Raw genomic sequence first — 72,089 nt, forward strand, 5'->3', positions numbered from 1 at the left:
GGCGAGAGCAGCCGCTTGATATACAGGCTTGACTTGCCCGAAATGATCCTACATATAGTACTGGGAAGTCATTTTAAACGTATCAATCCCATATGGAGGAACAATGGGGTTTATATCCTCTTCATAATCCCCACACGCACTATGTGACTCACAACCCATCTGGTTTATAGGGGTAACCCTTGGCGGATGCGAAGGTTGTGGTCCTAGCAGCACTGGTGGTGGTAACGGCACAAACTGGACTAAATTTGGGTTCCTTGGAACTATGTGTTGTGTGACGGTTGCTCGACAGGTGGTGCAGGCATTAGTGCAGGTACTTAAGGTGTGTTTGACCAGGCTAGTGGTGCCTGATTTGCTAACATACGCTTAAGTACTAGGCAATCCTTAGATTGATGACTATACTTACCACATGTATTACAAGTCCCATTGAATTTAACTCTGAATGTGGGACATTCACTCGTGCTATGTGGTCCTAAGCAAACCAAACACCATTGTTGCTCTCTTCTTGGGTACATATGGCTATTTTGAGGAGCTCGATTACCCCTAAAGTATTCTTGGAGAGCCTTAGTAAGGTCAGCTATAGACATTTCATATATCTTGGGCTCCTTGGCAATAGGTTTTACAGTCATTGGCTCGTTCCCAGATACTTGCGAACTAACAGCCTTTGTCTCCGAAGACCTCTTTTTACCTGCAAATCATCAAGTTGTCTTCTAACTGGATTGCATGGCAGTGACTACTTCCCACACCGTAAGACCTCTAATGACTAGGCCATTGTATATGTCCTCGTGGCGTAATCCTCGGATGAATCTATCAAGAAGTTGGTTGTTATTGAAGCGCTCATTCGGGAGTACAACGAGAATTTAGATGCTTTAGTCGACTAATAAAGTCTCACACTGACTCTCCTTCCTCGCGTTCAGCTTTTTGGAGTTGAGATGCTACACCCCAAAGCACACCCTCATGTATGTATTCTTTCAAGAACAATCTCTTCAGAGTGGCATAGTGAGTACGCTCTTCAACCCTTAAAGTTCGATACCAATCTCCGGCTTTTCCATTCAAGGTTATGCCTAAGGCTTTACACTTATGTAGCTCATTGTGCTCTTCCAAGGAATCACACACGTGTTCAAAAACTTCAATGTGCTTCCTAACTTCTTCGTTTACCAATGAAGTTCTGAGTGAGCTTGGCAACTTGTACCGCCTTGCTTCTAGGCTCTCTCTTAAGAATGCCATGCAATAGATGGTCCGATCGTTTGAGCAAACACTGCTAGATCACCTAAGTGAGCAGGCATAGCTGGTGGAGGCACTTCTGGGATGGCCTGGTTGACAGGAGTTGGCATTGGTCTTGGTATGTATGCAACTGACACAGAATATGATATGTGACTAGGCATAGCTCCTCTTGGATAAGGGTTCTGATAAGGCATTCGTGGAGCATACGCCATCGGCATAACAGGAGGCGTAGGAGCTACATGAGCATGAGTAGCGATAAGTACATATGGTCGATATGCACTGGTACGCACTGTTGTAGGTACTGTACCACTAGGTAGCGATGTTATACTAACTACAGTGGTAACAGGTTAATGGAAAGTTGAGCCAAAGTTGGACAACTAAAGTTACTGCTCGTGGGCTCAACCTGCATTGAGACTCCAGAGGCGAAACAACATACGAAGGATCTACGGGACTCACCGAGGGAGTCTCCAATTGCGACAGGGTTGGTTGTTTAGCCTTGCCCGTATCCAAAAATCTCATAGGGCCAGTTGAAACTAGGTTCACTCCCCTATTTTGCCTCTCGAATTGGATAATTCTATGGATAACTTCACATATCATTTGTTGTTGTTCATCTAGGTTGGTGGCATTAGATGTAGATCGTATGACTTCTAACCTACATGGTATGTGTAACCCGTGTATAGGTCAGTCAGAGTCTCCGTGTGTAGGTCATATTCCCAATTTTCATTGAGAAATATCCCATCTAAACTTGGCGTGCCAAAAGGTTCTCTCGAAGTGGACACAATGTCACTTCTTGTGGTTTGACTTCTAGGGTCCCCTACTTTAGGAAGAGCGTCAGAAGGTGGTAGCTCAGTAGGGCCTTCATTACATGAAGTGGGTAGAATATCCACATGGACACTCTTTGGGAGGGCAGGGTCTACATGAGATGTGAATGGCAAATCTACTTCCCCACCTCCTTCGTTTACTTCACTTGTCTCGCAAGTTCAGAGCGCGTAGCTCTACTAAAAGTCTCTATTAGATGACTAAACATGCTAGATCTGGGTTGTGGGGCCCAAACTGGCACGTTTTGGCTTGCTTCCTCAGAGTTCTACATAGGATGCCCTTCCATGGATTCAGAGTCAGAGGACGAGTCACTAGCCGCTATTCGTTGATCTTGGGTTGCACTTTCTTGGGTTCCAACACTGATGAAGGTAACGTGGAGGGATGGTGTGAGCCTGCGTAAATTGAAACGCTTTCTAGTTGCTCAGACTCTAGCACCCGACTAGAGCGTAGATGCATGTGCCGTGGGTATCCTACGAGCGTTAGTAACTACCCTTGAAGCCCACACAAGTGGTTTCTCAAGTGTTTCGCACCCCGTTTTTACTTGTTTTTGTCTTGTTTTCAACCCGTTTGTATCCCCTTATGGTCAAAATTGGACTAAGACGTGTGATAGCTCAAGACGAACGTATCGTTCAAGGAATCCTAGCGTGCTTTACAGCACAGTGTTCGCCTATCCGGAGCTCTCGTGGCCCTCAGAACACTCTATTTGTGCCTAGGTGTGTGTGAGGCTTGAATTAGAAAGTCCAAGGGTGCCTGTGGGGGGGAAAGGTGAAGGCTTTGTCCCACATGCCCACTCCACTCCTTGGGGGGGTAGACTATATATAGAGCTTCACTCCCCTTAAGCTTTTACTTGTTGAGAGAAAGCTATGGAGGCTCACTCTCCTATATATACATATATATATATATATATATATATATATATATATATATATATATATATATCAAAAGACCGAGGCTGGGGTCGGGGTCGATTGGGGGTTTTTCAATAAAAAATTTCTTTCCACGTGGGTTGGGTTGATTTAGTTTTTTTATTTTATATATATATATATATATATATATATATATATATATATATGTATTACTTAAAAAATATTTTTAGAAAAAAAAATATCTTAAGGATAATGTTTTAGCTCATGTGCACCTAGGGCTGGCCGCTTGCCCTGCCCCACGGCGCCCTCTGCCAACACAGCAGCACAGCGCGCACAGCAACAGCTCTTCTACCCTCTGTCTACACGCGCGCACACACACACTAATAGCTAACACAGAACTGAAATGTGCAAAAAATGAAGAAAATAGAACTGAAAAATGATTGAAGAATAACAGCAAACACACACACAGCTCCACAAACCTGCACACAGCAGCATACACACAAACACGCCTCTCTTTGCCTTTCTTGCAAGATAAAATAGACTTCAAACAGCAGCTCGAGCTACATCTGGAGCTTGGTGCAGGGCAATTTCCCGGCAGAGCGGCGCCAAAAATGTGCGTCTTGCCGCACGTGTCAGAGCTAGGGACTTGCCAAGCATCGTGTGCAAGCCACGAATGGCTGCAAGCACACAACCAGGAAACCAGCAAGCTCAAAACAGGGAGCAATGGTGTGTCACTCGCCGCTCAGACTGCTGTCGTCATCGTGAAGGATTCTCGCACTGCGATGAAGAAGGAGCCGCCATCACCGCTCTACCGCCTCGCCGTGCTGCCACGTAATGCTCGATCGCTACACTCTCTCTCTCTCTCTCTCTCTCTCTCACACACACACACACACACACACACACACACGCTGGAGAAGGAGATGGAGAAGATGACGCAAGAGCACTCCTTGTATTCAACACTCAGAGAATGAGAGGTTTTAGGTTACATTTGACTTTTATATGTGACCTGGCCGTTCACACATGGGCGCCCACACATGGCCGGCCGATCCTAACCCTTATCCTGTGTGATGAAATTCGAGGTGCGCCTCTCATCGGCGATCACCCAATCCCCTTACCCTTTACATGTGGTACCGACAAGCCCGGCCCATGACTCAGAATACGTAAAATAATTATATGACATAAAAAGTAATACGTCTCAATGTCCGCCAATAAGTTAACAATTTTGTATTAGGAGTTCACCTTACATAAAACACTTTTGAATCATTTTGAAGGTGAGTGTACAATATTAAGTAAAGACTTGAGGCAAAATGAATGTCTTTTAGTTGAATGTGATCTCAAATTTAATATAGGTTTTGCTTATATAGTCATGAGATTGATTACACAAGCTTGGAAAAATCATGGGATTTGAGCTTAAGGAGAGCTTAAGATCTTTTAAAACCAACTCATTAAAGTGTAAGAATTGCATCACTATTAACCTATTAACCTAATGCAAGTCGTTCTAAGCAAGACTTCTTATTTATTCCATGTCATAACAAAAGGTTTGCCTTTCTTTTCGCTCAAACATTCTAAAGAATCAATGCCCTTGTGTGTCCAAACATTTCTCTACTTGTTGCTAGCACTATGCACACATGGACTCAAACCATGAAAAATGCTAATCTTTTTAATACCATGTCATAACAAAAGTTTGTCTTTATTTCCTCCCAAACATGATAGGGAATCAAGGTAGGAAAGTAGTTAAAAGGCAAACATTGTAAAGAATCAATGCCTTTATGTTTTCAAACATTTCTCTTCTTGCTACCACTGTGCACACACCATGAAAATGCTATTTTTTTGATAGCACTAGCACTATGCACACATGGACTTAAACCACAAAAAAAATGCTAATCTTTTGAAAGCACTAACAATATGCACACATGGACATAAACCATGAAATTGCTAATCTTTTGATAGAATTGTCATCATAAAACACACATTCATCTTATGTAGGGTATCATGTGAGAGATGCTTACCTTATAAAAAAATAACGCATCAAACTATTATCCCTTTTTTTATTTGAAGAAAAGACTAACTTAGAAGGAAGTGTTTGCAATCAAGACTTGTTTAGAAGGAAGTGTTTGTAATCAATACTTGTTTAAGGGTAAATATTGGCAATGGTATGGTATGGAGCCTTTAGTATTGCCTCCAAAACCTCTCTATCTTAATATTATACACATTTGGTATGGAGCCTTTAGTATTGCCCCCACAAACCTCTCTATCTTAATATTATATACAATTATTATACCTTGCTAAACTATTGAATGGTATGAACCCTTTAGTATTGCTTCCACATATCTCTTTATCTAAAATTATACACAATCCTTCTTGTGCTAAGTGTTTTTTTCTTTGATGTTCATGCATCCGTCTTTCTTTTAAGTTTCTTCCCAATCAACTCCACAAATTTCATTGTCTTAGATGAAAACAAAAACCTTTCTTGTTTCTTTAATGTTTTTTTCTTTGATGTTCATGCATCCGTCTTTCTTTTAAGTTTCTTCCCAATCAACTCCACAAACTTCATTGTCTTAGATGAAAACAAAAACCTTTCTTGTTTCTTTAATAAAATATTTTTCTTTGAGGTTTTCTAAAAATGAGATCCATGAAGGAGTTCATAAAATCTTTCTCTTCATACTTGTCCCAAGCTTCGTTGATGGTGGCTAGAGCCTCTTCAACTTCAATGCATGACTATTGGGCCTGGTAGACAATATTGCCAGCGTTTAATATCATCCTCATCTACACATAAAGAGCACTCCTTGGGCTAGGGCATTTGAGAGAGACTGCATTATGAAACACTGAATAATTGCGCATAATCCAAACACACCACACATATTATGCCCTAATTGTATTCCATAATTGTGGTGAGCATCTAGAGAAGTCTCCAAGTAGGATTTGTTTCCATGTTAACTGAGATTCCTTGACCAGGGAAAGACATTGTTGAACCAGTTCCAAGAATCTTTTATTATATTTGCATGTAATAAACAGATGGGGTATGGTCTCTTCTTCCTGTCTGCAGCATAATTACTTCAATGACACACTGCAAAAGTAGTTGCATTGCCTTTCGGAGTTTATCCCAATGGCAGCACCCTTGCCTTCTAAAATGGAGGTGTAGGGTTCGAATCTACCCAACTCCCAAAGTATACCTATACCTTCCAAAAGGGAGGTATAGGGTGCGAATCTACCCACTCCCAAAGTAGAAAGTTATGGCATAAAATTTGAATACACTTCCTCACATTTTTTTTTAAAAAAAAAAGCTGTTACACATATAACCATGTGCAATGGAGTAATGCATTGAATTTAATACACAATAGTTGTACATATAAAAAAAAATAGAGTAGTTACACATATAACCATGTACAATGCATTGAATTCAACACACAATAAGAAGGTTAAAACCAAGACATGTGGATATAAATAGTAATGATGCATGTTAATGGAATGAGATATGTGTTTTGTGCAAAGAGAGAGAGAGAGAGCCTATGTCAATGGAATGAGATATGTGTTTTGTGTGTAGAGAGAGAGCCTATGTCAATGGAATGAGATATGTGTTTTGTGTGTAGAGAGAGAGAGAGAGAGAGAGAGAGAGAGAGAGAGAGAGAGAGAGAGAGAGAGAGAGAGAGAGAGAGGCCCTATGATTTTATTTTATTTTTTTGCAAAAATCTTTAAGCATTAGTGCATCAACCTTCTTGTAGAGCATCCTCGACTATTCACAACCCCAGCATAGCATAGCAGTCTTGCCCTTTTTGCAAGCACACGCTTAGTCGACAATTTGCAAATCCTTTAAGGCTACATGCACTTAGACGTACCACAAGGTGGTCTCCACCTTTCAAGTGTAGAGCATCATCCACAAATCCATGTGACCACCATTGACCTCTCTCTTTCTCCTTAATGCCAACATCTTATGTAGCTGTTTTAGGGCGCCTTCAAATAACCAAGCCTTATAGACATCTCTAGGATTGGTGATGTAGGTAAAGTCATGGACTCAAATTTCTTCAATATTCTATCAATTAACCATGTGGCTTCCCACCACCACCACTATGCCACCCTTATTAATTGACAAATACTATGCAAGGGACTTGGGAATAATGTGATAAGCCACATATGCAATGCCTCTAAGGGCAGGAACATCATAAGCTCTATATTTGCTACATCTTTGGATTATAAATGTTTTTCATATTATGGTATGATGCATAAAGGTTAGAAATTGGTACATGTTATTTGATTGTATCGATATTCAATGTGTAATAAATGTTGTTATGGTTTTATCATGCTTCTAGAGTATGACTTTCAAGTGTTTGTATGTTGACAAATGGTATACAAGAGATTTAGGTATAGTGTGAAGGCCACCTAAATGTTGCTTCTAGGGGGATATTATAAGCTCTTGATTTGTTGAAATGTTTGGATTATAAATGTTCACTTAATGGTGTGATCAGAATTTGGCACATATTGTTTGATTGTATCAAGATTCAATGTGCTTGTTGTATTAGAAGAGCAATAAAGTATTGTGCTTCTAGAGTAGTATGACTTTCAAAAGTTTGTGTGTGTGTGTGAGAGAGAGAGTGTGTGTATGGTGTTTTTTTTTTCGCGGGGGGGGGGGGGAGGGGGGGAGTGATGTAAGAAGCTTGTTACTCGGTAGAAATGAGAGAGCCACGTGAATGATGTGCATTTACTTTATCATGAGATGACAAAAGCCTATGTGCTTTCATCTTTCTTATTGTGATTTATATCCTTAAGCTTTGCTCTTATATGCTCCATTTCATAAGCATCTATTAAAATTTAAGAAAGAAAACTACCTCAAGTTTTGAGCTAAAGAACAAAGACTTTAGTAATTTATAAATGTTTTGCTTTGTCTCCAAGGGGGTAAGATATCAGTGCGAGCCTATGAGTTTCCCTCTCTTCACACCGATCTTCCTTCCTTAGTTTGGTTGCTGGGCCAAGGTCATTTGTATGAGCTTCCTTCTAAACTCTCTTTGGGAACATGATTGAGGGCACTCCAGTATGAACATGTGCACATCAACTACTTCATCAATGTGAGATTATGAGTGTCCCTCTCTTCACACCGATTTCTTAGTTTGGTCGTTGGGCTAAGGTCACTTGTATGGGCTAACTCTCTTTGGGAACGTGATTCAGGGCACTCCAGTATGAACATGTGCACATTAACTACTTCCTCACGGTTAGACTAAAGTACTTTGAGGCTATGTAAGGCTCCAATCCATGATGCTCTTAATGTGCACTTGAGGGGGGGGGACTTTCCGTACAACATCTCCATGAATCACCACTCTTCCTATGAAGACGATGGGGGAGGGGGGACTTATTGTCGTTTTTGTTCGTTTCTAAGGGGAGATTGATATGGGCATATGAGGTTTCACTTGCATTTTGTACCTGCCTCCTCATAAACTTTCTTCAAAAACATGGCCAAGGTGGCTCTCACTAAACAGCTACGTCTCATCATGGCTAGACTGAAGTACGTGGAGGTTGCCCATCCTTGATGGACTTTACATATTTACATACACCACGAGCATGGCCTCCCCTTTTATGGGGTCGAACATTAAATGTCTACCCCAAACATCACATGGACGAGGGGATGGAGGGACAAGCAGCTGAGATCTCCCCTTTTATTGAGTGAATGTTAGGATATACAAAGCCCTACGTATGAAAGAGAATTAAATATGTTACCCCTTTTCTCACAAGTCTCAAGTTGTGCATTTGTCCAGTGCTCGAAAAAAATCACATTCTAGCGTATTTGTACCAGCCAGAATCAAGAAAAACCAGCTAAGATTTTTAGTGGCCCTTATTTTAAGGAATGATTTTTCATATATTTTAGTTATAAAAATGGCATATTGTAGAGATATTAGATAGATTTAAGAGTTATCCTTATTTTGATAGGTTAAAAATATGTTTTTTTTTTCGAGCAGTGCAAGTCTAAGATTTTTTTTCTCTTGAGTCTTGACTTCCCTGATTGATGCGGGGGCCATGTGAGCTGAATGGCAAGAAAAAAAAACACAACTCACTTCTTTGTTGAAGATGTTCATGAATCCAACTTTTTCACCTAAAGTCCATGTTGGGAAGGAGTGCTGCTTTTCTCCATCTTTTTGCGTGAGAGAGGGGGGTGAGGAGGAGGGGTGGGTCCTTGTGTTGGCATGCATCAACTGCTCTCATTCATCTTCTTTGGTTTTTGAGTCCCATTCTCACCCAAATTTCTCTCTCCGCGCCCCCCCCCCCCCCCCGCCAAAAACACACATCCATCCCCACCCAACACACCCACCCACTCCTCTCTCCTCTTTCCTTCTTTACTGTGCTTTGGTATATGCACGTATATACTACCGCATCAGATACGATGGGCTTCAAAGCGAAAGGGGAGCTGAGAAGAGGATAATAGAGAAACGACAATAAAACAGTAAAAGGCACTTAGGAACCCTAAAGCCCATCTCTCTCTCTCTCTCTCTCTCTCTCTCACACACACACACACACACACACACACAGGTGAAACCAGAACCCACATACACAACTGACACAGTACCGCTTATCCGTTGTTGCAGTTTTTGTATCACCGCAAGGCCAACTGCGTCAAACCTTTCAGGTTACCCTAAACCCGCGCTCTGACTTTGAATTCGCACCCATCAGGTGGGTTTTGACTGTTGGGCACAAGCTTTCAAGTTTGCACTATGTGTGCGCGATTTGATGTGGGCGACTTGAGAGAAGCTTGTGGTCGTTCAAGCAGTGTTTCTGGGCAATTTTGCAGTATCTGGTGGGCGATTTAGCACAGTTTCTGGGCAGTATGTGGGCGCTTTAACACCACTGTTTGGGTGATTTCTGTGAGGGCGGAGCAAAAGGTTTGGCGATGGCGATGCAATGATTTTTTCGAGCAAGAAAGAGAGCAGTGCGATCAATCACGGCGTAAAGATCGATTTTTTCTCACAGCTAGAGAGAGGGTTTATTTAGCTCGGTGCCGTATTTTGCACGGCTCTATCATCGCCGCTCCGGTTACATAAGAATCTGTGCTAGTCCATGCGATTTTTGCAGACAATCTAGCTGGTGTTTTCTGCAAAGTTGGCGATCACTTCCAGCCTAGCCACAGCAAAGTTCAGGTGACCTGTGGACAATTTACCAGCAGTTCAGGTAAATCCTTGCAGACAACTTGGCAGTGTTTTTGTTGCTAGTTTAGGGGCAAATTTGACAGAATGGAAACCACTGCAAGTAGCACAGAGGAATTAGAGGAAGGTAGGGTGGTGGCAGTTCCATCGAAGCTTGCTTCGGCCCGCCCAACTCTAACCCTACCTCCAAGAAACCCTGCTGAAGCTTTCCTTAAAGGCTCTGATGCAGCCACCCCCAGCCCCATGACCTTTGTTTCTAGCCTTTTTGCAGACCAGGACCCTTATGCAGGAGACTACAAGTCCTTCTCTCAGCTCCTGGCTGGAGCCATGGCCTCCCCCACAGCCACCCACCTCATGGGAGATGGGTTGATAACCCCATCCAGCATTTCATCTGCAACAGGAAACAATGGTGCTGATGGAGGACTGCCACATCGATCAAATTCAGCTAGATTTAAGTCCATGATGCCCCCCAGGCTCCCCATATCTCGTTCACCATATTTCACCATCCCGCCGGGGTTTAGCCCCACTACACTTCTAGACTCGCCCATTCTTCTCTCCACAGGCCAGGTGAGCTGTTTTTTAGTACATGCACTTGCTTTAGCATCATTTCAGCTGCATTTATGGTATTGTGTCTTACCATCATTCAGCTCCTTTTTGGTCATCTCAAAGTGTGATGGTTTGTTGTTGGCTTGCAGGCAGAACCGTCCCCAACCACAGGCACATTCTTTTTTCCCCCTTTTCTTCAGGAGGCTGGGTTACTAGGCGGTCCTACATCTAACAGCTACAAGGAGAAGAGCTTTGGACAAGATGGCAGTTCTACTTTTGTTTTCAAACCCCACCCACAGTTGCCAAGTTCTCCTCTTGCTAGCATGGTATGACTATATTTTTGGCACTTTTCATTAGTGTAGAAGTTTGTCTCAAGATGAATGATCTTTCTTTATTTAAATTTTAACACGGCCAGTGATAGTTTTTTTCTCAGGGTCCTTTTGGGCTTTCTCATCAGCAGGCCTTGGCACAGGTACAGGCACAAGCACAGTCACAACTATCATCTGGATCATCAGGGGCCGGCACATCTCCTGTTTTTGAATCCACATCGGCGGCATCGATCCCCACGTCGAATGGTCCCAAGCTTGCATCACAATCAGTAGGCCTCCTTGAACCAGCAGCAGAGCCATCAATGGAGTCTTCAGAGAAGGCCCTATCATCTCAAGGATTGGCTCCAGCACATCCTTTACCACACTTGGTTGAAAGGCCTTCTGAAGACGGCTACAACTGGAGGAAGTATGGGCAGAAGCAGGTTAAAGGTAGTGAATACCCTCGCAGCTACTACAAGTGTACACACCCTAATTGTTCAGTAAAGAAAAAAGTTGAGCGTTCATACGATGGACAAATTACTGAAATTGTGTATAAAGGAGAGCATAATCATCCAAAGCCTCAAGCTACTCGCAGGATGTCAATGAGCAATACACATGGTTCAGATGGATTGGGAAGAGAGGCTTCACACGCATTGGCGTTGGAGAGATCTAGTGCTCCTTTTGGGATAGTTAAGGCTGATAGCGATAGGGGTTCAGCAGAGCCTACGGCAAGGGGTCAGTTGGTCCCCTTTTGTGGTGGTTTATCGGGAACCCCTGAACCATCTTTGGGCTCAATTAGTGATGATGAAGCCGAGGATGGTGGTGATGATGAGTCAGACTCAAAGCGCAGGTAGTGATGTTTTTGCTCAAGAGTCCTCAACCTTCTTTTCTTCATGTTGTTTCTTTTCAAGTGTTGACCTTCTTATTATCAACTTGGGTTCAGGAAAATGGAGAAGGCTAAGGAAGCAATTGCAAACCCCCCACTCAGAACCATTCGAGAGCCTCGAGTCGTCGTACAGACAACAAGTGAGGTGGACATTCTTGATGATGGTTATAGATGGAGGAAGTATGGCCAGAAAGTGGTCAAGGGGAATCCCCATCCTCGGTTTGAACTTTTCCCTTCATTTTTTTAATGAGTACCTTTACTTTTCTCTTCCATTGCCTGTGATTGGGTTATGAAATAGGAATATCAATGAAATGAAGATATGCAAGTAAAGTGACTTCACCCTACTATATGGTTGCCAAGGGATAGAGCCCTAAAAATGAATCTTAGGGTCTTTTTATAGGTAAAAAATTGGAAAATTAATGGCTGGCTGAATGCTATCAGTTTGTCCTTAAGAATTATTCAGCATTTATAAAATGCGCATTTTGCCCTCGTTCATCAAACCAGCAGTGGAGAAAAGCATGTAGGTGTCCAGAACCAATGTGAAACCTGCATCAAATAGGAGCATCTTTAGAGCCTATCAGATCAGCAGCAGTCGGAGGAGAACATCAGTGGAATTTCTCAGTTTCTGGGTTGGTATTTGTGAGGCAATCGATTTACAAAGTTTTCAGCTTTTCCAACCCTTGTACTTTCACGCTCACATATCAGTAAAGAAAATACTTGGCAAAGCATCCCTGGGCGCTAGGACGTAATGCTGGTATTGTGTTGTGATTGTGCAAGTATGTTCTTTCATCTTCTTGCTGTCTACATTCACTTTCTCAATTAGAAGTTCAATAACTTCCAGAGTATTTAACGTTGGATTCAGATTGCCCCCTCCTTAGTGGAGATGGTGCCATTTGGAGAGATATCGTTCACCTACTTAGAGGCAGTTTGGAATGCCTTCAAGAACAGAGTAGCATTTTTGTACACTTGGAGCCTGAAACTCTTCCTTTCAAAACAGCCAGCCATGGGATGACACCCCCCCACCCCCCCAACCCACAAACCTCTTCCTGCCAAAACAGCCAGCCATGGGAGGAACAGAGCCCTCCCTCCCCTCTTTTCAAACTCACCTTCCAGCCATGTCTCTACCTGCCAGTGTTGCCAGGTGTTTCAGAAACACCTCATATGAAACAGGTTTCAAAAACGTTTCATATGTTTTTTACTTTTCGGAAACATTTCATACAATGAAGGGGTTAAAAATGCCTATTTTTTGCCTGGTAAATACAAAAAATGCAATTATTGTGCATACCAACTTGTAAATAGGTTCGAAAGTGCTACAAAAACACTGAATTTAAAGTAAAACACCATTGAAACATGAAGTATGGTCCATCGACCAAGATCCATGGCAAATGCTAAGGCATGCTGCATAATAGAAGCATCGCAAACGTAACAATGTCTGGACTTCGTATCTGGACTCTAGTCTTTGAATGTGTGAGATCACATAGCTCTACAAAAATAAAAATAAAAATAAAACAATAAATAAATAAATGCATATATCAAAGCAGTGCAATTGGCCAACCAGCTATCGTGTGTGTGTGTGTGTGTGTGTGTGTGTGTGTGTGTGGGTGTGTTTTTTGTAGTGCTAGCCTATATCATGGTTGAGTCTTCCCTTCATCTCCACAGAAGTGACAGAAACTTAGTTTGATGGTTTATCTATGAAGATTTGTCTACTATGGTGACAATGATAGAAATTGAGTTTGATGGTTTATCTATAAAGATTTGTTTGCTACGGTGACATCTCTTCATGCATGAAGCTGCACCTACTTTGGGCTGCTGATGATGGTTTTACTCAGAGTTTAACCCCCTTGATGCTTGTGTTTATGGCTTGAGATGCTGCCCGACTGTGTATCCGCAGACCACCTTGCTGCTGGTCGCCTGTAGACACCTGTAGCCTTGTATTTTCCTCTCTCACTGCAGAGAGAAGGCTGGCGACTGATCTTGACCTGGTCGCTTGCCTTGTGCTTGCATTTTGCTCCTCTAGATAGCACACGGGGCTGAGAGATGTTATCGTGCAAGGCTTGGCAATCCTTGTCCAATCTGAGATTCTTGCTAATGTGCCAAGGGACCCCTATATAGGGTATGGACCAATCTGACCTGCCCTGTAGGGCTGGACGACCAGGAAAAGAGGACACAAATAATCATTAAAATGCCAAACTAACCCTTTTTCCATGGTGCCTAGCCCATATGGGCTGGCCAGCCATGCCCCCTTTTTTTGGGTACCTAACCTGGCTGCCAATTGCCCCTCTTGGCCTTCCAAATCTCACTCTCACCTGACTTCTAAGAAGACACTGACTCTAACCGGGTGGTCTAGGCACCCGACAAAATGTCTACTAAACGCCCAACATTTACAGCTTGCAAGTTAGTTACGTCTGACTTGTGCGGGACTTGCGCACAAACTCTCCGTGGACGATTGCTCACAACATGCACAATGCCCATCAAAACAGTGTCCTAACTGTCCTGACTAAGCCATTCCCCATGTTAGGGAACCCCCCCATCTAGTCGTGGCTTAGCGGACAGAGACACTCTTGGGGGTATTTTGATGTGCTAATGTCACAAAATTCCTTACAGCTTCTATTTTTCTACTGTTCCTGTGTGGCATGTGGAGCCTGACATGACATGCATGTATGGCTAGTGTAGCCTGACATGGTGTGCCTATGTGGCATATGGAGCCTGACATGACAGTACATGTATTGCTGATGTAGCTTGACATGATAGTACATGTGTGGCTTGACATGGTGTACATGTATGGCTCATGGAGTCTGACATGATGTAATTTCCTCGGACTAGCTATCCTGGAGATCTATTATATTTATGTTCTAGGAAGATTCCGGAAGAATCATGAGCGGTGGACATTTTATCGGATACAATTGAGCAGATGGATGTTTCTTCCCGTCTAGCTGCACTCATGTGTATGCATGACTTTGATTTTACCTTTGGATGACTTGTCTTGTTTGCCTGGACAATGCTTGAGATTTCTGTTAGCGTTGTCCATGGGGCCGGGGCATAGTTACCGGAAACGCCCAAAACGACCATTTTTGAGGGCCGAAACGCGTTTCGGGGTAGGTAGGGGATTGAAATGCGTTTCGGTAACCCCAAAACGGCTGTTCGAAACATTTCTGCTTGCTGTTTCTTACAACACCACACGTTTCGGAGATCTTTCCACCCAAAACAACATGAACTAGTAAGAAAATGTCACACTACAACAATTGATATCCCTTTTATTCCCCTTTTATTCTTATAAACCATAAAATTCATGTCATAATGGGATCACATGTGCATACAAACAATCATGAACTTTCAACCCCTCCCCTCCTTTAGCCCTCCTTGCTGACATGGCATTTCCATTTCCGTTTCGGCTCTCCTCAAAATTTTTGTTTCCGTATCCGTATCCGTTTCCCTCAACTATTGGCCGGGGACCCCTGGCACCTTGTGGACGTGTATGTGCACACCTGTTTGGGATTGACAAGTGGTCTACATGTGTTTTGCAAGTGGTAAGTGTTCCCAAAAACTCAATTATGGTTTTCTATACTAATAATTATGGGTGCAGGTTCACACACTTATAAGTGGCCGGACAACTTATAAGTTGTACACACTGAGCTGGACTTATTTAATCCACGTGGCGGCCAAAGGATGCGCTATGGACAATTTTTGGGCCGTCTTAAAGTAGGCGCCCCCTTCTAGACCTAAAAAGCACACGTGGGAGCTAATATTGGCGGAGGAGCTCTGATCTTGAGAAAAACTCCAGTTTTATGGGAGGCGCCTGCTTTTTCTGGTGCATGGGAGCTGGTCGACTGCTTTTATAGGCTGTTTACAACCTTTTACTGCAACAAAAACATAACAGGTGCATGGGAGGTGTTGGTTGACCCCTTTTGCATGTTCTCCACTTGTGGCCGGCTGATTTACAGCTTGAACAGATGTTGGACAGATCACAAAAACAGGGAGGAAGAGCTGGTCATGTGCATCTGGACAGTTTTCCTTCTGACCGGGGACTTGCAGGCTTATGTATTGCTGCTGGTCGCATCCTCTGTGGCTACTGAGGGCTGGTCGACTGTTGTAAATAGCCCCTCATGGCTGGTTGACTTGTCCTGTGAGCCATACAGGAGGAAGGTGAAGATACAGGGTTGTTCCGGGCTTATGCGGGAGTGCTATGGGCAGTCCATAGTTGTCCTGCATGTGCTTGATGTTGGAAGTGCCTTTTTGTGTTGAGAATTGTCAACAAAATTTTGCATATGTTTTTGTTTTGCTTTCATATTGTACTGGAAGAGACAGGTGTGGAGAATCCCTGGGCACCCATGAAGTTGTATTTGGAAGCAGACTTCGTTTTGGTAATCTAACCATAAAGAGGGGGGGGGGGTTCAGCCCATCTTCTGGCCCCTAGTGTGGTGTATTGTGCAGATTTGTCATCTCCTTTTGTCGGGCATGCTTATATGTATTTTCAGTTTTTATGATTGATAAGATTTCCTATGTGCAGTTGCCTTTCTGTTTACATTGGTATCAGAGCTTGGCTTTCTACACAGTCGTGCCTAATATGATGTTGGATATGGCTGTAAGGAGTCATTATCCGTGAGAGAAGGTTAGGATTCTGAAGTAGCCCTCGTCTTATTGTCGCACCTCGAAAGAGGTTACTTCTGGTTTAAGTGGCAGTGAGCGTGTGGAAAGACTTTGTGGCCCTCCTGTTTGTGTAGGGGCACTGTTACCATAGTTGCCAAGCGTTTCATGAAACGTGTTTCATAAACGTTTCATTCATTTTCCAGAAGTTTCAAAAACGTTTCATACAAAAAGAGGGGGTACAGGCCTCAAAATTTATATACAGGTTTATAATATGTTAAAAATATGTTGCCTTCCCTGCAAAACAATATTAAACATGCATCATTTACACATTAAAACATGTTTACAAGCTAAAACTAAAGAATCTGGGTGACCCTGTTACAGTGGGCACCCAACTGAGTCACCGAAACGCGTTTCATTACAACTATGACTGTTACACCCTTGCAGTCTATTCGGTATTATACTGGGGAAACTGGTAGAGAGCGATTATGGGGCGCATAAATTCTTTTCTTTCTGAAAATCTGGTAGATACATTATGGCCAGCCAGTCAGATCATTCTGTGGAGGACTCTATCACATGAACTCGCTGAATGCGGGAAGAGGATAGAGACAAGGATCATGTTGGGGCTTTGGTAGATAACGATCCATCGTTGTTTGCTAGGACTAAGATCTGCAGGATATTGATGTCTTGATGAATGAGCTTGAAGAGCTCTGTGCTTTGCAAAGAGATCCTAATGTTCAGAGTGTCATTGAATCAAAGTCTCTTGTCAAGGCTGATGTGGTCACTTTTGATGCAATTGTCCAACAGATGGGAATTGACAAACCTCGGGGCGAGCCTGTGGTCGACACATTTAATTCTATGGCTGGAACTAGGGCGGAGATGAAGGATTTATCTTTTGAAGAGGATGACTACTTTGAAGAAGATGAGGAAAGCGAGCAAGAATTACCTCTTGATATACCAGAATTTAAAGATGATGATGCCACCTATGAAGCAAAGATGCAGAGCTTGATGGAAGGATTAATGGAACTTGCGAAGGATTCACGTTTTCCACAAAACTTCAAAGTTGATTCTAAACCACAGAAGGAAGGGTCTGAGAAGAAACCTAAGCCTCAACATTCGGCTCCCATCTACCCAAATTTTCAGCCATACCCGGATTCTTCTTCTTCTTTTCCCCCACCTACCCATGGAAACCCTTTTAATTCTTCTCATCGTGGTTACTTTGGCGGAGGCTCTGTCTTTCATTCCATGACGGGTGTACCCAACATGGGCATGACTAGGAGCTATGGTATGCAACCAGGTATGCATGGAGGTATGCCAGGAGGTATGTATGGAACTTATGGTGGTGGTGGCGGAAGTGCTTTTGGCATGCCTGGAATGGGAGGTGGTATGATGGGCATGGGATCTAATGCTGTGGGCAATTCTTTTCTCAAACCATATCCATATGATAATCTTGTTCAGGGCGAGAAGCCAAAAGTTTATAAAGAGGGTGGTGTTGCAGTAAAGTTTGATACTTTTAGTGGTGCAAAGGATCATTTGAAGGCTCTCGCCTTCATTCAACAATTTGATGCGGCATTTTTTGGCGGTAACTTCACAAAGGCATCTAAGGTACGGAAGGCAGCTTCTTTTCTAAATGGAAATGCTCTTCAATGGTGGTCGACACTTCTTCATCAGGGAATAGTACCTAGCACTTGGGTGAAGTTCAAGCAAATCTTCTCTTCTTTATGGTTGACACCGACTTTTGAGGTGGATGTTATGACAGCTTGGCATCGATTAGATTCCAGAGATTGTAGCAATCTGGAAGAATAACAAGAAATTTTGGGATGCTTTGCTACCGGTCACATCCTTTAGGCCCGTGTCACTGGTTGAGCAAGTAGAGACATATTGTTGTGGGTTACCCAAGGAGCTTCGTGATACTGCATTAAAACAAAGGTCATGAATATGACTCAGATGATAGAAAATGCTCAAATTGGATATGCCATGCTTACTGGTCAGATGTCAGGATTTAAGGATCAACGTCTCTTCTCAAAGAAGGCATTTAAAGAGGCAAAGGAGTCAAAGGACAACAAAGACATTGAACCACGAGAAAAAGGGCAATCCAGAAGAGGAAATTTCAGCCCTTACCGCAGAGAACAAATGAAGAAAAGAAAGAACTTATAGCTGCCAACAAATGTTTCTCTTGTGGAGAAGAGGGACGTCTGTACTATAGGTGTCCGAAGGAGCACTAAAAAACGCAAATGACTCATAGGAAGAGCCTAAAGCAAAGAAACAGAAACCGTTTGCTGGACTAGTACCTGACTTGATAGGGTTGAAGCAAGGGGATGCATCTTCAGAGTTGTGCAGAGCATGGGGAAGACTTCGAGATCAAGAAGTTTTGATCTTTTTCGATCTTGGGGCTCGTGCAAACTTCAACACCCCTGAGCTTGCGGCAAAGTTGGGCATCAAACCAGAGGAGATGGGTGTGTTGCATGAGGCTACTTTGGCTTGTCCTGGACATTTGGTTGAGGTTACACCGATCATTGGGAAACTGCGTCGTCTCAGTGTGCAGACCTACACGGACAGAGAGGATGATTTCTACATTATGCCTTTGGAGGGTTGTGATGTTTTGTTGGGTATGCCTTGGTGCCATAAAGTTAAAGCGGTAGTAGATACTTTCAATAGGAAAATTTCTCTCACTCACAAGAATAAGGAACACACTCTTGATGTAAAGCTTAAAGGGGAATCTATTCCTGTTGTATTGGCCTCAGCCATTTCTCGTTTAATAAAGAAACACCTTTCTGTTTACTTAGTGTTTGTTAAAGAGAATCAGGATGCCACAGATTCCAACTTGTCTGAGTTGGACAAGGAAAGAATGGATTTTCTAAAAAGTTTTCAAGATTGTTTTTCAGAGGCTTTGCCAGGGGAGTTGCCTCCTGCTAGGCCTGAGGATCATGGGATTGATTTGATTCTTGGAAGTTCACCACCGAATAAGTCACCCTATAGGGTGAGTGCAGCCCAACAAGAAGAGATTATGAGTCAAGTGCGTGATCTGTTGGACAAAGGGTTGATTTAGCCGAGCTCTTCGTCTTATTGTTCATCAGTGCTTTTGGTACGAAAGAAAGATGGTTCTTGGCGGATGTGCATTGATTACAGGGCACTGAATAAGATTACCATCAAGAACAGATTCCCTATACCACGAATTGATGATATTTTGGATCGGTTACAGGGAGCAGCTTACTTCAGTCGCATTGATCTTAAGAGTGGATATCATCAAATTCGCATCAGGCTAGAAGATGTGCACAAGACAGCTTTCAGGGCAATTTTTGGACTTTATGAGTTTTTGATCATGCCTTTTGGTCTTACAAATGCTCCAGCGACTTTTAACAGGATGATGTATCGGATTTTTCGACCCCATCGTGCTTTTGTGGGCACTTTCTTTGATGATATGATTGTGTTTTCTCATTCAGAAAAGGAGCATCGGGAGCATTTGACCAAAGTGTTTTGAGGAGCTCAGAAAGCATAGGTTGGTTGTCAATGGAAAGAAGAGTGAATTTTTCATGTAGGAGATTCATTGTCTTGGGCACATAGTGTCTAAAGATGGCGTCAGGATGGATCGAGCGAAAATTGAAGCAATAAAGAATTGGCCGGATTTGTAGACTATACATGCTGCGAGAAGTTTCTTAGGACTTTGTTCATATTACAGGAGGTTTATCCGATTCTTTGCAAAAATTGCTTCACCTTTACATCACTTCACCAAAAAGGATATAAAATTTCGATGGACAGAGAAGGAAGTGGAAGCTTTCAACAAGCATAAGGAAAAGCTAATTATTGGTCTAGTTTTGGTTTTACCAGATCTACATAAACCTTTTGTGGTACAGTGTGATGCATGCGGGAATAGCATTGGAGCTATTCTTATGCAGGATGGACATGTTATTGCTTATGAGAGTAGAACTTTGTCACCAGCAGAAAGGAATCTACAAGTGTATGAGAAGGAGCTTCTTGCAATTATTCATGCTCTTTCTACTTGGAAGCATTACCTTCTTGGGACTGATTTCATTGTTCAGAGTAATCATCAGACTCTTCGATACTTTCTTACTCAAACGAAGCTCTCAGAGAAGCATATGAGATGGGCAAACTTTTTGTCCATGTTTCACTTTCAAATTGTTCATGTGGATGGCAAAAAGAATGTGGTTGCGGATGCCTTGTCTAGGAAACCACATGTGGCCGCCGTCTCTATTATCTTTCATCATGAACTTGATGATGTGCGAGAACAGTATGCTCATGACGCATATTTTGAGCGGATTTTTGATCGTTTGTGTCACATCTCAAACAGAAGGTTTTGACAGAATGCCATGCTCCGCCTTATGCAGGCTATCGTGGTATTGAGGCTATGGTAAAAGCTTTGGAGGCATTCTTTTATTGGCCTACTATGCGCAGGGATGTTGATGTTTTTGTTCGTGATTGTATCATTTGTCAGAAGGTGAAGTATGACCGTCAAAAGACACCTGGGTTACTTCATCCTTTGCCTATCCGAGATAGACTGTGGGAGAGTATTGCTATGGATTTTATCTTTGATCTTATTAGGACAATAAATGGGAATGATGGCATCTGGTCTATCGTGGATCGTTTCAGCAAGCACGCTCATTTCATTCCAGTCAGGAAGAAGATTAATGCAGAGCAAATGGTGAGGATATTTTTGACAAATATCTTCAAGTACCATGGGATGCCCACATCTATTGTCAGTGACCGAGATCCTCAAATGACGAGTTTATTTGGAGAGCATTGTTCGATAACATGAAGACTTCGTTGAAGTTCTCATCGTCTTTTCATCCACAAACAGATGGGCAATCGGAAATTGCCAACTCAGTTGTATTGGATCTTCTAGAGTGTTATGTTTCCGATCATAAAGAGCAGTGGGAAAGGTATCTTCCTTTGGTTGAGTTTGCTTGCAACAACACCATTCACACTTCGACAGGTAAGGCACCTTTCAAGATTGTGGAAGGCGGGAAGAAAGTACCTCCGATCCTACATACAAATGATAAGATCTTCGAGGCAAATCGTTTTGTGGAGAATATGGATAAGGCTTACAAGAAGGTCAAGGTGGCTCTTCAAAGAACTCAAGAGAAACAGAGGAAAGCAGCAAACCTTCACCATCGATCATTGGTTTTTTATTTGGGTGATTGGGTGCTTTTGAGATTTGAGAAGGCTAGACTCAGGGAAATGAAGGGTAAACAGCACTTATATCCTAAATTGAGTATGCGGTACTATGGGCCTTTTCAGGTGATTGAGAAGATGAGTGATGTTTCTTATCGTCTTCAGCTACCGGATCATTGGAGGATTCATAATGCATTCCATGTGAGTCTTCTTAAACCTTTCAGAGGTGAGGTGCCTACAGATCAGGTTGATGAGACACAACCAGAAGTCGAAGAACTAGATGAGATTCACCGGAACAGATTTTGGCACATAAAGAAAGAAAAGTCAGAGGAAAAGTTTCACGTCGATATTTGGTGAAGTTTGTGAACTATTCACCTATGGATTCGAAGTGGATGGAGGAGGGTGACTTAGCAGATTCACCGAGGATACTACAACTTTACCTCGAGGCTTTTGGTTTGGAGCCTACCTTAGAAAGTGCTTCAACAGGTTCAGTTGTGGATTCCACAGTACTACTTGTTACTCAAGAGGGGGGGGTGACTCCGCTCCCTTGTCACAGAGTTCACTTGGATGAGATCTGGAAGTCGCTTGGTGTTCTTATCAGCACACGCGAGATACTGAACTGACAGTATATCTGCCTATGGGATTTCTATGATATATGTGTACTAGTCACTTGGTTGGATTCATGGATATACAAATCTTTTGAGAGAATGGGAATGCCTATTCTAGACTTCCATTTGATAAGCATCAGTGTTTACTCATGTTCATGATGTACTGCTGATCGTGGGTCCTGTGGGATAGCCATGAGCGGAGCAGGTAAAGCATCCACGGGGACATGACTATTCACGAGGTGGATGCTCTTGATTTATGTTATTTTGATGTTCTGTTTCAGTTGGCAGGACATAGCTTTCTTGTTGCTCTCTTAGGTTCTGTTTCAGTTGGCAGATCCTTTGAATGAACAATCGAGGACGATTGCTTTGTTTTAAGAGGGGGGTATGTTACAGGACTGAGTATTTTACCTCTTTCTCTTAAGCATTGTGATTATGTTTAAACCTGTATAGCATTCACTAATCATGTTCAATCCTGTATATGCATGTGTAAGTTTGTACACGTGTATGGATGCAGATACATGTTTAGTGTGCATGTGTGCATGTTCATGTGCATGTGTTTTTTCTCTTACCTTGCTGTAGGTGTAGCAGTCCTTCTCTCAAGGCTACTTGTGGGTTAGCCCTGCAAGTACAACAAGTACAGGCAGTTGACACGTGGCACAGCCACGTGGCAGTTGATGTGTAGTAGGACTGGCTTCACAGGTGAACTGCAAATGACGTGTGGCTGGCCACGTGGCACATTGTAGCATAGGTGGCAGACAGCTAATGGCGATGACAGGCACTTCACGGTGGCTGACTACATACACAGGCTGCAGGCGCTGCCACGTAGGCAGCTGACATGGCAGGCACAAGCGCACTCAAGAGAGAAAGAGAGATGCGAAGGCGACAGGCAACAAACGCAAGAGAGAAGCGAAGTGATGGGCGTCGGGCAGCAAAACACAAACGCGCCGAGTAGAAAAAAAAAGTGGAAGAGAAACGCACTAAAAGCAACGTGGGTTTTTGAAAACGCTAGTGCCACGTGTATTTTTTTTAAATTTAAAAAAAAAGAGAGGAAAAGCTATTCGAAAGAGTTCTTTCTTTTTGGGAAAAGCACTTGTAATAGATTTTTCTCTAAGGGGGCTTTTCACCCCTAAACTTGTATAAATAGGGGGCCAAGGCTCTTGTATCCCACAACACAAACTGGGTGAAAGTTTGAGAAGATCTCCTCCACGTAAAGCAAGGAGGCATCTTCTCGGGAATTGTACAAGGGCTACGCCGACCTCGAGTGAGAAATAAATACCTGCGGGGGCGCCACGCTTTGGGGCCAATTGGTCTTTTGTGCAGGAGCACTCTAGCTCCACTTATTCTTTTTCTTCTTCCTCCAAGTTTATTATTCTAGTTCATAAAGAGTTTTAAGTGTGATTAAGTGTGCTCACCGTCCGTCAAGTTTCTGAAGGCCGGTTTCAGCTTGCAACCCATGCAACAGATATGAGGGGCATGCAGCCCGAGGAGATGATGTACATCGACATGCAGCTCGAGGGGATGATGAGGGGTTTGATAGAATGTGCAGCAGAAGAAAGGAAAGTGGAAACACAGGAGAGAGAGAGTGAGTGAGAGAGAGAGAGAGAGATGGAAATGAAACACAAGTGAGAACCTACTCTCAATATCATCATCCAAAGGAATACATGTACCGAGCAAGAGGGGAGAAAACCTTGTATGTGAGGGATTGCAGCAAAAATGCTAAGCAAGCAGTGAAGAATGAGGGAGGCAAGCCAACTATATATATGCCCAAAAGTAGGCAGCCGACTAGCATCCACACGACTGGGATAAATGTCCAAGACTAGGATAAATATCCAAGACACCATAAAAATGGGAATAAAATAGGGAAAAAATATGTGAGGGGTGAACAGCCCCTCGAGCTAACATGGTCAGTCCTAAAGGCTAAAAATAGGACACCACACAGGAAGTCAGCAACAAGGAGATGATGTCTAACACCCCCTCTCAGCACCGAATGCTGAGTGAACTCCAAGAAGCCAAAGTCGCCGTCCTCGATCAAAGATGAAAGACTGTAGAAACAGGTACCAGGAAAGCTCCACAAGCAATCTCATCAGCAACTTAGCTACAAAAGCAACCAAACATGTCACAAAATTCCTTACAGCTTCTATTTTTCTACTGTTCATGTGTGGCATGTGGAGCCTGACATGACATACATGTATGGCTGGTGTAGCCTTACATGGTGTGTCTGTGTGGCATATGGAGCCTGACATGATAGTACATGTATGGCTGGTGTAGCCTGACATGATAGTACATGTGTGGCTTGTGGGGCCTGACATGACAGTACATGTATGGCTGGTGTAGCCTGACATGATAGTACATGTGTGGCTTGTGGGGCTTGACATGGTGTACATGTATGGCCATGGAGCCTGACATGATGAAAGTCTCTGGGACTAGCTATCTTGGAGATCTTGTGTATTTATGTTCTGGGAAGGTTCCGGAAGGATCATGAGCCCTGGACATTTTATTGGATACAACTGAGCAGATGGGTGTTTCTTTCAATGTAATTGCACTCGTGTGTGCATGACTTTGATTTTATCTTTGGATAACTTGTCTTGTTTGCTTGGACAATGCCTGAGATTTCTGCCTGTGTTGTCCATGGGGCCAGGGATGCCTAGGCACCCTATGGACGTGTATGTGCACACCTGTTTGGGATTGACAAGTGGTCTACATTTGTTTTGCAGGTGGTAAGTATTCCCAAAAACTCAATTTACAGCTTTATGAGTTCACATGTTAATAATTATGGGTGCAGGTTCACACTCACTTATAAGTGACCGGACAACTTATAAGTGAGTACACATTGAGCAGGACTTATTTAAGACACGTGGCGACCAAAGTCCGGGCACTGGACATTATTTGGACTCCCTTCATGTAGGCGCCCCTTTCTGGACCAGAAAAGCACGTGTGGGCTATTTTTAGCGGGGAAGCCTCTATTATTGACAAAACTCCAGATTGGAGGGGGGGCGCATGCTTTTCTGGAGTGCACGAGGGCTGGTCGGCTGGTTTTCAGCTGGTTGGCAAGTTTCTACAGCCATCCATCGCGATTGAAGTTCATCGGATGCATGGGAGAAGCTGGCCGACTCCTTTTGCATGTTCTCCATTGCTGGTCGGCTAATTTACAGCTTGAATAGAGGCTGGACAGAGGTTAAAAACAGGGAGGAAGAGCTGGTCGTGGGCTTCTAGACAGTTTTCCTTCCGACCGGAGGTTTGCAGGCTTGTGCACAACTGCTGGTCGCTTTCTTCTGTGGCTACTGAGGGCTGGTCGACTGCTGAAAACAGCCTTCGAGGGCTGGTCGACTTGCTCTATGGGCCTGACAGGAGAAAGATGATGATGTTGAGTTGTCTCGGGCTGATGTGGGAGTGCTATGGTGTGTCCATAGTTGTCCTGCATGTGCTTGATGCCGGGAATGCTCACTTGTGCTGAAATTGTCAGCAAATTCAGATATTGTGATGTTTTTCTTGTTTTCATATTGTATTGGAAGAAATAGGTGCAGCCAGTGGTGAACCCCGGGCACCCGCAAAATTGTATTGGAAGCAGACTCTTTTTTGGTAATCTAACCATAAGGGGGGGGAGGGGGGGGGGTCAGCCCATCTTTTGGCCCCTAGTGTGGTGTACTGTTCAGCTTTGTCATCTTGTTTTATCTGGCATGTCATCTTGTTTTATCTGGCATGCATATGTGTATTTTTAGATTTCATGATTGATTAGATTTTCCATGTTCAGTTGCCCCTTCCGTTTACATTGGTATCAGAGCTTGGCTTTCTACACAGTTGTGCCTAATATGATGCTGGATATGGCTGTAAGGATTCATTATCCGTGAGAGAAGGTTGGGATTCTGGGGTAGCCCTCGTCTTATTATCGCGCCTCGAAAGAGGTTACCTTTGGTTTAAGCGACAGTGAGCGTGTGGAAAGACTTCGTGGCCCTCCTGTCTGTATAGGGGCACTGTTACACCCTTGCAGTCTATTCGGTATCATACTTGGGAAATTGGTAGAGAGCGATTCCGGGGCACGGAAAATTCTTTTCTTTCTGAAAAGCTGAAAGATACATTATGGCCAGCCAGTCTGATCATTCTATGGAGGACTCTTATCACCTGTATTCGCCACATGCGGGAAGAAGATAGAGCCAGGGATCATGTTGGGGCTTTGGTGGGTAACGATCCACCGTTATCTGTCAGGGCTGAGGATCAGCAGGATATTGATGCCTTGATGAATGAGCTTGAAGAGCTCCGTGCTTTGTAAAGAGATCCTGATGTACAGAGGGTCATAGAATCAAAGTCTCTGAAGGGAGAATTAGGGTTTGGGTTTCATGTGGGAGACAAACACAAATAAGAAGAAGGGAGAGAGAGAGAGAGAGACATGTGGGGATAAGTCAACTCAAGATATGAGTGTGTGACTCCCCTATCACACATGTATATTTGCACTAGTACACATAGTGCACTTAGTACATTAAAAGTACTAAGTGTACTATATACTATAACTTATGGGCTTGTACACACTACAAGGGTGGGCATAGTGCCTTTACCCCAACAACCTCCCACTTAAAGGCAAAGTGCCCTTAAGTAAAGGAAAAGAAAAAATCAGCATGTACATGATAATATTCAAGGCCATATCAAGGCTGAAACTGGCCTCATCCAATGCCCATCAAGTGTCTGCAATGAGCAAACCGCTCTGGAGGCAAACTCTTTGTCAACAGTTCAGTCGGGTTGTCATCCGTATGAATCTTAACAAGCTGAATTTGCTTGTTCTCTATCACCTCTCTGATGAAGTGATACTTCACATCCACATGCTTCGTCTTTGCATGAAAGACAGGGTTCTTTGCCAACTGGATGGCACTCTGACTGTCACAATGCAACAATGGAGCATCGCAAGATGTAAAGACTCTGTAGAAAAGATGGGGTCCATCTGCTCAAAGTCCGTACCATGAGTTGCCCAATGCTGTACATAAGTACACGCGACTAAGGTGGGCATCGCAAGGTGAGTGAACTCCACATCCCTCTCTAAAAAAAGATGTCGTCGGACTAGTACAAGCCCCACCTGATTCTGATCCAAATCCAAAAAACTATGGAAGTACCATTGTGCCCCAGGCACGGTTAGCAACCACAGATCCAAAACATTCCACTGGGTCCAAAAAACCATCCTCAAAGAACAAACCTGGAGAACTAGCAAGGGGAGGGGCATCCTCAGAAGCATCACAAAAAAAGAGGCAACATTAGACTCCACACAATGAGGAAGGGAAGCAGGAATATAAACTGTAGTGGTAACAAAGCCCTCAAGAGCATCATTGAGAGCAAAAGACCGTTCCATAAGTAGAATCAGATCCCCAAGAAATGTGCAGGGTGCCAAACCGAGTATGAATGTTATACCCGATGTTCAGGGTAACTCTACACATGAATCAAAGAGCAGGATCTTATGCAAAGCTTGGGGCAAGTTAAAGGACCAAACATCTTTATTTCTTTTTGATTATGCCTCAACAGATAACTTCATATACATTAAGATGGTTGTTGCTCTTGGGTTAAAGCTCAAGGAATCGGGCATGGACTTTCATGTGGATGCTGCCTTTGAGGGTAAGGAAGTTAAGGTCACTCCCATCATTGAGAAGCTTCGCATACAAATACAGGGATATTTGGATCATGAAGACTTCCTCGTGGCACCACTTACGGGATGTGATGTGATACTTGGGAAGGGAAGTTTGTATTGATGCGAGTACTATTGTGAGTACCATTCCCGTTGTAAGCCATATATCTATTTCAAAGGCAATAAAGAAATCAACTTGTTCTTACTTGGTCTTTGTACATGATAATATTAAACATGATGCTGTAACTCCCGTAGATCAAGATAAGATTAATTTCTTAAGTGAATATGCTGATTGTTTTGCTGATTCACTACCAAGACAGTTGCCCCCATAGAGGCTAGAGGATCATTGTATTGACATAATCCCTGGGAGCTTTGTTCCTAACCGACCTCCTTATAGGGTGAGTGCTGCCCAACAGGAGGAAATCATGACTCAAGTGGATGATTTGCTTGAGAAGGGGTTGATAAGGCCAAGTTCTTCCCCTTATTGTTCTCCAATTTTGCTTGTGCAAAAAAAGGATAGGACATACAGATGTGTGTTGATTATAGGGCCCTTAATAAGATTACTATCAAGAACAGGTTTCCAATTCCTCGAATCGATGATATTCTTGATAAACTTGAGGGAGCTACTTGTTTCAGTCGCATTGATCTTAAGAGTGGTTACCATTAGATTCGAGTGGTGTCTCAAGATGTGCACAAAACGGCTTTTCAAACATCATTTGGACTATATGAGTATTTGGTTGTGCCATTTGGACTTACAAATGCTCCCGCCACTTTCAATACAATGATGGACATAATTTTTAGATCTCACTGTAAGTTCACATGAACTTTCTTTGATGATATTATCATTTTTTCAAAGAGTGAGGCTGAGCATAAAGAGCATCTTGCCATTGTTTTTGAAGAGCTAAGGAAACATAAACTTTTCATCAATGGGAAGAGTGAATTCTTCTTGTCAGAAATTAACTATTTAGGACATATTGTCTCCAAAGATGGAGTACAATGGATTCTGCAAAGATTCAAGCCAGCAAGGATTGGCCAGAATTGCAGAATGTGCATCAAGTTAGGAGCTTTATTGGTTTATGCTCTTTTTATCGTCGATTTATTCGACACTTTACTTTCTTAGCTTCGCCATTACATGATCTAACGAAGAAGAAAGTGGCATTCTGTTGGTCGGATCCCGAAAAGATAGCTTTTTAGAAGTTGAAGGATACCATCATATCAAAGCCAATTCTTATTATTCGAGATTTGCATAGACCTTTTGTTGTCGAGTGTGATGCATGTGGAGATTGTTTAGGGGCTGTTTTGAACCAAGAAGGACATGCAATGGCTTTTGAACATGTGGAATTGTATTTACAGGTTTATGAGAAAGAGCTGTTAGTCGTTATTCATGCCCTTCAAACATGGAAGCGTTATCTTTTGGGGACTGAATTTATGATAAAAACAGATCACTAGAGTTTACGAGACTTTCTTACACAACCTAAACTCTCGGAAAAGCAGCTAAGGTAGGTAAACTTCTTCTCGATGTTCTATTTTCAGATTTCGCATACCTCGGGCAAGAAGAATTTTGTGGCAGATGCTTTGTGACGCAAGCCTCAGGTGCATGCCGTAACTACCGTCTATCATCAGGATTTGTCAAGGATGCGAGATATGTATGCTTTGGACACAGATTTTTAGCTTATTTGGGTTGATTTGAATAATGGTATTGTTGTCCCATCTTATTTGATTAGAGATGGGTTTCTGATGATGTAGAATCGTATTTGTGTAGTGCGTGAATTACACCAAAAGGTTATGGAAGAGTGTCATGCTCCACCATATGCTGGTCATCGTGGTATTCTGGCTACTACAGAGGCTTTGGAAAGATATTTCTTTTGGCCAGCTCTACATACGGATATTGAAGCTTATGTGCGAGAGTGCATAGTGTGTCAGAAAGTCAAGTTTGACAGACACAAGATACTTGCTTTACTTTAGTCCTTACCCATTCCGCAGGAACCATGGGAAAGCATTGCTATGGATTTCAATATGGATTTGCCGAAATCGGCACATGGAAATGATGCTATATGGACTATTATAGATTGTTTTAGTAAACAAGCACATTTTATTCCTGTGAGGAAAAAAATCGAGCTAGAACATATGGCCAAGTTGTTTTTGGCTCAGATTTTCAAACATCATGGCATGCCCAAGTCTATTGTGGGGGATAGAGATCCTCGGACTAAGAGCATTGTTCGATAACATGGGCACAAAGCTGAGTTTTTTATCCACCTATCATCCCCAAATGGATGGTCAAAGTGAAATTGCAAATTCAGCTGTGCTTGACTTGCTCAAGTGTTATGTATCGGAGCAGAAGTTAGATTGGGAAAAGTATTTGCCATTGGTTGGGTTTTCATAACATGGTGCATTCTTCAACAAACGAGGCTTCGTTTGAGATAGTCTATGGCAAGGTGGTGCTCCCACCTATCTTACGAACAAAAGATGAAATCTTTGCAGCAGATAAGTATATCTGGGATTTGGATACTGCATTTGCACAGGTTCGGACAACCATAGAAAGATCTCAGACTAAGCAGAAAAAGGCAGCTGACCAACACAGGCGAGAGGTTGTTTTCAAGGAAGGTGATTGGGTATTACTTGAGTTTGAGAAAGCACGTCTTCGTAAGCGGCCAGGTAAAGAAGGCCTGGTTTTCTAAGCTTTCCAAGAGTTATTACGGGCCATTCCAAATCTTGCAGAAGATAAATGAAGTGGCTTATAGATTGATATTACCCAATCATTGGAAAATACACAATGTCTTTCATGTCAGATTGCTGCAGTCCTATAGAACCTTTTGGAAGATCTACCAGAAGTGGATGAACTTGAGGAGGTATTGCAACCTAAGTAGATAGTTTTTCATAAAGAGCGCAAGCATATAGGTGGCAAGCTAGTGCGCAGGTATCTTGTGAAGTTTAAAAACTATTCGGCTATGGATGCAAAATGGATGGACGAGGATTATTTTGTGGATTTTCCGGAGATTCTGAAGGCCTACTTGGAAGCTTTTCAGTTGCGGTCAACTACTTAGAAGCCGGGGGAGAATGTCAAAAAATTCCTTACAACTTCTATTTTTCTATTGTTCATGTGTGGCATGTAGAGTTGTAAGGAATTCAAAAACTCAATTTACAGCTTTACGGTTTCATATACTAATAATTATGGGTGTAGATTCACACACACTTATAAGTGGCCGGACAACTTATAAGTTGTACACACTGAGTTGGACGTATTTAATCCACGTGGCAGCCAAAGGATGGGATATGGACAATTTTTGGGCCATCTACAAGTAGATGCCCCCTTCTAGACCTAAAAAGCACACGTTGGAGCTAATATTGGCGGAGGAGCTCTAATCTTGAGAAAGACTCCAGTTTTATGTGAGGCACCTGCTTTTTTTGGTGCATGGGAGCTGGTCGACTGCTTCTACAGGCTGTTTACAGCCTTCTACCGCGACAAAAACCTAACAGGTGCATGGGAGGTGTTGGCCAACCCCTTCTGCATGTTCTCCACTGCTGGCCGGCCAGCTTGAATAGAGGCTGGACAGATCATAAAAACAGGGAGGAAGAGCTGGTCGTGTGCATTTGGACAGTTTTCCTTCTAACTGGGGGCTTGCAGGCTTGTGTACTGTTGCTGGTCGCATCCTTCTGTGGCTATTGAGGGCTGGTCGATTGTTGTAAACAGGCCCTCATGGCTGGTCGACTTGTCTTGTGAGCCATACAGGGGTTGTTTCGGGCTGATGCGGGAGTGCTATGGGCAGTCCATAGTTGTCCTACATGTGCTTGACGCCGAAATTGCCTTCTTGTGTTTAGAATTGTCAACAAAATTTTGCATATGTTTTTGTTTTGCTTTCATGTTGTACTAGAAGAGACAGGTGCTAGCCAGTGGAGAATCCTAGGCACCCGTGAAGTTGTATTTGGAAGCAGACTCCTTTTGGGTAATCTAACCATAAAGGGGGGGGGGGGGTGTGGTTCAGCCCATCTTCTGGCCCCTAGTGTGGTGTATTGTGCAGATTTGTCATCTCCTTTTGTCTAGCATGCTTATATGTATTTTCAGTTTTCATGATTGATAAGATTTTCCGTGTACAGTTGCCTTTCCATTTACAGCCAACACATATGTGGAGTTTTTAGGGCTTGTTCTACTTGCTTATCAAATTTCATCCCATTCAGAGCAGGTTTGCTATGTAACATGTTTACTAGCTATTGGTCTTTCTGATTGCAGAAATCTATTCTGGTCCTTGTGTATATGGCTCCCTAAGGAGAGTTGTATGTATCTGGCTGCCCTAAGGGCTTTGTATATTTGGATAGCAATACAAAAAACCTATCTCAAAAAAAAAAGGGTTCTTTTCACAAAGGAAGTTCTGAAGCATGCCTATCTATTGATGCAAGATGACTTGTTGATTTACAGCTTTTGTGGTAATCCAAACACCTTGGTTGTTGATGGCATTGATCTCAGTTCTCTAGCCCTTGGTCTTGGCTTGGGAATCTCTGTATCTGAACTGATCCTTGACGTTGCCTATATAGGAAGTGATAGGTAGTTGGGTTCAGGACGGCTAGGGCTTTTATGATCCCAATTGAGCCCAACTTGTGTTCCAACTGTTGGTCCATGCCCTGAGCATTTCCGGGCACCTATTGGGCTGCCAGAACTGCCCAAATCTGGCCATACGCTGCCCATTCATTGCCTAGAGGGCCATTGCAAGTAGGAAGCATTTCCACGTGGCAAGCACACAGGTGTTAAAGAGCATGATCTTGATTTTCTCAAGATTCATCGTGAGGTCACTCTCATCACAGAATTCCTCAGGTGTAGCTGCAGCCCCTTGGCTGAGTCCGAGATGAGGACTAGTGATTTGCATATAGGAGGATGCGTATTATGATTTATCATCTCAGCTAGCTGTGAGCTTGTTCCTCTCAGTTGGTCAATGAAGCCTGAGATCTCATCAATATATAGCCTGAAAAGTGTCAATAAACCCACTACCAGTTTTTACCCGAGCCTGTTGAGGGTGGAAGATACGATATAATGTAGAGTAGTTCCTCCTTAAGTTTGTCTAGCCTGTTGTTCTGTCCATCTCTCCACCATGCCTCAAATACTACCCAATAGATCTTGGCCAAGGTATTGTTAATCATGATGGTTTGGTAGTTATTTGGGTCCATGGGGTCTCCTCCATTATGGATGGAAACAATGGTATTTGTGTGTCACGTGCACGCTAGGGACAGGCAGGCAGATAACGAGCTAGAGTGCTGTCCGTGGGAACATGGGTTAGCAGCATCACTTTCTGCTATTGTGTGCTTTTATTGGCGGGCACTTTTCCCTGAGCCTATATAAGGAGTGCGAAGGCCATAGAGTCACACACCAGCCAGTGGAGATGTAGAGCGTGGAGCTAGCAGCGCAGGCGATCACCCGGTGGTATGCGACGCCAGGGGGTGTGGCTTGGCTTGCAAGGCAGCTGGCAGTTTCCACAAGGTTCTCTAGCTTGGGCTTGGTGGGGCTGATCGAGTCATGATCAGCATGGTTGGGTGGCGAGTGTGCCTGCACCCGAGACCTGTTTCTTCTTTGCTCTCTAGGGTTAGGGTTTGCTGTGTTTTCCTGTGTTTCATGGCTGTTCTGCAGGTTTGCATCTTAGAGAGATCTGGGGTCTTGACATTGTGCCGTGTGGTCTGAGAGAGAGAGAGAGAGAGAGAGAGAGAGAGAGAGAGAGAGATTCTTACAAGTTTGATTTTGTAACTTGCAGAAGCTATTACAAATGTACGAATGTGGGTTGCACAGTGAGGAAGCATGTGGAGAGGTCATCCACTGATTCCAAAGCAGTGATAACAACATATGAAGGGAAGCACAATCATGATGTGCCTGCAGCCAGGAACAGTAGCCATGAGACAAGTGGACCTGTGGCGGCTTCCGCTCCACTTCCTGGAGGGACAGCTTTATCTGGACCAGGTGTTTTGGGGGCCAACACACCTGCAACTTCTCTTCAGGAACAATTATTTGGGAAGTTTGAGGATGGGTACAAAATGGTTCCAGATATGGAATCGGGCAACGGAGGCTCAATGCAGAGGGCTTTGATTTCTGAACAGAGCAGAGGTCAAGGAGGCACAGAGGGATCACAGCCTGCATTCAGTATGATGGGCTCAAATATTGGCGGGCTGAGGCCACTCGAAGGAGGGGAATATTTTGGGCAAGGCTTGGGATTGAGACCTAAAGAGGAGCCAGGGGATGTCCATCCTCTTGGAGGTGTGCTGCAACCTGTCTATCAACCAAGGCTGCTGTCATGACCATGATCATTCTTGCTGGCAACCTGTGGCGGTCTGAAGAAAGGAACTAACTGTGGCGAGTGCCAGGCTGGGAGGCTGTGCTGCAGAAGACAAGTAATTCCCTCTTCAGCAGATGTAACTGCAGACATTGCACTGTTTCATTCCTTATATACCAACTGAGGATTGACCTTATGTGGGTCTTTGGGCTAGGCTATATTTGTTGCTCAATTCCCAGATAATTGTGCATGAAGTTGGATATACGCATGTGACATGCACAGGATCACAATGATCTTAATGGTCATGGTCGATGAGCTATGCTCATGTAAATTCTTGTCTAACCCCCTTGTACTTGCACCTGCCATTAGCTTTAACTTTTGTAAAATGGGGTTGTTTGTTTTGCCCATTCTTTGGGCTCTGGAAATAAAGTTTGTCCGAGCAGCAGGTATTTGGCTTCAATGGAGATCTTTTAGGATGCGAAGAGAAGTGATCTGTATTAGACAAGGTGTCTTAGGGGCTTTACAGACATATCTCCAGCCCTTTAAAAGGGAGGATCTCACCTGTTCGTCCCATATGGGCAGGGGATCTTTCCTGTCCAACCCCTGCTTGTCTGAGGGAAGTATTGACCCTTGTTATCTCTAGCTTTTCCTTGTTCCTCTCTCACTTTCTCCGATTGAATGATGGTCTGAAGATGCTCTTTTCCTTATTGAAGGGGCATTTAGATATGCATTATCTTTCTGTGAATGATGCAATGTTTCATATGTTGCTTTTTTATGTACCTGCTTTTGTTGTCTCTAATCGTGCACAACTTTAATAGTAATGTTTCCTTGATGAATTTTACATGCTCAAATGAACAGGTGGTACTCGAGCAGTGCTTGGGAGACAAATACCTAAAATAATCATCTAGCTAGTTCGATAATAGTATTATACGGTGAAGGCCATTAGCCAGTAAAACCAACATGGCACTTGCCCATTAGTAGATGCATCCATATAGAGGGAATAGTGAAAAGTAGCCATTCATTAATAGTTGTTGAACTCTGCGGAAAATTTCCCCCAGTGATATGGTTCACTGCTCCCTGTTCACTTATACTACCCCGTACATCGGATTGCATCTTCCAACTGAAGCGAAATATTACTACTGAGATGGAATTGTACATCCAGAACAACCCTAAGAAAACGTGATCCCAAGCAGATACCTGGCAGGTACCTCCTCTACCGGGCCTGTCGTAAGGAAAACGAAAACCAAGATTTGCTTTATCGGGTATTAGGTGAGAGTTGCGTGCAAACAGAACACCCTTCGGTGATATTAATACAGTAACATGAATTGTAAATGCATGAATATGGTGTACCAAGAAATCTGCAGTACCTAATGGGATTGGTGCTAAAGCAACTTTGTCAGCTATTGCTACTAAGTCGCTACCCCCCAGGTTAAGCTAGTACCTACCGCTGCATTCGGTGCATTTGAACCAGGAGCGGAAGCATGAGTATTTTGTATGGAAACACTCTTGCCGAATACCCCATTTTTGGGTGGTAGGGGGGGCATGTCGATAAGAATAGGCAAACTCAAGGATCATTTGAATTTCCGCCAGTCACATACGGTAACACATGGACCCACCCTATGAGGGGGTGGATTATTGAGATTGAGAGACATCATTTTACTTTTCCAGCGAATCAGTCGATGGGACTAGTGCCAATCTAAAATGTATTTAGTTGGTATTTCATTTTGCACATATGCTACCATCCCTCGAGCCTTGAGAGATATTGATGCGGGTCCGAGCCACAACCGAATGCCAAAATAAAACTATTTTCAGATTGCTCGCTTTAGTAGATGGAAAGTGAGTTATTGCTAAGGAAAAAAAGTTATCCTTGGGTTTCATTTCATTACCTAAAGGATACTATATACTATCGGATGATTCTTTTAATCAAAATTATTTTAGACCATTCATATCTCTTAGTTATTTCGTCCCTGAATATTTGTTGGTATTAAGCCGGTAGGCCCCATGCAATGCCTCTACCTTCTTCACCATAGTTAGTTTTACCAAGGCTACTTGCAACTTAAAAAGTGTAATGGGTGAAGGACCATGCAAGACTACAATCGAAACGATTTACTCATGGTGAAGCTCTTGCAACTAGTCCTTTCATATCTCTTTAATGAAGCCACATGCCAAGGTTTCCCTATATCATGGTTAGAGAACACCTTTCCACCTAAATTGGGCATTTGATAGCTAAGATTTTTGGCTTAACAATAAAGGTACACCTCTCAAACATTAGGCATAAAGATGAGGGGTTTGAGCCACAAGTTGAATTGCCTCTCAACCATTAGATGGATAGAGGGGGGGTAGACTCTATGGGCTTCAATAAACCAATAGACGTTGACCCATTGATTAGTAGTCGCAGGCAATCAATAAAGGGAGGGAACATTTTCTCCTTCCCCTACACTCTTTGGGTTGCTCATAGATGAGCTTCTAGTATTGACTTATCAAGAAGAGAGGCATCTACACTTGTTGAGTAATAACATTTGTTAAATAACTTTTCTCCTTGTTGATGGAGCCAAGAAAAGAGGTACTTGCTATGATGCTCTTAACTTATTAGTAAGAATCCCACACCATATCATGTTAACAAAGTTTGGGCCCACCCCCTTGATGTAATTACATCATTTCAACTTGCACACTCATATAGAAGATGAGTCACCTATGAGACACTATAGAGGGAACGTTGCAATTTGACCTCATAGGGAGTAGAAGATTGTTGGTATACTTGCATCACAAGGTTCCTGACCTCACGTGGGCTTTGTCTTGATGCATTATTGCCACCACTACCACCTCGTAAGACACTTCCACAAAATATAAACACCACATTCATATCCACAAGATGTGAATTCAGTAGGAGATGCTCCCACAACGAGGATGTCACAACCACGTCCCCTTAGTAATAAAGGATGTCTTTATTGGGCTAGGTTATTTACCCACATGTCACATGCACTAGATGGTGCGATTCAAAGGGAGATTCCATTGCTTGTGGAAAAATGCATTTGGACTTCTACAAGGATCATAGTTGTGTGGCCCTCTACTTAAATGAGACATGGATACATATAGACATACTAAGGCAAACTTAGAGACATAGTTACACATTTTTCACATTGTCAATTATGAGGCATTATGAGGATGAGGATGTACCAAATAGTTGCTTTGCTTGACCAGAGACAACTAGTGCAAGTACAACAATAGACAACCTCATTAAGACATTCAAACAACTAGTTGTTAGCACCCACAGGTGACTTACATTGCATATGGGAGACCTTAGACCTTAGACCTTAGACCTTAGACCTTAGACCTTGCAAAATAGTTCCTTATTAGACATGCTAGATTGGAAGATGGGACCTTGTATGATGCCTTTGCATTTCTAGAGACGATTTTAAGATGTTAGGCATATGTATTAACTTATTTATCGTTGTTGATAGACATTCTTATATCTAGGGAGACAATGGTGATTCTAGTTTTTGCTTCTCTTTTTAATGTTATCTTGTTGGATTTTGTTGTACATGTCTTGTGGATCTTTTAGTAGGCATTTGTAAATGCCTTAGACATGCTCTTTTGTGTGTGTGTGTGTGTGTGTGAGAGAGAGAGAGAGAGAGAGAGAGGGGGGGGGGGGGGCGGGGGCGGGGGCGGGGGAAGGGGCAGGTGAAGGGGAAGGGGAAGGGGGGGTGTGTGTGTGTGTGTGAGAGAGAGAGAGAGAGAGAGAGAGAGAGAGAGAGAGAGGTCTGTGTGTGTGTGGGAGAGAGAATACTGGCCATCAATTTTGCAGCTATCCAACGCATAATCTTGATACAATTATCTAGTATTCACAGACAACCTTGCAAGCTTGATGCAATTATCCAAAATATAAATGTTAAAAGAAAGCTTAAAATAAAAGGCAATAGAGTTGGTTATATGCGCTCAATCTCTGTTAGCTTAAAATAAAAGGCAATAGAGTTGGTTATATGCGCTCAATCTCTATTAGCTTAAAACTATGATAAAAGACATTGTAAGTTTAGATAATTATACAATTAGACATAATTAATGAAAATTATTTAATTAACAACCATGTACAATTAACAAAAATATATTTAGGCCGGTTTACTACAGCTTGGCATTTCAATTATCAACAAATCATAATCATAATCAATATAATTATAGAGGGTATAGATGATGCTTGTAATGGCGTTGATGGAGCTGTGTAGAGTGGTGTAAGCGGTTCCACCAATCGTGCTAAGGTTTTACCCCCCTTTCAGAGCCATTCGTTCAGACAGATTTTCCATCCGGGCATTGAGAATTCGCGATCGTGGCCGTGCGCAGATTTATAGCCTGCACAATGTTTGTGTTTGCCCTAATTTCTCTGTGGGTGAGCCTCAGCAGTTCCACCAGTTATGCTAGGGTTTTATCTCCCTTTCGGAGCCATTCGTGCAGACAGATTTTCCATCCGGGCAATGGATCTTCTCCTCTTTGTTTGCAGGGTTGAAACACAACCCTTCTCCTTCTTTTGGTGGAAGCATTAATTTTTGGTATTGAGTAGTGGAAATGAGTCAGGGAACCATAGATATGGATTTTGTAGAGGAATATGTCTCAGCAGAAGATGCAAAGAAGTTTGAGGGTGGAGGGCCAGAGCCAGAGCTTGAAGATCAGGCTAAAAGGCAGAGATTGATCGGAGGTGAATATGGAGGGAAGGAGGTTGGTCGGATGCTTGAGGATACCTTGCTTCTTGATGCACCTCAGGAAGAGAAAAATGAGGTGGCTTTTGACTTTCGAGTTGCACAAGCTAACCAAATTTTGCAGCCATATGTGATGGCAAATCATGTTAGGGCTACCCAGGTTCCAATAGAGGAAGTGGTAGATGCTCGAGTGGAAACATGGCAGTTTGTGGCACAAGTGGAATCCTTTCATAACAAGGCTGCAATTTTCTTTTTTACTGGACGAATTCCATTCTTTAACAGGATTACAGATTGGTTACATGATTTATTAGATGGTAATTTTGTGGAGATGATCTTTAACAGTCCCAAAGGATTCTATGAGGTCCTATTCTCATCCCAAAGAAGTTCAAGATTTGGTAATTTTGTGGAGATGATCTTTGACGGTCCCAAAGGGTTCTATGAGGTCCTATTCTCATCCAAAGAAGTTCAAGACTTGGTTATGCAGAAATTCATGTTATTTCTAGATGGACAGCTGGTGCATGTTGTACCCTGGCGCCCTATGGCAGAGTATAGAGATATTTTGTGCCAAGCATGCCCTATGGCAGAGTATAGAGACATTTTGTGCCAAGCATGCCCTATTTGGGTTGAGGTTGTATAATTTCCATAAACTATATGGGAATTGTTACCATTGGCCATGCGTACTATTAGGGAGGTGTTGGTGGAGCCCAGGATGTCGTTCAAGAATAAAAATAGAGTTTACATGCTGTGGGATTTTGGGAAGCCCCGACCCCGACAATTGTGGCGGTTATGCGTGGATGGATTTGACCGTTTATATTTTGAAGTTATGATTGTGTAGTTATGAAGGATGTCCAGGGGGCGGTTCATTGTTGTGGAAGTGGAGTTTATGGATGAAACATTATGGCTTATGGGACTATATGCACCTAATGGTGTTGCACAACGTCGTCAATTATGGGATGATTTCTTGTGTTTGTGCAACGCTAAGCCTGGCTTTGTGTTGGGTGATTTTAATGTATGTGAGTTGCCGAAGCATGTTATGGATGCGCCGGAGAGGCTCAGCTGGAATGTGTTTGCCAATCAAGTTTTGAAACAAGATATGTGGTCATGGCTACACCCGAATGAGAGAGGATTTATATTTGCCTCTCAATAGTACATGGGTACAAGAGCTCGTTTGGACTGAATGTATGTTTGCCAGCATGATTTGTTTCTACTAGAGATATTGTCCATGCATGTGGAATATAATCATATTTTGTCAAATCATTTTCCTTTGGTATTGGAGATGCATAGCCATTCTGTGGATGCTTATAGGCCATTATTGGGAAAGTCTCCTCTTAAGGTTAACCAGACTTTCTTGGAGCATATTTTTTTCCATCAGTTTATGTTGTAGGTGTTACAAAATTTTCGAGGCCATGTAATCTCTGTTGGGGTGTCAACTTGGGAGTGCTGTATGTTCAATATTCAAAAGCTTGCTCGCCAATGTGGGATTCATAAAATGCATCATATTTTACGAAGAAGTTGCGGAACCTAGAATCGTTGTTGGTTGATTTGAACCAGGTGGCTCAAGAGGACGATTCTTGCCCTAGCATTGAGATAGCTATTAATTGGTTGTCCCATCAGGTTGCAACATTGCACGAGAATCAATATGTGAGATATAAGCTTATGGCTCGAATGGAGATTTAGAGAGAGAGAGAGAGAGAGAGAGAGAGAGAGAGAGAGAGAGAGAGAGAGAGAGAGAGAGAGAGAGAGGGAGGGAGAGGGAGAGATTTAGAGAGAGTTGTAGAATGAGAGGACAGAGAGTTTGAGAGAGGGGGGATAGAGTGAGAGATAATGTGTGTGTGTGTGTGTGTGTGTGTGTGCGTGCGTGCGTGCGTGCGTGTACACACACACACGCGTGTGATTTAGAGAGGAGAAAGATTAAGAGACAGGGAGAGAGAGAGAGAGAGAGAGAGAGAGAGAGAGAGAGAGAGAGAGAGAGAGAGAAAGACTGAGAGTAAGAAAAAGAGAAAGAGAGAGGGGGGGTAGAGAGAGAGAGAGACAAAAAGACAAAAAGATCTAGAGAGAGAGAGAGAGAGAGAGAGAGAGAGAGAGAGAGAGAGAGAGAGAGAGAGAGAGAGAGAGAGAGATTTAGAGAGGGAGAGGTATGTATGCATGCATGCATGTTTGTATTTATCTATGCATGCATGTGTATGTATATGTGTATGTTTGCAAGCAAGCAAGCATGCATGTATGTATGTGTAGAGAGAGGTAGACAAAGTAATCGCTTGCCTCTTCCAAAAAAGCACTTCCTCACCAAAAATTGTCCTAAGTTAATATGGCTTTCAAGAGTTTTAATATCCCCCTTTTAGTGCATCTACCAACCTCCCATAATGGGCATCTATAAAATCCATAAGGAAAGTTTTCAATGGATCACTAATGTGCATGCATGTATATGTACTACACTGCTTCTTAATGGACTAACCTCCATAAAAGAAGCCATGGTTATATATACCAACAATGACCTCGATCAATAGATGAAATCTTAACTTGTTAAGCCCCTTTTGGTAGAGATTAAGGCTTAATGGAGTTGCCTAATGCTTGTATCACACTGGCTCATTGAGCATTAGTTTGACTTCTTACTCAATATCCCTAAGCGTATGATTAATCTTGGCACATTTTTCACACAAACATACCAAATAACATTTATAGACATCTATGTCTTCTTGGTGCTCATGTGCAAGCTTTCATGGCCTTCTTGGCTATTGCCTTAGGATGGTGACCCACACCCATGTTGTCACTCTATGCTTTGAGTGGCTAGCCCTAGTTTCTTGCAATGGTATCGCTCTTGGCTTAGATCTTTGCTTAGGGAGTGATTAGATGATAATCATTTTTGGATTATTTTTAATCCAATTTTCAAAATGCATTTTCTAGAAACGAGATGTCTATTCACAAGCCTTGTTGAACCTTATCAATAACCATCATCTTCACTTGATGGTTGTTTAATAACTACCATCACTCCGCTAAATAGTAGTCACTCCATAGCCATCGGGTGTTTTGAAGTTGAATTTTTCATTGGAACTAGGCTTGTGTATTGCAAGTTTTAGGTGATACCAACAATAGGCAAAATGGAAGAGAGCGTCATCCTTGGAAAGGGGATGGATTGCAGCACTATCAATCAGGCAAAAGAGATATGCAACACTTGATCTCCTCAATGGCATCGTTATCATACCTTTCCTTTGGTGGGTGAGAATACCTCGAACCTATATGACGCAAGCCTCAAACCTTTCCTTTGGTGGGTTAGGATACCTCGAATCTATATGACCTAAGCCTCGTCTTCCAAATACACGATGCCATCACCTAAAGTAACCCCTAAAACTCAACACTTCTCTCACCTCGCCGCATCAACTAACCACCTTAAACCAGTATGGTGATCCAAAACCTCATTTGGTAGGGGTCCCCAATCAAGAGTCGATACCCAAACATTAATCTCACCAATCCCTCAGGGATCCCCAATCAAGAGTCGATACCCAAAAGCACCCTAGCTAGCCAAGGAATCTATGATACCTAAGTAAAAATTTGGTAGCCCTCATTTAACCAGAATCTTGTTCACAAGTAGAAGTATATCAAGTGGGAGTCCCAAGAAACAGATTTTTACCCAAACCCGAGTCCCATTATTGGATCCCCACCAAGCTCCTAGTAGCTCAAGGCTACTATGAAGGGAACCCTTCCATGTAGGTTCTTTAAACCAAGCCATAAATGTCATAACCTCCTAATGCAAAGAAAGTCAACAGCCCCAAACCTCAATTCCATCTCAACAACCAATACCCCGCTGGATTTTGACAAAATTGCTAAAAGCTCAAGGCTTCTCTAAAGGGAATCCCCACATGTCAAAGGAACCCTCACCTTAAGCCTTCAAAGCTGCTAGAACCTCAAGGCTTCTATGGAGAGAACCCCCACATTTGGGTCCCGCGTCAAAGGAACCCTCACCTTAAGCCTTCAAAACCAAGCTATAGGTTCCATCAATTGCCAAACCAAAGATGGAATGGTGACCTAAATCCATGCCTCTAACTATACCCCTAAAGATTAAGCAAGAATGGAGAGCACCAAGAGTCAGCACCACCCCTGAAGAAGTTGGAATATCCCTCAATCACCAAGCTTCAAAAGGCAAATACCAAAGTCCATGTGTGGTGGCCTCACCCAAAGTAGAGCCACCCTTGATGCCACAAAACCCCAAGGGAGTCGTGCACTTCTAACTTCCTTTGGCACCACCAAGCAACCTCTCTAGGCTTAGGGATTATCAAGAACACCCCCGACACACAACTTTAACTCGTTAGGAAGGCCAAGGCTTAATCAAGCACATTGGCAAAGTCAGCGGGGCAGTGATGGCATCCAAGCTTTCATCACGGATAAGCAATTATATCGCTCATTAATCTCATAATGTAACCCTTGCTTCACTTATATATATGTAACATAAACTAAAACCCCCCTCTCCCCAATCAAGTGTGTAGACAATACATATACTTCGGAATGATTTTAAAAGACAACCAACCCCTCCCCTCTCGATTAACGGCACTTCCCAATCAGCCTCTCCAAGAGGTACAACTCACATTGACACACTCTCTCTCTCTCTCTCTCTCTCTCTCTCTCCAACCTACCCACATTACCGCCCAATGGCCGTTACACCACCCACCATCATCCCTTAGCTTTACACGCCTAGTGCACCACTGCTGCTGCCTGCCCTCTGCCTTTCCCTTGTAGAAGTTAAAGCTCCAAGGGAGAGCTAGTGTTTGTAGACGTGTGTGTGCACCATGAGATTTGGAATGGTTGTAGATGAAAAAAGTTGTGATTAGGCATTAAGATTGTAGGAGTGTGTGATTAGTGGCGGATCTAGGAGCGGATGAGGCAATTGGACCTAAACAAGCATTCAAAAATATGAATGATCAAGCTTTAATTGTGTTTGTGGCAATTTCTCTTGTCTTCTTTACACCACCCAATCTTATTCTCTAATAGCTCTTGACTATGGATTCCTTCCACCCTCCTTCAATCCATTCAAGCTTCCTCCTCCCACCATGTATCCTTCATCATGGCATCAGAGCCCACCCCCTACTACATTGTCTCTCTCCTTCAGCCCATTGGTTTTTTATTTTCCTAATTCTGAATAGATGTGAACTTGATTGAGAAATTTCATGGCCAAAATCACACGTGGCAAGTCAAGGTGAGAGTCGCCCCCATGAGGGCATAGTCTCGGAAGATAGAAAGCACCCACAAAATGCACCAGATAATGTGAATTTTCAATTAAGGGATGAGAAGGCATTTTCCATCATTGGTTTCTGTCTTCCTGACTCATTTGTGCAAGTTCAAACTAGACTCAATCTGTGGAGCAAGGGCACAAAGCTTCAAGGTAATCTTTTTTTTTTAAAAAGGAACAACTTTTAACTCATGTAATTTTTTAAAGAAGCATTATGGATCAACTAGTAGGAGTTAAGGCACCTTTTGATGATGAGGATAGCATTACAATGCTACCCAAAAGTATGCCTCCTAAGTATGGTAGTATTGGGGCCACAATAGTAACTTGCCAAATCTAGCACTTGAAAGATTTATTGGTTCTCCTATGGAATAAGAAAAAAAATGTCAAGTTGCAGAACGGGGGGAAGAAGTAACAATAAGAAAAGCAACTTTCTTCACCAAGAAATTACATAAGAAATGCTTTTATTTACGAAGAATACCAGGCCACACGACAAAAACTTCTTGAAAGAAAAGGCAAGATGAGCAATATGGGAAATCAAACTTCATGGTGGATGATATTAAAGAGAAGCAACCTACACAAGTAGTTTCAAAACTTGTCTTCATGGGCCATGTGGAGCCCACCATCCTGTGGTGCCCTAGATGAGGCATGGAGAGAGCCACAAGTTTTATCCATGAGAGACACATGTACTTGATTTGTTGCACATGATGATGCATAAATGTGTGTGAGTCATGCCCATGACAGGAACGTGTAATGTTGTAGATAAAGAGGGCAATGTAATCATTGAGAGTGTACTAATTTGGAGTAGATAGCATATTTACATATTCATAACCAAATGTCAATACATAACAAAACAAGTTATGAGTTGGGTTGTAATAAGGATAAAACATAGTTTCCATATCATATAGCGGCATGCATGCACACATGTAATATGAATACATGTAGCAGTTTATGGAAAGCATGCATGCACACATGCAATATATGAATACATGTAACTTGTTTGCATGTAGGCCAAAGCTCTATACAACAAGGCTAACCAAAAACATCTCCATGCTAAAGGAGAATGGCAAAGAGCTTACTTATCTAGTGGATAGGAGAAGCTAGATAATCTTTATGGTACATGAAAGTGTGAACTCATCAATGGCTAGGTACAAAAGTGAAACTCACTATTATATGGACATCATTCTTATGCATAATCAAGAATACTCTTGGGTAAATCATGTGGAAGAGAGAGCGAGAGAGTGAGCTTGAGAGAATTCCATAAGATTACTCTTGGGTAAATCATGTGTAAGAGTGAGCTAGAGAGAATTCCATAAGAATACTCTTGGTGTGTAAGAGAGAGCGAGAGAGTGAGCTTGAAAGAATTCCATATGGTTGTGCATTGTGCCTCTTCTTGTCTTGCTTGTGTGAGAGAGAGCTTGAGTGAGAGAATGGATCATGACAAAGCAACTACTATGAGTGGGAGACACAGATGCAAAGAGTGGAGCAACGAAATGAAAGCTGCACTTTGGAGCATGGTGGGAAGATGGGCCTCTACCTGCTTAGTCTTTTAGTTACTTAATTTTCCCCTATTGTATAGTTTCATTTACCGTTTATATGGCTTCTACTGGAGTTAGTGCTGCTTTCTTAGGTAGTGGTGCCTCCTTCCTCAAGACATGATGTCAACATTTGTGGGTTTTGGATCTTTGCCTTGGAGGTCTTGCAAGTTATTTGGATCTCTTTGTAGAAATAATCCACCCAATCGACCAAGTTGGCCTTGTTTGATTCTATGTGCCATGTTCATATTGGCTCAATTCTATCTATCAAAACCAACTTGACCATAGTAATGAGTTGTGGAGCTCTGGCTGGCACTTGGTAGTCTAGCTTGAGTTTTTCATACTACTTCTCCTATCACACTGTCTATGTCATCATCATTATTGTGCTACTCTTTGCATGCCCATCCCCATGGCAATGTTTAGGTCATTGACCCTAGCCCGATCTTATTCATAACCTTCTGCACATCTGGCTGCTTGAAGACATCAAAACATTTTGTGGAGTGGTGGGCAACTATGAAGGATCTTCCTTTTGCCCACTGCAAAGGATCTTCCTTTATAGTGGTGGGCCACTGTAAAGGGGCTTCCTTCTGCCACTACAAAGGATCTTCATCGTTTCTACCATTGTGATTATGGAGGACTCAAATGAGCTCCTTTCAAAACATTTGGTGGGCCACTACAAAGGATCTTCTTCTTTCACTGTGATTGTGGAGTCAGGTGGTGGTGGGCCATTGCAAAAAAGGATCTTCCTTCTAACATTGTGACTATGGAGTCAGATGAGCTCCCATGGCCACTACGACAAAGGATCTTCCCTCTAACATTATGACTATAAACTCAGATGAGCTCCTTTGAACTTCTTCATGATGTCTTCCCCAAGAAGAGTGTCAAATTCTCCTCTCCTCTTCATCTTCTTCTTAGAGGGTATGATAAAAGTGGCTTCCTCCTCCTCCTCCTCCTCCTCCTCCTCCTATTCACTTTCCACATCGATGGGCCTCTCTATCAGATTTCATGTCGGAACACTATGACATCTTGTAGTGTGAATGCAAGAGAGATGCAATCTGGTTGTGTTGCCATAGAGACATGGATAGATGTTTGAGAAGCTTACAATAGAGGGAATATTTAAATATGAGGTGATGATCAAGGTTACAATAAAGGGAAGAATTCGATAAGCAAGATTGTAATCTATATTTGGGAGTGCTACATTTCCTTAAATCAGAGTTGCACGAGCTAATTTGTATGTAATTAGTGCAGGGTTTTTCGTGATGGCTAAAGCAAAAGCGCACTGATAGATGGATTAGGATGATGATTTGATAATGAAAAGGCCTGTTTGAATCCTCTATACTTCACGGTCTATGGCAATCTCTGCTCTGCGAGCCCATATTTTCACAATGATAGCCTTATGTTTCGACACACAACCAAATTGCACAAACTGTGCTTTACTAATTTCCTTTCATATCCTTTTTGTCTATTCTTCAATCGTTACTTGGCTTTGATCTCATCCGTCGCCTTGAAGCACAAGATGAGAAGAATCTCAGCTCCATGCTTATCATTAGGACTTGTGGAATCCTTGAATACATCATAGGCAATGTGGCTTACATTAACTTCCAGTGGCTTCGATCTCATCCGTTGCCTTGAAGCACAAACAAGATGAAAGAATCTCAACTCCATGCTCTCTTCCCACACATTGTGGTGGATCATACGTCTGAGAACTTGAAGAAATTGCAGAGCTTTCTACATCAAACCATTAAGCAACCAAATGTGCAGAGGACCGGTGCCACTTGTCTTCTTCATGGCTGCTGTTGTGAGAATTGACAGTCACCAATAGGTTCATAGACTAGTTGTCGTTCTAATCATCGCCAACTCCACGTGGATCACACAACAATTGGAAAATGCTTTTTCTAAACATATCTTTCACGAGCTGCATCTCTACTTCCTCTTTAAAAAAAAGTGTTTGTATACCACAAAATCGAATCATGCACTTTCAAGAAACTCTTCCTAGAGTATATTTACCCATTCTATGCATGCACATAACATTATGAAAGTGAGCCTCCTAATTCCAAGCAGTGCAACGGCATCAATTTTATCTTTACGAAAGCAATCCATGTACATTTCGTCCTACCAATCTACGGTGAAATGGGCCTTTGATTGAAATAAAAAACAGCACATAGCATTGTTTAGTAACCATTGGGATGAGGGGCTTGTGCCAACCATTACATTTACCTAGCAATACACATCATAGGTAGTTTGGACAAGACCGCCCCACATGATGGAGAAAGCAGACTGTTGAGGTGAAATTTAACTTTTTATAGAGCCTTCTTTCTGAGTTGAATGCTAGGTGGTACTTCTGTAATCCTGACTTCTTGTGACACATTAGCTGCTGTGGGTAGGAACGCCACATTCTAGAAAAGGTAAACACATTATTTGCAAACATTATAAGACTCGCATTCAAGACCTCATGCCTGTGAAAATGTTTTCAGGTTTTACAACAAAAGTCACATTGTTTGCATTAGTCCATACTTTGACAGAGATAGCATTCTGTCAGCAATAGATCTCCATAATTTTATGGAGTTATATTTGGAACATACAGCATACTGAGAAGCTACTTATAGCTAAGTCTAGAAGTGCTACAAAACTATGTTTTCCAAGCCAAATAATATAGGAAAGACCTGCAAACCTAAAATGGCATTTCATTCAGTACCCTCTCTTGCGATGTAGCACTCACTAGCAGGCTAAACACATTATTAAAACAACAAAAAAAAGGGGAGCATATCAAAAAGTAGTTGGGTGTCTAATTATAAACATGTAAATCTTTGAGTTCAATTCCCAGTTTTTATGAGTTTGATTTAAAGGCTACCCTGAGGTTAGTGTGGGTCTAAGAGCAACGTTTGTAAATGCTGCTCGGTGGTGCTTATAACAATGAAACATAAACACCGTTAAAACTTCAATAACCGTTATCATGATGTCTAGACCATGAATTAACCAAGCATTATGTTGCCATAACACTATACAATTACAAAACAAGCTACAATAAACGTTGAATTAACCAGCCAAGCCCCACATAGCATTATATTGCCATGGCGCTATACAATTACAAAACAAGCCACATTACAGAGTCCATACGATAAACTAAGTGAAAAGCCTTCACTCATAGATTTCCTGTAAAAAAAATGTGTACTGGGAGACCAGATTTGAGCTAATATAAGGGTGGAAAACTACCACTCATATACATATACTTGACAAGAGATAACATACATTCTTTCATGTTCACGTATAAGGTTTGGTCCTTTATTTCTCATGATCACTACGTAAACAGTACCACTCTAATATAAACTTGACAAGAGAAAACATACATTCTTTCATGTTCACATATAAGGTTTAGTCCTTTATTTCTCATGATCAACATGCAGACGGCCTTGTGAAAGTACTACAATTGCATGAAAATTGAGACCTAGCTTCCACAAAATAATCTCAAAAAGCAGAGTTTTATAGAATCCTCAAACCTCCCCCAAAACAAATACCTAACGTCTAAATTCCTGAAGGTAACTAACCTTCCTGCCTGTGATCCAAATTGATGAAAAAAAATGTGCAGCCAGAGAGGCCAAAATCCCATGTAAATCAGGTCTTTTTCACTTTGGTAAGAGTGCTGTATTTCTGTATATAAAAATTGCTGAAGAGCAGCAGCAAAGAGATCATGTAATAGAATAATATCTGCAATCACAAATAAAGCAGAGAATCAGCTCTCTCTCTCTCACACCCCCAAGGACTGTAGACACCACAGACCACAAATAACAGAAACCATATAATCATCCATCATCAATGATCATGATTCATAGACCATGGTCCACTGTCCATGATACATGATCCATGATCCAATCATCCATCATACCATGCCACAAAAAAAAAACCCATACATGACACTACATAGATTAAAAGTTTGAAGTGTTCATGTCACATGAATCATGATGAATCAACAGTCATGGCCCAATGCCCATAAACAATAGAAAATAAATCATGATAGGCCACATGGCTCATGGACAATGGCTCAGGCTCTCAACCTAGCTAGTAGCTATATATACCTAGATGAATCCAAGAACATGCCCAAATTCACCTTACAAGAAAGTGCAATTTATAACCTCATGGTAGTCATCCACAAGACAATAAACCATCAACTCCATCATGCATAGTATGGACTAGATACTACGGCCTCCCCACTAACGTCATCAATGCCCAATAGTGGGTGTAGAACTTGGTATCAATATATGCTCCCACACACACACACACCCCATGCACATACACAGCATACATTCATACAAGGTCTGTGTACTGAGTTTCTGTCAGAGCTCCGGAGATACAGGGCAGACTCAGCCATAATGATGAAGGCTAGCGCCTAGGATCATAACAAATAGAAAGAATTATTACAACAAAAAGGTAGTTGAAAGGGTATATGCACCACTAAAGAATTAACACAATATCAACTGGCTACAACTTGGATGAAAACTTCACAATGTGAAATTTGCATGTCCACTAATACAGCATAAAGATATACCTGGATGAATTCAAGAACATGCCCTCGTTATTGTCAGACTCAGACTCACTGTGAGAATCTGCATCGAATGTGGAGGAAGACTCAACTGCTACATTGGTACTAGCACCTATTGTGCACATGAATGTGCACGAATAACACGTGTGACTGCTATGATCTCCTCATATAGCATGGCATAAATGTCACGCTCCTCTCGAGGAATCTCTGGGACTTCTTTCACTTTCTCAATGTCGATTTTATCGACATTGACTTGGCGAGGCTTGATGGGATTGCCTATCTACTCAATTAGGCAGAGCTTGCAATGACAAAATACCAATCGCTCTAATTGAACAGTGGACAACCGATTCCTCTTCTTTGTGTGGAGAAGGTCCCAAGTGCTCCAATTCCTCTCGCAAGGAACCGAGCTACAATCCTGTGATAGGTGAAACCGGCCTCTAGTAGAAACCAAAGTGCGGTAGACTAGCAGTCACCCTTCCAATTGTAGTCCAAATAAATAACAAATTAACAGGAGCTAGAATGCTCCAAAACTGAAAGGAAATCGACACCTGTTGGCCCCAAAGCTTGGCGCCCCTTTCGGTATTTCTTTATTCAAATTCAATGAAATGTTTAACTGAGTACAACAAAGCCAATCAAAGAAAATAAACCTGCATGTCCAATCTGGTAGCCCTCAAGACCTCTTGGCATAGAGGATTCACATACAGATCTGTGTCCCACAAAAGCAACACACTGTGTTTTCCTCTGATCAACCAAGACAATTCAACAGGGCAGCCTTGAGCATACATCTGGCTGTTCCATGAACATGGCTTCAAACTCAGCCTAAATACACATCCACTGTGCAATCTCTGTTTCCACCCTTCAAACTGCTATACCCTTCCTCTCACAAAGGGCCAGATGAAACAACTCTGCAGAGCAGACATAAGCCAGTGGAAAGAAAGAAAGATTGATATGTTCAGAGCTTACCAATTTTTATGCGTGGTTCTGCACCAGAGGGACTGACCACACCAGTCTGTACTTGCAACAGCCTGTCTGTACTTTTCTCCCTGGAGTCGCCTGACTGATGCACCACCTGAACTGCTGGACTGCACCGGACTGTACCCGCCTGTGCTTGTCCGTACAGTACTGTACCTGCAGCCACCTGACTGATGCGCTGCCTGCACAGTTGGACAAGTGTACCCGCCTGCACCTGTCCGTACAGTACTGTCCGTATAGTTTCCGCCGCCTGTACCTGCTGGACAGGACTGTCCGTGCAGTTTCCGCTGCCTGTACCTCTTGGACAGGGTTGTCCTTGTCAGCCTGCACCTGTCCGTACAGATATTCGCCTGTACCTGCTGGACAGGGTTGTCCTTGTCAGCCTGCACCTGTCCGTACAGGTCTGCACTGTCCTTGTCAGACTGCACCTGTCCGTACAGATATTCGCCTGGAGCTGCCTGCACAGTAGCAGCCTGTACCTGGCCGCCTTGCAGTCACCTTCGCCAGTTGATGTGCAGCAGCCTGTACCTGTTGTCGTACAGCAGCCACCGCCTGTACCAGCTGTACGGAACTGCAGCCACATGTTTTGTACGGCCTGAATTCTGTACGGCTACTCTCCACGCAACTGTGGTTCCCCTTCTCCTCCACGCAGGTAGCTTCCACGACTCCTCCCCAAAAGCGAGAGAGAGAGAGAGAGAGAGAGAGAGAGAGAGAGAGAGAGAGGCGTGTACCTCCCAAAGTGGAGTTGCCCCTTTCCCAAAAATATCCTAGTGGCCCCTTTCTAAAATTTATCAAACTTTCAAAGGGTCACTTATGCCTAGGGGCCACCCAAGGTTAAAACATTAAAAATATTGAAGTCCTTGGTCCCCCTTCACATTTGAGGATGTCCACACATAATACCATTTGTCCGAGCACCCAAATATGAATCATTAAATATTTATCTTGCTCACCAACCACCATGCTGACACTCGATGCTGTTCCACTTTCACAGGGTCATACCTCTTGAAAAATGGCAAGCGACCTCGATTGCAATCTGGTGATACAGCAAAATATCCGAAGTGAAATGCACAATATGGCAAGATCAACGTCCCAATCTCTCTAAGCCATGCATATGTAACAACATTCACTGCAAACCAATGGTGTAGTAGTAGCCCAAGTTGTATACCACTATGAACCATACACAACCACAACATCCAATGTGACTAGTACACATATATCATAGAAGTCCCATAAACAGATGTACTGTCAGCCATCAGTACCTTCGGGTGAGACAAAAGCTGCACCAAGCGACCTCTAGATATCATCTGAGCCTATCTGTATCATGGGAGTGGAGGTGCTACCCCCCTCTTGAGCATCAGGCAATGCTCCAGACCCATGCTCTGCTGAACCTGTATGAGCTGTAACAAGAGTCGGCTCCAACTCAAAGGCATCGAGATAAAGCTACAAAACCTGAGGTGAATCTGTTAAGTCACCTTCCTCCATCCACTTCGCATCCATCCGTGAATAGTTCTTGAACTTCACAAGATAGCGACGGGAAACTTTACCTCGTACCTGTCTTTCCTTATGTGCCAGTGTCTGCTCTGGAATAAGAACCTCATCAAGTTCCTCAACTTCCGGAGGAGCCTCATCTGATACATCCTCAGGCACATCCCCACGGAAAGGTCTAAGTAGACTCACATGAAATGCATTGTGAATCCTCCAGTGATCTGGTAGCTTCAAGCGATAGGCCACCTCACCAATCTTTTCCAATACCTAAAAAGGTCCATAATAGCGCATGCTCAACTTAGGGAATAAGCGCTCTTTACCCTTCATCTTCTTGAGCCTAGCCTTTTCAAATCGCAAAAGAACCCAATCACCCAATGCAAACTCTAATGCACGTCTGTAACGGTCTGCTGCTTTCTTTTGCTTTTGCTGAGTTTTCTGGAGTGCCAACTTAACTCTCCGATAAGCTTCATCCATATTCTCCACATACTGATCAGCCTCAAAGATCTTATCCTTTGTGTGCAAAATGGGTGGTGCCTTCTTCCCTCCTTCCACAATCTCAAAAGGCGCCCTGTCCGTCGAGGTATGGACTGTGTTGTTATATGCAAACTCCACCAAAGGAAGATACTTTTCCCATTGTTGCTTCTCCTCTGACACATAACACTTAAGAAGATCTAACACTGTAGAATTAGCCTCTTCCGATTGACCATCTGTTTGTGGATGAAATGAAGATGAAAACTTGAGAGTTGTACCCATGTTGTCAAACAACCCTCTCCAGAATAAACTCGTCATCCGTGGATCACGGTCACTAATGATAGACGAAGGCAAGCCATGATACTTGAAGATGTTCCCCATGAACAGCTTCACCATATGATCGACTTTGATCGTCTTACGCACGGGAATGAAATGAGCTTGCTTACTAAACCTGCAAATGATAGTCCAAATGCCATCATTCCCCGTTTGTGTCCGTGGAAGATCAAATATAAAATCCATGGCAATGCTCTCCCATGGTCTATCTGGAGTAGGTAAAGGCTGAAGTAACCCTGGTGTCTTTTGACGGTCAAACTTCACCTTCTGACATACGATGCATTGCCTAACAAAAGCATCAACATCTCTTCTCAAGGTTGGCCAATAAAAGAAAGTCTCAACTACTTTTACCGTGGCATCAATACCTCTATGACCCGCATACGGTGGAGCATGACTTTCAATCATAACCTTGAGTCATAATTGCCTGGTAACACACAATCTACCATGCATCAACAAAAAACCATCTCTGAGAGTATAATGATCATGCCACTGACCCTCAGACATCTGATCATAGATCCTTCCAAAATCCTCATCATGGGCATACTGCTCTTTCATCTCATCAAGCTCATGATGATAAGCAAGTGAAACTGCTGAGACCTATGGCTTGCGTGACAAAGCATCTGCCACAACATTCTTTTTGCCTTCCACATGCACAATCTGAAAGTGGAACATAGACAAAAAGTTGGCCCATCGCATATGCTTCTCAGAAAGTTTAGTTTGCGTGAGGAAATAACGCAAGGTCTGATGATCTGTCTGCACAGTGAAATCAGCCCCAAGCAAATAGTGTTTCCATGTAGAAAGAGCATGAATTACAGCCAACATCTCTTTCTCATAAACCTGTAAATGCTTCTCGGCATTCTGCAATATTCGACTCTCATAGGCTATCACATGTCCTTCCTGCATGAGAACTGTCCCAATGTTGTTTCCACATGCATCACATTGGACAACAAAAGCCTTTCGGAGATCCGGTAACACCAATACTGGATCCGAAGTAAGCTTTTCTTTAAGCTTTTTAAAGGCTGTAATTTCCTAATCAGCCCATCTAAACGGAGTTGCCTTCTTTGTTAAGGCATGAAGGGGCGAAGCAATCTCAGCAAAATACCGTATGTATCGCTTGTAGTAGGTGTTAGAAGTCATCTCCTGTCTATTTGTATACACCAGGGCCTCTGTTGTGGGTGTGCCCGCCCGTATATCATTTTTCCACACTCCCCGTATTTTTTCCCTATTTTTCCCATTTTTTTCCTAGTGGCTGGAGGGCTGCCAGGTGATGCCAGGACCACACTGAGGCTGGCCGACTGCATCTGGAGCAGTCGTGGGCTATTTGTGTGCTGGCCGACCTGATCTGAGCAGACGTGGGGACCAGATGCTGGCCGACTGCTGTTTTTCAGCAGTCGTGGACATTTCATGAGTCGTGGGCCTCTTCCAGGGCTGGCCGACTGCCCTCATGGGCTTGTATATATTCCCCCCCATCCTCCTCCACTTTCTCATTCAGTTTTCTTCGGGATCTTGTGTATAGAGAAGAGTTTACACACATCTCTCAGTGTTTCTTGTGCTGATTATTTTCTGCAGTCTACTTGCTCTTGTCTACCCAAGTTTGGATATCATTTCCGCTGCATATTCTGACATGGTATCAGAGCCCTAGGCTCTAGCAGATCTTGGGCGTTTTTCTGAGCAAGAGGGGGAGCAACAAGTTGCTGATCGGTGGACTGTTTCGGGCTGAACGGGAAGTGAAGGTGCAGAGGAAGGCGGGCAGAAGGGCTGGACAGCCACTTGCATATCTCTCTGATTTTCAGATTTTTTTTCCCACCCACCCACCCTTTCAGGTTACTCTCCGAGATGGCGGATTTACTCGAGATGGCAGAGAAGCACGTGAAGATTCCGACTCTTCCCACGTTCCCAGTGGATCGGCAGTTGGACGGGTCCAATTATGGCATCTGGAAGGTCATGATGGAGTCAGTTCTGGAGTCATATGATCTTGCTGATTTTATTATCAAAGGGGTGCCAAGGCCGGAAGCTGAGGAAGGGGAGGTTTTATCTGCGAGGAAGGGACCGAGAGGCACAGGCACAAATGTGGGACCGTGTCAACGCCAGGGTCCGGTCATTTATATTCCTCAATTGCACACCACAGGTGATCAACCATGTGAAGCACATGACGCTGGCAAGAGGCATATGGGAGCACTTGGCTTCTTTGTACAACAGGGTATCACCCATGAAGCGGATATCCTTGGAAGTGCAGATGCGGGTTATGAACCCTGCAAGTCTTCGACGATGCGGGAACACATTAACAAGCTGCAGCCCTTCAGCAGGAAGTCCTTCAAGCTGGGAAAGAGATATCGTCCGAAGATATGGCCATCACGTTACTTTCTCACTTGCCTGGTCAGTATTCCGCTTTCTATTCCTCGTTGATCACTAGTGGCAGGCTCAGCACCATTACTTGGGAGGAGCTTGTGCCAATGGTCTTGGACCAGGAGGAACGTTTTACGAACCCTCCTCACGGCGGAGGATCAGAGGCCTTAACTGGCCAACGGTCGAAAGGCCGTAATACCAACAAGGGCAAAGGGAAGGCTTCACCAGATAAGTCTTCCGAGAAGAAGCCAGATCCAGAACGAGAGAAGCTGAAGGCCGAAAGATCTTGCAATGATTGTGGCGAGAAAGGCCACTACTGGAGGAAGTGCCCTAAGCGGACAGGGAAGAGTGCTGAGTCCTCAGCCTCAGCTGCGAAGACTCCGGCATTTGTGCACTTGGAGATGGTGGACTCCGATGATTCATCGTCTTCGAGCGAGGAGGCAGTTGGCTTCACCGCAAAGGATACTCGGGAATGGATTCTCGACAGTGGTGCTTCCAGGCACATGACTCCATCCCGTGACTTCTTCCTGGATCTGAAGCGGCAGTCAGGTCGTATCTTTATTGGTGATAACTCCACTATTCCGATTCATAGTGAGGGCCGGATGGAGATCATTCCCGACGGCAAGGGGGGCAAGCATGCTTCCCGTGTTCTTTATGTCCCTGCTCTGGGCTTTCATCTTTTGTCAGTGCATGAGGTATGCAAGACTGGCTTTCGGGTGGAATTTGAGGAGCATTCAGTTGCTCTAAGGGACCGTGAGACAGGCAAAGTTGTTTGGGAAGGCGGTGTGGAGAACGGTATCTACAAACTCTCTGCACTCTCCTCACTGACAGGCTCTCAGGTCGGAGACTTGTGGCACTTTCGTTTTGGCCACTTAAATGTGGATGCTTTGCGGCGCGCCTTCCGGGACCAGATGGTGGTTGGCTTGCCAGATGTTGGTAGTAGGCAAGGACGCTGCAGTTCTTGCATACGTGGTAAGCAGCACAGGGAATCCTTTCCGAAGCAGGCTTCCAGGCGGGCTTCGAAACCTTTGGAGTTGATTCACACTGACTTGTGTGGACCACAGCAGATACCATCCTTGGGAGGATCTCTCTACTTCATGCTGCTTGTTGATGATTGTACCAGATTCACGTGGGTCTACTTTCTTTCACAGAAGGACCAGGCTTTTGCTCGGTTCAAGGATTGGCACGTGATGGTGGAGAAAGAGTCTGGATTTCAGGTCAAGACTCTCAGGGCTGACAAAGGAGGGGAATTCTCCTCGACTGTATTCTTTCGGTTTTGTGCAGATCATGGCATCAAGAGGGAATTGGCCAATACCGGATCGCCTTCGGAGAATGGAGTTGTTGAACGTAAGAACAGGACTGTGGTGGAGATGGCGAGGACCATGCTGGAGCATCGAGATCTTCCTCGTCCACTGTGGGGTGAGGCTGTGGCGACAGCTGTCCATACCATTAACCGCTCTCCGACGACTTCTGTACCCCATATGACTCCATTTGAGGCATATTTTGGCAGGAAACCCGATGTCTCGCACTTCCGTGTCTTTGGGAGTGACGCGTATGTACATATTCCGAAGAAGCAGAGGGGGAAGCTTGACTCCAAGTCCCGCAAGCTGGTATTTGTGGGGTATAACTCTCTTTCCAAGGGATACAGGTTGTATGATCCAGAGAGGAACGAGATTGTTGTCAGCCGGGATGTGGTCTTTGACGAGCATGTTCCAGCATCCACTGTCGAGGAGCCGCCACTTCTTGGAGATCCAGAGTCTGATGATGATTCCCAGTCTATCACTCCAGTTGATCCACCTCAGTCATCACAGGAGGTTGAGCCCGCAGCTGGAGTTGAGCCCCCGCGACCACAGGAGGCTCCACGATCTGTTCGAGTACCTAGGTGGTTGATGGACACCCTTCGGGAGTCAGGTGTCACGGAGCTACCCTTCGAGTGGACCACAGAGGACGGCCCTCGAAGATCACATCGAGTTCGAGATAAAAGCAACACGGCGGAGCTTCTTCAGGTGAACTATGCTCTTATGTCTCGTATCATGCGGGATAAAGAGCCCACTTCCGTAAAGGAAGCCCTTTCACAGGATACTTGGAGGGAAGCCATGCAGGTGGAACTTGACGCCATCGAGAAGAACAACACTTGGGAGTTGGTACCGAGGCCGTCGAAGCGGTCAGTCATTGGTGTCAAATGGGTCTTTAAGACCAAGTACGCGGCTGATGGGTCGGTGGACAAACACAAAGCCAGGCTCGTGGCTAAGGGTTATGCTCAGCGGCCAGGCATCGACTACGAGGATACCTTTGCACCGACAGCGCGGATGACCACGATTCGGACCGTTCTTGCCCTTGCTTCTTCTCAGAGGTGGCCCGTGTACCAGATGGATGTAAAATCGGCGTTCCTTAATGGTGACCTGCAGGAGGAGGTGTACGTTGAGCAGCCTCCAGGCTTCATTGTTCCAGGATCGGAAGGGATGGTTTACAGGTTACGTAAGGCCTTGTATGGTCTTAAGCAGGCTCCGCGGGCTTGGAATCAGAAGATTGATTCCTTCTTTATTCGGACTGGATTCCAGAGATCGGTTGCAGATCCGAACCTGTATCTCTTTCGGGAACGCGGCTTGGTCACACTCATCATCCTTTATGTGGATGATCTCATTCTCACCGGCGGTCATGTGGAGCACATTGGAGTGACGAAGGCTGCCTTGTCAAAGGAGTTTGAGATGACCGACTTAGGCTTACTCCACTTCTTCTTGGGATTGGAGATCTGGCAGACCCAGAGGGGGTTTTTCGTCTCTCAGCAGCGGTATGTTCATGAGTTGCTTGAGGCCTTTGGGATGGAGAACTGCAAGCCTATTACTTCGCCGATGGACCCGAACACAAAGTTAACCGTGACAGATCCTTGTGAGCCAGTTGATGCCTCGCAGTACCGGAAGTTGGTTGGTTCATTGATCTGGTTGCTGAACACCAGATTGGACTTGAGCTTCTCCGTGGGGCTGTTGAGCTCTTTTATGCAGACGCCATTGAAGACTCATTGGGACGCAGGATTGCGGATCTTGCGGTATCTGCAGAGTACGAAGGATCTGGGACTCTTTTACACAGGAGGGAATGGAGTCAAGCTCCAAGGTTGGAGTGACTCAGATTGGGGAGGAGATCCAGACACGAGGAGATCTACTTCAGGATACACTTTTACCCTCGGCTCAGGAGCGGTTTCTTGGAGCAGCAAGAAGCAGCCGACTATTGCCCTTTCTTCGACAGAGGCAGAGTATCGGGCTGCTTGTGGTGCTGCTTGTGAGGTTGTATGGCTGCGGAGGCTGCTTGGCGAGATGGGGTTTCCACAGAGGGAGCCCACAGTCATCCAGTGTGATAACCAGAGTTGTATAGCTATTGCTCGGAACCCGGTTTTCCATGCCCGGACCAAGCATATAGAGATACAGTATCACTTTGTTCGTGAGAAGATCTTGGCTGGTGACATCTTGCTACTTTATTGTTCGACGGAGGACAATGCGGCGGACCTCTTCACGAAGTCTCTACCTCAGGCTACGCTCAGGCGGCACTCCAGCTCCCTGGGGTTGGTTACACAGCCAGGAGCTGAGAGGGGGTGTTAGAAGTCATCTCCTGTCTATTTGTATACACCAGGGCCTCTGTTGTGGGTGTGCCCGCCCGTATATCATTTTTCCACACTCCCCGTATTTTTTCCCTATTTTTCCCATTTTTTTCCTAGTGGCTGGAGGGCTGCCAGGTGATGCCAGGACCACACTGAGGCTGGCCGACTGCATCTGGAGCAGTCGTGGGCTATTTGTGTGCTGGCCGACCTGATCTGAGCAGACGTGGGGACCAGATGCTGGCCGACTGCTGTTTTTCAGCAGTCGTGGACATTTCATGAGTCGTGGGCCTCTTCCAGGGCTGGCCGACTGCCCTCATGGGCTTGTATATATTCCCCCCCATCCTCCTCCACTTTCTCATTCAGTTTTCTTCGGGATCTTGTGTATAGAGAAGAGTTTACACACATCTCTCAGTGTTTCTTGTGCTGATTATTTTCTGCAGTCTACTTGCTCTTGTCTACCCAAGTTTGGATATCATTTCCGCTGCATATTCTGACAGTAGGAACACAATCCCAAAAAGCTGCGTACATCATGCACGGTCCTCAAAGCTGGCCAATTAAGAATCGCTTCCACCTTAGAAGGATCCATACGGACTCCATGCTTAGACACAATATGCCCCAAGAAGTGTATCTCTTGCAAGAAGAACTCACTCTTCTTGCCATTAATAACCAGCCTATGCTTCCGGAGTTCTTCAAACACAATGGCCAAATGCCTCCTATGCTCCTCCTCAGTGTGTGAATGCACAATCATATCATCAAAGAATGTGTCCACAAATGCTCTATGAGGCCGGAAAATCCTGTCCATCATTCAGTTAAATGTGGCAGGTGCATTTGTCAAACCAAAGGGCATAACCAAGAACTCATATAACCCAAAAGTGGTTCGAAATGCTGTCTATGCACATCCTCGGGTCTAATACGTATCTGATGATACCTGCTTTTCAAGTCTATTCGACTAAAGATTGTGGAGCCCTGTGAGTGGTCCAATATGTCATCGATCCTCGGAATAGGAAATCGATTCTTGATGGTATTCTTGTTCAGCGCCCTGTAATCTATACACATGCGCCAAGAACCATCTTTCTTTTGCACTAAGAGCACAGGTGAGCAAAAGGGTGATGAGCTAGGCTGTATCAACCCTTTATTCAACAACTACTGTATCTGACTCATAATTTCTTCTTGTTGAGCTGCACTAACACGGTATGGCGGTCTATTTGGTGGAGCACTACCCGGAATTAGATCAATAGCATGATCTTCTGGCCTTTCGGGAGGAAGCTCTCCTGGCAATGACTCGGAAAAACAATCGTGGAACTCACGTAAGAAATCAATCCTGTCTTTATCTAATATAGACAAATTAGATTTAGACTCATCACTTTTGCATCCTTTACAAAAATCAAGTATGCGGAAAGATGCTTTTTCATTACTGATGAAATTGCGGAAGCTGATACAATAGGAACAAATTCCCCTTTAAGCTTTACATCCAAAACATGTTCTTTCCCTCTATGAGTCAGAGTAATCTTCCTGTTGTATGTATCCACCACCGCATGTACTCTATGGCACCATGGCATACCCAACAAAACATCACATCCATCAACTGGCATGATGAAAAACTCCTCGCTGTGTCCACACAACACTGCACATGAAGCCTGAGCTTCCCAATAATAGGAGTGACGGGTTCTACATACCCAGGACAAGCCATATTAGCCTCATACAAAGGCCCCATCTCCTCTGCACGGATCCCCAATCGGCCAGCCATCCCCTGCACAATTCAGTCTCTTCACCAACTGGCTGTTCCCCAACAAGATCAGGAACTAACCCTGCAGATGGTTTTGGTTTCTTAGACTTGGACTTCCCTTTAGTGCCAGAGTCATTTTGGGACTTACGCTTGGGACAATTAAAAGACATATGTCCCTCCTCTGTACAATAAAAACATTTCCGAGCATCCATCAAAGCCTCTCTCTCCTCAAGAGTTCTCTTGGGCATTGGTAACTTCGTATACCGCTTCTCTGTAGACCCTTTTGCATCACGCGAAGCATGCCCTGACTTTTCAGATCTCTTACTTGAGCTTTTACTTCCTTTAAATCCAGATGAGACCCCAGTGAGTAACGCATTTGCTATCATAGCATTCTCTATCATCTGTGACATATTTATTACTCGAGTCTTTATGCAATAGTCACGCACTTCCTTGGGCAGCCCACAACAATACTTCTCCACCTGCTCAGACAAAGGCACTGCACGATAAGAAGTAACTGGGAGTAAAGCTTCCCAAAACTTCTTATTATAATCCTCAAGATTTTCACACTTTGATGCATCCAACTTGTACCATGCTGTCATTACATCGACCTCACAAGTAGATGTGAGCCATACGGAAGAGAACACCTGCTTAAACTGTACCCAAGTGGATGGTGCTATGCCCTGTAAAAGAAGAGTGGACCACCACTGCAATGCATTGCCCTTGAGAAAAGTCGCAACTTTTCTCATGCGACTTTTCTCACCTTAGAGGATTCCGTGTAATTACCACCAGAAAAAGCAGCATCAAACTGCTGTAAAAAGGTAAGTGCCTTTAGCTTATCTTTGGCCCCACTGAATGAGTCAAATTTCACAGCAGCTCCCCCTTCCTTATAATCCTTCGCCTTATCCATAGGCGTTAAATTATCATAAGGAAGTGGCTTCACAAGATTGCTACCCCCGGCATTCATGCCCATCATAGGGTCAACATTACCAATTCCCACACCTGGCATTCCATACATTCCAGCCATGTTTCCAAACATACCACTATGCATACCAGGCTGCATGCCCCCATACATGTTTCCTTGCATTCCGGGCTGCATGTCCCCAAACATGTTTCCTTGCATTCCGGACTGCATACCACCATACATATTCCCTTGCATACCAGGCTGAAAACTAGCTCCAAAATTCCCTGGAATACCCATGCCTCCCTGAGGATAACCCCCAGTCATGGATTGGAACACAGAGCCACCACCAAAATAGCCTGGATGCATAGACTGTTGTGGAATAGATGGCTGTTCGAAAAAGAAACTCTGTGAGTTGGCACCAAAAGTATGTTGCATGTTCAGAAATTGTCCAAAAGATGGATCCTGTGGGAAGGCACCACTATTGCCCTAAGGTGGGTTCTTAGAACGCACTTTCTTCTTCTTTTCAGGCTCAGAACGGGATCTCATAAATTCAGCAAACTTCTCACTTTGAGTGAGCTGCATAAACACATCCATTACACCTGCCAAACGATTTTTAAACTGAGCATCATCTTCCTCTTTACTAGGAATATCTTATGGCTGTGTTACATCCTCATATTGTGCATCATCTGCAACCTGTTCTCCTGCAAGAATATCCTCAGATTCATTTCTCTCAAGAGAGGTCTCTTGCTCTTCCTCTTCATCATAAAAATATTCATCTTCTGTGTCTGACATGTTGCTGAATTTTTCAGCAATGACTTTCTTCGAGTCAACCACGAGCTCACCCCCTTAAGAAAGTTGATGATGGGTTCCGGCAACTGAACCTTGAAACCGGCCTCTGGTAGAAACCAAAGTGCGGTAGACTAGCAGTCACCCTTCCAATTGTAGTCCAAATAAATAACAAATTAACAGGAGCTAGAATGCTCCAAAACTGAAAGGAAATCGACACCTGTTGGCCCCAAAGCTTGGCGCCCCTTTCAGTATTTCTTTATTCAAATTCAATGAAATGTTTAACTGAGTACAACAAAGCCAGTCAAAGAAAATAAACCTGCATGTCCAATCTGGTAGCCCTCGAGACCTCTTGGCATAGAGGATTCACATACAGATTTGTGTCCCACAAAAGCAACACACTGTGTTTTCCTCTGATCAACCAAGACAATTCAACAGGGCAGCCTTGAGCATACATCTGGATGTTCCATGAACATGGCTTCAAACTCAGTCTAAATACACATCCACTGTCCAATCTCTGTTTCCACCCTTCAAACTGCTATACCCTTCCTCTCACAAAGGGCCAGATGAAACAACTCTGCAGCAGACATAAGCCAGTGGAAAGAAAGAAAGATTGATATGTTCAGAGCTTACCAATTTTTATGCGTGGTTCTGCACCAGAGGGACTGACCGTACCAATCAGTACTTGTAACAGCCTGTCTGTACTCTCCCTGCAGTCGCCTCACTGATGCACCGCCTGAACTGCTCGACTGCACACACCGGACTGTACCCGCATGTACCTGTCCGTACAGTACTGTCCGTACAGTTTCCGCCGCCTGTACCTGCTGGACAGGACTGTCCGTGCAGTTTCCGCCGCTTGTACCTGCTGGACAGGACTGTCCTTGTCAGCCTGCACCTGTCCGTACAGGTCTGCGCTGTCCTTGTCAGCCTGCACCTGTCTGTACAAATATTCGCCTGCAGCTGCCTGCACCTGTAGCAGCCTGTACCTGGTCGCCCTGCAATCACCTTCGCCAGTTGATGTGCAGCAGCCTGTACCTGCTGTCGTACAGCAGCCACCGCCTGTACCAGCTGTACAGAACTGCAGCCACCTGTTCTGTACGGCCTGAATTCTGTACGGCTACTCTCCACGCAGCTGTGGTTCCCCTTCTCCTCCACGTAGGTAGCTTCCACAACTCCTCCCCAAAAGCAAGAGAGAGAGAGAGAGAAGAGAGAGAGGCGTGTACCTCCCAAAGTGGAGTTGCCCCTTTCCCAAAAATATCCTAGTGGCCCCTTTCTAAAATTTATCAAACTTTCAAACGGTCACTTATGCCTAGGGACCACCCAAGGTTAAAACATTAAAAATATTAAAGTCCTTGGTCCCCCTTCACATTTGAGGATGTCCACACATAATACCATTTGTCCGGGCACCCAAATATGAATCATTAAATATTTATCTTGCTCACCAACCACCATGCTGACACTCATGCTGTTCCACTTTCACAGGGTCATAACAATAGGATTCGAATGGCGAGGGATATTTGTCATAATTCATGCAACAAAAGAACTTGAAGCCCCTGTTAGTAATAAGTATACTACAAGTGGATTCTTATGCAAGACTCAAGACTCAAAGAGTCAAGAGTCAAGACTCACCAAGTGAGGGGTAGTGATGCCATATTTCTCCCACCATGACACTGGCTATCGCTGTGTCTCCCGCATTTTGGAAGTCACTGAACCAAATTTAAAGCTACCATTTCGAAAAATAAGTAACTCATCCTCCAACTGCCTTAGTTGGTCCACATCCCCTCCATTGCAACGGCCTTGGGATTGTTCACTCCCTGGAAACCACTGTGCGTAGGAGTCCATGGCGGACTCTCACCAGCCTCTCAACCACAGTGAATGTGTATGCAAATTTACTGGTAGAAGGTTTGAGAAGCTCTAAGTCGTTGTGTGTTTAATACATAGCAAGCACCTTCCGCCTCTCTGTCACAAACTTTACCATCGTGCGAGAGGTCTCGAAGATGTCTAACACCCAACCTATCTTTGCCACATCCTTGATGAGGAGGTCCAAGCTGTGAGCAGCACATGGAGTCCAAAGAATGGTAGGAAACTCCTCCTCAAGCATCCTTCCCATGGAGACACAATTTGAGCCATTATCAATGATCACCTGCACTATATTCTGTGACCCGATCTCCATGACAGCCTCTTTCACACTCTCCCACCAAGAGGCATCATCCACCCGTAACCTACACTCTCGGCTAGTGTTTGTACGGGACTCTTGCATGTCGGCAAACCTGTCGCTAAGGAAAAGCCCCCTCAAACACCACTACAATCCTTCAACGGGCCCAACACGAGGAAGTTGTAGGCAAACCAAGTGTCGGAATATTTGAGGAGAGAGAGAGAGAGAGAGAGAGAGAGAGAGAGAGAGAGAGGACCTCTTGTTGAACTCATGCCGAAGTCGTCGGTGGTTGAGGACAAAGGAGACCATGGTGTCGGCCTCCTCAATGAGCGGGCTGATCCATGGCAATGCTCCTATGTCCTTGAGGAGGATGTTTAGGCAATGAGTCATACAAAAGGACACCGTGATGTTAGCACATTCATCCCCAACTTCTGCTCTTGCACTCTCTCAGCACACTCTAGTGCTTGTATGCTTCCACACTGTGCACTCTTTCATGGTATCATCGCTCTAGGTTCAGAGTGACTCTACTGCCCCAGTTTTTCTCCTCAGTTTTCAGCACCTTAATCTCTGCGGTTTTTCTTCTCAGCTCTGCTGCTGGTCGGCTGGCTTCTTCCGGCACTTCTCCACAACAGCCTCTGATCATCCATCACTAGTTTTGACCACTAATACCCCCTGTACACCTGTGAGCTGCTCTGTTTCAGGGCAGCAGCACATGTTGTGCTGCGTTTTTTCCTCTACAGGTATTTCTCGCAGTTGTTGGTGTTCTGATTTGAGGATTGGTGGCATTCAATACCTGTGGTGGACACTTCATCTGAGATTGTGCATTTTTTCTTCCGAGATTGAACCCAAGCTTTTGTGATGGCTGTTAGCACATTCGTCCCCAATTTCTGCTCATCTTTGGAGTCCCCTTTTGGTCCCTTTTCATGGCCCTTGGTTGTGGGCTGGCCACCCTATTTTTATATATTTATCTGGCATTTTCCCAGGTCAGGTACTTCATGCCCAGCCGGCCAACTTCCTCATGTCCAATCGGCCAGCACTAAGTGTCCAGTCGGCCAGCCCTATTTACCTATAAATAGGTGGGCTTGCCTCTTTCAGTTTTCATAGTCTAGTCTTCCTTTTGCTTCCCTCACTTATGAGACTGTTCATGTCTCTTGCTTGGGACTGTTTCACTTCAGTATACTTAGCATAGTTGCTTCCATAGTGGTTGCATACTTTAGGTACGGTGCGGTCCAGTACGCGGTATGCATACGAGTACATAAAGTACACATCGAGATAAGTCCTTTAAGTACGTTCACTTTTTTAAAATAATGTATATATTATAAACCCTGGTGCCTTTAGAGATGGAAGGACGACTCTGCTAAGCGAAAGAAGTGCGTGAAGTAGTCGTGAGAGCTTGAGACTGAGCTCAAGTGACTCGTCCATAAATGCTCTCGAGTTCTCTGTGAAGCTGTCTGTACATCTCCTCCTGCTCGAGACTAGGCTCGAGTGACTCGTCTACCAATGCCCTCGAGTTCTCTGTGAAGCTGTCTGTATATCTCCTATTGCTCATCACGTACTATGTCTCTCTCCTCCTCATGTTGCTGTTTGTGACACTCCAGCTCCTAAGCATCAACCTACATACCATGTATTCACTAGTACGGAATGCAACTAAGGTTGCTTCATCTCTCTCTCTCTCTCTCTCTCTCTCTCTCTCTCTCTCTCTCTCAGCACACTCTAGTGCTTGTATGCTTCCGCTCTGTGCACTCGTTCTTGGTATCATCGCTCCCGGTTCAGCGTTCATCTGCTTCCCCAGATCTGCCTCAGTTTTCAGCATCTTCAACTTTGCGTTTTTTCTTCTCAGATCTGCTGCTGGTTGGCTGGCTTCTTCCGGCGCTTCTCCACTGCAGATTCAGGTCTTCCTTCACCGGTTTGATCTCTAGGAACCCCCTTCTCACTTGTTGATTGCTCCTTTTCAGGGCTGCAGCATCTGTTTTGCTGCATTTTCTTCCCTACAGGAGGTTCTTGCAATTGTTAGTGTTTTGAGTTGAGGATCGGTGGCTTCTCGTACCTGCATTTTTCTTCTGAGATTGAGCCCGAGCTTTTGTGATGGCTGCTTCGACTACACTTCATATGTTCTCTGAGTCTGCAAAGTTGGATGGCTCCAACTACACTTTTGTGGAAGGTGAAGGTGAAATCAGCCTTGCGTAGCGTGGATCTCTAGGATTGGCTTGTTACACTTACCAATGCCACCCCTGACCCTCCCACCCTTCCTTCCGGTGGTGTGACTCAAGCACAAATTGATATTTGGCAAGCAAATGATCGTCGTGTTTTCTCTTTTCTGATGTTGAATTGTCAAGATTTTGTTCTCTCTCATGTGCGTACAGTAGACGCCGCACATGAAGTTTGGAAGGCATTTGCAGATCTTTACGAGGTTAAGTCTCCAGGACAGATTTTGGCTTTGGAAAAGCAGCTTATGAACTTGTCAATTTCTACCTTTCCGTCTTTATCTGCTTTCATCTCGAAGATGAAAGATCTCCGAGATGAGCTTGCTGATTGTGGCAAGGATATCTCTACAAAGGATATCGCTATTCGGCTTCTTTCCAAGCTTCCAGAGAGGTTTGATGTTTATTTTCAATCTCTTGTATCTTCTCCTCGTCCTGTTCCACTTACTTGGGAGGAAGTCATCCCCTCCATTATGCAGATTGAGTCTCACTTTGAGGAGCGGATTGGCACCTCTGGTGGTTCTGATGGAGCTTTGGCCACACGAGATAAAGGGAAGAATCAACATAAGAAAGGGAAAGGGGGTTTTGACAAGAACTCCAAGGATAACAACAAGGATAAAGACAAAAACATACCTTCTAAAAACAAGGACATTAAGTGTCATTATTGTGGCAAGAAGGGTCATAAATCGCCCCAATGTCACAAGAAGAAGCGGGATGAAGAAGCAAAGAACTCTTCCTCTATAGTGGTGTCTCAGACCAAGAAGGATGATGGTATTCTTCTATTAGCAAGTACTCGTCATGTACTTGCTCTTGTGACTTCTCAATCGCGATCGTGGATTGTGGATAGCGGTGCTACTGCTCACATGACACCCCATCGAGATTGGTTAGAGGACTTCCCTGCCAGGACAGGCGAGATCACTTTGGGTGATTCTTCTTCCATGCCAGTGCATGGACATGGCACCATCCCCATCTTCTGCTCCTCTGAGGACAAGAGGTACTTCTCTGACGTTCTGTACATTCCAGATTTGGCATTTAACCTTTTGTTAGTGAGTGCTCTTACAGCTCAGGGTGTGGAGGTGATCTTCTCTACCATTCGTGATAAGGAGACTGGTAGCATCTTGGCTCAAGGAGTCTAAGATAGTGGTTTGTACAAGTTAACCGCTTTGCTTTCTTCTAGTTCTTCTTCAGCTCTTTAGCATGCTCGGTTTGGCCATTTGAGCTATCAGCTTCTACAACGAGCTTCAAAGGATGGGTTGAGGGTTTACCGACTATCAAGGCTCCATCTTCTGTTTGTTCCTCTTGTTTACAAGGGAAGCAACACCGAGACGCCTTTCCAAAGGAGGCGACACACAAATCTTCAACATCTCTTACTCTTGTTCATGGAGACTTATGTGGTCCTATGAGTACCGCGTCTTTGAGTAAGGCGTTGTACATGCTTGTTATGGTGGATGACTTCTCCAGATATACTTGGGTCTCCTTTTTGAAATCCAAGGATGTGATTGGAGGATTGAGGTGGAAAAAGAGACCGGAAATCTTCGACATCTCTTGCTCTTGTTCATGGAGACTTATGTGGTCCTATGAGTACCGCGTCTTTGAGTAAGGCATTGTACATGCTTGTTATGGTGGATGACTTCTCCAGATATACTTGGGTCTCCTTTTTGAAATCCAAGGATGAGGCTTTTCAGCACTTCTCTGATTGGAGGGTTGAGGTGGAAAAAGAGACCGGTTCTTCAGTCAAGGTTCTCAAGACAAACAGAGAGGGTGAGTTTACATCCCAGGAGTTTCAGCAATATTGCACAGATCATGGCATTCGGAGACACCTTACTACAGCATATACTCCATCACAAAATGGAGTTGCAGAGAGGAAGAATAGGACCATCGTGGAAATGGCCCATGCTATGCTTGAGCATTCTTCATTACCTCGACATTTCTGGGCTAAGGCAGCTGCTGTCTATTTTCAGAACAGGTCCCCTACTACTACTCTTCCATATAAAACTCCATGAGGCTTTCCATCGTGAGAAGCCCTCTGTTGTTCATTTGCGGGTATTTGGTTGTTCAGCGTATGTACATGTGCCTAAGGAACATCGCTCCAAGTTGGACTCAAAGTCTCAGCGCATGACTTTTCTCAAATACAGTTCTGTGTCCAAGGCATATCGTCTATATGATCAACAAGCCGGTAAAGTTGTTGTGAGCCGTGATGTGGTGTTCGACGAGACTCTTACATCTTCAGAGGGGGGTGGTGATCTTCTTCTTCCTTCTCCGTTGCCGCCGCCTCCTCCCCTTGCTTTTGTTACACCTCCAACTGTGGATTCTCAGTCAAATGATGATGATGACTCTGATTCTCCTCCAACGAGTTCGAGCAAATCTATGCCTGGATGGTATTTTCAGACAATTCATGATTCTAGGTTACATGAGCTTCCTTCTACTCATCCGCCTGGTTCTCTCAGGCGATCTTCCAGAGTTTCAAGGAAACAAATTCATGAGAACAACATGTTTGTTAACTATGCTCGTATGTCCTCTCTTATTCATCGTCCTCCTATATATATATCTATCTATATATATAATATATATTTTCACGTGAGCCTTGGCATCGTGCTATGCAGGCAGAGCTGGATGCTATTGAATGGAATGCACTTGGACTTTGGTGCCTAGGCCACTGCAGCGTAAGGTGATTGGTGTGCGCAAGATCTTCAAACCGAAGTTTCGAGCTAATGGCAGTTTGGACAAGCACAAGGCGAGGTTGGTTGCCAAGGGTCATGCTCAGCGCCCTAGAGTCGACTTCGATGAGACCTTCACTCCGACGGCCCGGATGACTACGATTCGCACCGTTCTTGCTCTTGCAGGACATCATAGATGGCCCGTATTCCAAATGGACGTCAAGTCGGCTTTCATGAATGAAGAGCTTACACAAGAGGTGTATGTTGATCAGCCGCCGAGATTTGTGGTTCCAGGCAAACGGGATCAGGTGCACCGATTGAAGAAAGCTTTATATGGCCTGAAGCAGGCTTTGCGGGCTTGGTACCAGTGGATTGATGAGTTCTTTCAGAAGCTCGGCCTACGCCGTTCTCATGCAGATTCAAACCTTTATATCCTCCTTGAGAGGGGGTTGCTTGTTATCATTGTGTTCTATGTTGATGACCTCATCTTTACAGGTTCTTATTCTGTGAGAATCCGTTCAATCATGGATGCTTTGGAGACAGAGTTTGAGATGACGAATCTTGGCCTTTTGGATTATTTTCTTGGCTTTGAGATTTGGCAAACCCCTAAGCGTATTTTCTTCTCTCAGCAGAAGTACACACAGGAGATACTTGACAGATCTCAGATGACTGGATGCAAATCAGTATCTTCTCTTATCGATACTAGTGAGAAGCTTTCTCTTCTTGATGCTTCTCCAAGGATTGATCAAGGACAATATCGGGTTCTCGTCGGTTGTTTGGTTTGGTTGACCTACTCCCGACTGGACGTTTATTTCGCAGTCAGCTTATTGAGTTCTTTCACATCCAAACCCTGTCAACAGCATTGGCGGTGTGCTCTCAAAGTTCTTTGGTACTTGCGTGGTACTCTGGACTTTGGCATCTTCTATGGCCAAGGATGCACTCTTCTTGGATGGTCTTATTCAAATTGGGCTGGAGTCCACATACTCGACGTTCGACCACCAGTTGTGTTTTTTCACTTGGGTCAGGAGCCATTTCATGGGGGCACTCGATGGTGAAGGTGATGACGCGCATGATGCCGATCGGCCCAATCCACCACATGACTCCATCGAAGAGGCTTGAGTTCCTCCCCCCATCGTCGCAAGATCCACGGCCACTCGTGGTGTCCTTGCCGCTTCAACCGCCTCATAGACGGCAAGCTTGTTGAGAAGTTCCCGTCTCTTTTCAGGCATGACATTCGTGCAAAACCGCACCTCATGCCCACTCTCATGCAAGAGGTGAGCTCGCACTTTGTCGGCGCCACCCATTCGCCGGTACGGGCAAAGCTTGCATGCCCATGGCCGAGAACCGTCTCCATGAGCGGATGGGGTGTAGTTAACCTCCTCCCACCATGTCCATCCCGTCGTCCTTCTACGGGAAGCCCCAGCACGTGAGGAGGATGCCATGGTTGAAGATGGCTTGTCACTTGAAAGTTGATAGCTTGAGAGAGGGACAGAGAGGCTTGAGGGAGAGAGACTAGAGTGCTTGTGTGAGAGGCTTGGAAGTTGGAAGATGCTTGAGGGAGAGAGACTAGAGTGCTTGTATGTGTGTGTGGCTTGCCACTAGAAGCTTGAGCAATGAGCAATGAGCAAGGAGCAACGAGCAACGAGACTTGAACTTCCTTGACTCTAGACGCTTGAAGGCTTGCCACTAGAAGCTTGAGCAATGAGCAATGAGACTTAAACTTCCTTGACTCTAGACGCTTGAAGGTGTGTGTGTGAGGAAGAGGGTGTGTGTGTGTGCTTGTTCTTATATAGATAGGCAAGAGGGAGAGGCAAGACTTGAAGAGGCAAGAGGCAAGGCAAAAGGGCCAATATGGCCCTTGTGACTATGGGCCAAAATGGCCCAAAAAGGCCCCCAAGAGGGCGTCCCCCAACGGTTATAAAAGTGACTGTTAGACTACACAACAGGCAGTTGCCGTCCCCCACACTGTCCCGGCCCAAAGCCGTCCCCGTCACTTTTGAGGGACGCCTCCAGGGGGACGTCTGACCATCCCCATCCATCCCTATTCCTGCCACATCCCGAAACGTCCCATCCCCTACGTCACCGGTGACTATGCAGCAATCTTTCGTGACAAAGATAATGCACAAGATAGAGAGATATGTACAAAAATAGAGAGAGAGAGAGAGAGAGAGAGAGAGAGAGAGAGAATCGGACACAGTATTGGGTCCTGAATACCCTCTGTAGGGCCCCCACCATGGATGGTGTATTTGAATTTTGCTTTATTAGAATGATGCACATCTAAGCCTGGCCGACTATCCAGGCCATCTAGGGCTGGCCGCCTTGCCTACCCAGCCATGCTTGGCTGTTGGGCATTGGCCATGGGCACCACGGCCCCCAAGATGGCCAACAAGGGACACTCCCTTGATAAGCAAGGGTTGCAACCCTTTTCTAGGGTAGCCCAAAGGGCTGCCCCATTCTTCTACATGCAAGTACATGCTTCCTACTCAGATGCCTAGTATCTAGCTACAAGCCGAACACTCGGAACACTTGTCATCATTCCAAAGG

The 72,089-nt window shown here is 44.1% G+C and overlaps 2 protein-coding genes across 2 annotated transcripts in view; one reads left to right on the top strand and one right to left on the bottom strand.

The window, feature by feature from the left end:
• Positions 1-9,120: 9,120 nt before the first annotated feature.
• On the top strand, positions 9,121-34,402 carry LOC147612060 (putative WRKY transcription factor 3). The gene is made up of 5 exons (XM_086783900.1): positions 9,121-10,597; positions 10,726-10,902; positions 11,010-11,734; positions 11,828-11,989; positions 33,430-34,402. Exons 1-5 carry the CDS (start codon positions 10,118-10,120, stop codon positions 33,965-33,967), a joined length of 2,082 nt encoding a protein of 693 aa, XP_086640026.1. The 5' UTR covers positions 9,121-10,117; the 3' UTR covers positions 33,968-34,402.
• A 14,309-nt stretch (positions 34,403-48,711) lies between these two features.
• The window catches only part of LOC147612061 (uncharacterized), a 26,495-nt gene continuing 3,117 nt past the window's right edge, over positions 48,712-72,089 (bottom strand). The window contains exon 7 of the mRNA XM_086783901.1: positions 48,712-49,088. Within this exon, the coding sequence (XP_086640027.1) occupies positions 48,996-49,088 (93 nt within the window). The 3' untranslated portion in view covers positions 48,712-48,995. The remainder of the gene's footprint in view (positions 49,089-72,089) is intronic.

Source organism: Cibotium barometz, chromosome 46 (assembly GCF_041138505.1).
Source record: "Cibotium barometz isolate CiBa-2024 chromosome 46, ASM4113850v1, whole genome shotgun sequence".
Classification (NCBI taxonomy): domain Eukaryota; kingdom Viridiplantae; phylum Streptophyta; class Polypodiopsida; order Cyatheales; family Cibotiaceae; genus Cibotium; species Cibotium barometz.

Coding starts and splice junctions, on each gene's coding strand:
- LOC147612060 (XM_086783900.1), top strand. CDS start 10,118: ATGGAAACCACTGCAAGTAGCACAGAGGAATTAGAGGAAGGTAGGGTG. Junction 10,903..11,009: donor GTTCTCCTCTTGCTAGCATG/GTATGACTATAT, acceptor TTTTTTTCTCAG/GGTCCTTTTGGGCTTTCTCA. Junction 11,990..33,429: donor AAGGGGAATCCCCATCCTCG/GTTTGAACTTTT, acceptor TGTAACTTGCAG/AAGCTATTACAAATGTACGA.